Source organism: Chiloscyllium punctatum, chromosome 7, assembly GCF_047496795.1.
Source record: "Chiloscyllium punctatum isolate Juve2018m chromosome 7, sChiPun1.3, whole genome shotgun sequence".
Classification (NCBI taxonomy): Eukaryota; Metazoa; Chordata; class Chondrichthyes; order Orectolobiformes; family Hemiscylliidae; genus Chiloscyllium; species Chiloscyllium punctatum.
Window position 1 is genome coordinate 12,888,843 of NC_092745.1, and position 72,089 is coordinate 12,960,931.

Genomic DNA, 72,089 nt, shown 5'->3' on the forward strand with positions numbered 1-72,089 from the left:
TGTCAGGCTAACACCGTTTGGTTTAGACTGACTGCACAAAGGATTTTGGGAATCCTTGTGAATCAATCTGAAACAGGTAGCTTACAGGATCAGCAGGTAATCGAGAAGGCAAAGGGAATAGAGTCTAAATATAGGGAGGTCTTGCTAAAACGATGCAAAGTACAAGTCAGATCACACCTAGATTATAATGAACAATATGCGTGCCCTAAGGAAAGACATTCTTGTATTGGAGGCAGGCCAGGGAAGGTTCACTCGGCTGATTCTGGAGATGGCAGGATTTTCCAATGAGAAGAGATGGGGTAGATTGACTTTGAACCTAATGGGGTTTTGAGGAATGGGAGAGAAATTGAATGAAACATTCAGGATTGTGAGGGGCTTCGACAGGGTGGATGCCGTGAAGTTAGAAACTAGAACAGTACAGCAGAGTAATAGGCCCTTCGGCCCACCATGGCTGTGCTGACCATCATGCTATTCTCAACTCATCCCATCTGCCTGCACATGGGCGATATCCCTCTATTCTCTCCCTATTTCTGTCTAAATGCCACTTCAAAACTTTAATCTCGCTGCCACCTCTCACACCTCCTGAGCAGCTTCTACCCTCTCGGGAAAGACAACTGGCCTCATTCATCTCACTTAAAACTTCTCACTCTCACCTGAAACCGATGCGCCCTAGTATTTGATATTTCTACATTGGAAGAAGGATTCCAACTATCCACACTATTCATTTTATTTTCTATTTCAAAATATACTTTATTCATGTAAATAAATCTTTGGTACTTTCATGTCGTTCATAGTTATATACATTGCATGTCTTTCATAGTTATATACATTGCATGTCTTAACATTACAAAGAACAAATTGAATTAATCGAATTCACAGTTATCCTATTAACATTTACCTTTATTAACTATCCAGTCTCTTGGTATTTGGCTGTGGCTTCAGCGGAACCCACCTACTGAGTGGGTGCCCTGTTATATGAAAGCAAATGAAACTTCTTTAACCCCCAGTTTATGGGGTTACTATTGTCCATTTGACTGTCCTGTCTCTGGCGTGGCTGTCTACATCCCCAAGGTAAGCACGAACTGCTGGACCTTCGCTGGGCTGAGGTAGCTATCCAGCTCCTCACTGGGGTCATTTACCCGCTCTGGTGCCATTGAGCCAAGGCAAGGATCCTCACTGTCCAGTTCTGTGTCTGACAATGGGACTGTCAGAGGATCACAGCTCTCGGTTGCCTGTAGTTGTGGGGCAGTGGGTACCTTTTGGTTCTCACTGGGTGAAGGGTGGACTTCGGGGGTTCTGTTGTTTCCTGGTTGGGAGAAAATGCCCTCCTCTTTACAGACGGCGCTCTGTCTCTTCTTCTGGTGGTGATGGCCTTCTTTGAGTCCATCTTCCCCCTCCGAAGAGCTGGCCGTCCCTCCCTCGTGCAGCTGTCTTTTCCCCCTTTGCTGGGACGCTTTGGGGGCCTGGCAAGATTTCCTTTTCCTGTTTTTAACAGGTATCCACTCCTCTGCCTGCTTGATTACCTCCTCCTCCATTTCTTCCATCTGCCCGGTAAGAGCTAGGATCAGCTGCTGCGTCTCTCCGCTGGCTGCCGCCTCCTCCACTCCAGCCTCTTCTTCTTTCTGGGTGCCACCAGACCCCGTTTTCCTGCTGTCTGTGTGGGCCTTACTGGTCTTTGGGGGTCCATGGCTCACATTGCCAACTCCAACCATCTGTGCGTAAGTGGGCCCCCTCCGTCTTGGGCAGGTCTTATACATGTGGCCCGCCATTCCCACAGGTTGCAGCTCTTTTCTTCCCGACAGTCCTTAGTCAAGTGACCCTCCTGTTTGCAGTTCCTGCAGATGGTCACTTTGCAATCCGCCGCCACGTGTCCCGACTTCCCGCAGGTTCGGCACACTTTTGGCTGCCCTGCATATGTCAGGTAGCCTCTGCTCCCTCCAATTGCTAAGCTCAAGGGTGGGTAGAGGATGTTCCCACTATCATCGGCCCTCAGAGTTACCCTGACCTGCCGCTTACTGGTCCAGATCCCAAAGGGGTCGATCACATCAGTGGCTTCTCCCTCAACTTGGACGTACCTTCCCTGGAAGGTCAGGACATCAGCCGCTGGAACATAGGGGTTGTACATATGGATTGTAACAACCCGATCCCTCTGTGCAGGAATCACACACAATGGGGTCGCCGACAAGATTGAAAACAGTGGCTCCCCTTCCTTCTCCTTGAAGACCTGCTTCACGCTTCTGAAGGTCACATCAAAGTAGCCTGCCCCAGGGAAATCCTACAGGCAGTACAATTTTTTTAATTTCAAAAATATACTTTATTCATAAAATGATTTGATGGTCTGTACATTTGGTCATGCCATACATATGTCAACATTTACATACACAGATCAGAATTTCTCATTGTTATATTCAGGTCTGTGCATTTCTCAATCTTATGCACATATATTTGGCTGAGGCGTCAGCAGAGCCCAAAAAAAAGTCCTCATGGGCCCCCTGTTCTTCTTAAGGCAGGCCGATGTTTCACAGTGGTCTTTCCCCACCGCACCTTGGCAGCAGCTGCCCCGAGCTTCAGCGCATCCCTCAACACGTAATCTTGGACCTTGGAATGTGCCAGTCTGCAACACTCAGTCGGGGTCAAAACCTTCAGCTGGAATCTCAACAGGTTTCGGACTGACCAGAGAGCGTCCTTCACCGAGTTGATGATACTCCAGGCGCAGTTAATGTTCGTCTCGGTGGGAGTCCCGGGGAACAAGCCGTAGAGCACGGAGTCCCGCGTCACGGCGCTACTCGGGACGAATCTCAACAAGCACCACTGCATTCCTCTCCAGACTTCCTCTGCATAGGCACATTCCAGATGGAGGTGTGTGACAGTCTCGTCCCAACCGCAGCCACTTTGAGGGCAGCGTGCGGTGCGGCAGAGAGTCCGGGCGTGCATGAAGGATCTCACAGGCAGAGCTCTTCTCACCGCCAGCCAAGCCATGTCTTGGTGCTTGTTGGAAAGTTCTGGCGATGTGGCATTCTGCCAAATGGCTTTGACAGTCTGCTCAGGGAACCGCTCGACAGGATCCGCCCTCTCCTTTTCCCGAAGGGTCTCAAGGACACTCCGTGCTGACCACTTCCTGATGGACTTGTGGCCAAAGGTGTTTTTCCTCATAAATTTCTCCACGAAGGACAGGTGTTACGGAATGGTCCAACGCCTCAGAGCGTTCCGCAGCAGCGAGGCCAGGCCCATCCTTCGCAACACCGGGGACAGGTAGAACCTCAGTACGTAGTGACACTTGGTGTTTGCGTACCGGGGATTCACACACAGCTTGATGCAGCCACACACATAGGTGGCCACCAGTGTGAGGGTGGCATTGGGCGTGTTTTTTCACCCATTGCACCGGTCTTTGTACATTGTGTCTCTTCGGACCTGGGCCATCTTTGATCTCCAAATGAAGTGGAAGATGACCCGGGTGACTGCGGCGGCACAGGTTCTTGGGATAGGCCAGACCTGTGCCACATATAGCAATACTGAGAGTACCTCACTCCTGATGACCAGGTTTTTTCCCGGGATGGAGAGCGACCGTTGCCCCCATCTGCCTAGTTTCTGTCTCATCTTCCTGATATGCTCCGCCCAGGTCTTGGCGCACGCGCCAGCCTCCCCGAACCAAATACCCAGCACCTTCAGGTGGTCAGTCCTGACGGTGAAGGGGATAGAGGATTGGTCGGCCCAGTTCCTGAAGAGCATGGCCTCGCTCTTGCCTCAGTTTACCTTGGCCCCCGAGGCCCGTTCGAACTGGTTACAGATGCACATGAGTCTGTGCACGGACAGCGGATCCGAGCAGAAAACAGCGACGTCATCCATGTGCAGGGAGGCTTTCACCTGCAGGCCCCCGCTGCCAGGAATAGTCACCCCTCTCAGGCTCGCATCCTTCCTGACGGATTCAGCAAATGGCTCTATGCAATACACAAACAAAGTGGGTGAGAGTGGGCATCCCTGCCTGACTCCAGATCTTACAGGGAAGCTATCTGATTCCCACCGATTGATTGAGACTGCACTGACAATGTTGGCGTAGAGCAGTCTGATCCAATTTCCGATTCCCTCCCCAAAGCCCATTTTGGAGAGGACATCCCACATATATGTATGCGATATCCTGTCAAAGGCTTTCTCCTGGTCCAGGCTGATCAGGCAGGTGTCCACCCCACTGTCCTGCACATAGGCGATCGTATCCCTGAGGAGTGCAAGACTCTCAGAGATCTTCCTGCCCTGTACAGCACAGGTTTGGTCCGGGTGGATCACCGATCCCAGAGCAGACCTGACCCGGTTGGCGATGACATTTGACAACCTTTTGTCGTCTGCGTTTAACAGTGAGATCGGTCTCTACTTTCTAATATCCTCCCTCTCCCCCTTCCGCTTGTAGATGAGGGTGATGATGCCTTTCCTCATGGATTCACTCATGGTACCTGCCCGGAGCATACTGACATACACCTCCAGCAGGTCCAGGCCGATCAAGTCCCAAAGAGCAGAATAAATCTCGACCGGTAAGCCGTCGCTTCCGGGAGTTATATTCTTTTCGAAGGACTCGAGGGCCTTGGTCAGTTCATCCAGATATAGCGGCTGGTCCAGCCTCTCTCGTGTTCCGTCGTCTAGGACCTCCGTGATAGAGGACAGGAACGACTGGGAGGCCGCGCTGTCGGTTGGCTTCGAGTCATACAGACTGGCATAGAAGAATTTGCTGATCCTCATGACGTCAGCCTGAGATGACGTTACCGAGCCATCTTCTTTCTTCAGGCTGCTGAGCATGGAGCTCTCTTTGTGCACCTTCAGGAAGAAGAAACGTGAGCACGTCTCGTGCTGCTCCACCGAGCGGACCCTGAACCGGAAGATTATCCTGGAGGCCTCCGAGGCAAAGAGCGAGGCTTGCTGGCCCTTCACCTCCTTGAGGTCCTCCATGACATCCACCCCCATCATCTGCAGCAGGAGCAGGTTCTGCATACTTTCCTGGAGCTGGGACAGTTTTCCCCGCCTCTCTCTCGCCTCCTGGACACCTTTGAGGAAAAAGAACCTCTTGATGTTCCCTTTCACCGTTTCCCACCAGTCTGCTGGAGACTCAAAGAGGGGCTTCACGGTTCTCCAACCTGCGTAATCCCTCTTGAGCTCTTCGATGTTTCCTGGGGTCAACAGCTTAGTGTTCAGTTTCCACGTTCCCTTGCCCGCCCGCTGTTCGTCCTGTCGGTGACAGTCGGCCAGCAGGAGGCAGTGGTCAGAGAAGAACACTTGCTTGATGTTGGTGGATATGACCGAGAGCGTTTGGGACACAAACAGGTAATCTATCCTTGAGCGGATAGACCCGTCTGCCCATGACAAGGTGTTTCTACGCTGCGCTCCATCTGCAGGGGTGCTGAAGACGTCGTGCAGCTTGGCGTCTTTGACCATTTCCATCAGGGCTCTGGACGTAGCGTCCGGTTTACTGTCCCCCCCGCCGGATCGTCCATCTGCATCAATGATGCAGTTGAAGTCTCCGGCCAGAATGACCGGCCTGGACGTAGCCAGCAGCAGTGGAAGCTGTTGCAGGACGGCCAACCGTTCACTCTTACCCGTTGGGGCGTACACGTTGATTACTCTCAGGGGAGCGTTTCTGTATTTAACGTCCGCGACGAGGAGGCGCCCGCCCACCACCTCCTTAACCTCGAAGATGGTGAAGTTGCCTCCCCGCAACAGGATACCCAGGCTGGAGGCGCGGCTATCGTTGCCCCACGACCACACTGACGGTCCATGGGCCCACAAGCTCGACCATCTCCTGTCAATGCTGAGGTGCGGTATCCCACACTCCTGCAGAAACAGGACATCGGCTTTGACGTTGGCCAGGTAGGCCAGCATTGAAACACATCGTGTAGCCGATTTAATGCTATGCACATTTATGCTGGCAACTTTAAACCCCATTTTACCAGTTTACGGGGTTACCAGTGTCCATTTTCTTCTGGTCTTGCTCCAGTGGGGTAGCTGCGTGCATCCCCGTGGTGATGGCAAACTGCTGGACCTTCCCGGGGCTGAGGTAGTTGTCCAGCTCCACGCTGGAGTCATTTCTCCGCTCTGGTGTCATCGTGTCAGACCCAGGGTCCGCATCGCCCCGTTCTCCATCTGACAGCAGGGCTGTCACAGGGCCGCTGCTCCCAGTTACCTGGAGCTGTGGGCCAGTGGGTACCCCTTGGTTCTCACCGGGTAGGGGGAGGCCTTCACCCATCTCTTCAGAGGGATCGACTTTTCCTTCTTGGGCGGTGCTGCACTCCTTTCTCTCCATGGTGCTCTGCCTCTTCCTCCGGTAACGACCCTTCTTGCGCCCGTCCTCACCATTGGAGGAGCCGCCTGTATCCTCATATTGTAGGTGTCTCTTCCCCCTTCGCCTGGTGGCTTTGGGGCCCTCGAGAGGTTTCCTCTTCCTGTTTTTGACAATAATCCACTGCTCTGCCCCCTTTGATCCCTCCTCTTCCATTTCCTCTGTCTCTCTTGCAGGAGCTTGGATCGGCTGCTGCATCTCCCCGCTGTCTGCCGCCTGCTCTGCTCCAGCCTGCCCTTCCTTCTGGGTGCCTCCAGACACCGTTCCAGAGCTGATTTGCGGTACCTTGCTGGACTTAGTCGGTCCGCAGCTCGTGTTGCCACCTCCTGCCATCTGTGCGTAGGTGGCGGCTCCTCGTCTTGGGCAGGCCTTGTATATGTGGCCCGCCTCTCCGCACAGGTTGCAGCTCTTTTCTTCCCGACGGTCCTTAGTCTAGTGATCCTCCTGTTTGCAGTTCCTGCAGATGGTCACTTTGCAATCCGCCTCCACGTGACCCAACTTCCCGCAGGTTCGGCACACTTTCGGCTGCGCTGCATATGTCATGTAGCCTCTGCTCCCTCCAATTGCGAAGCTCGAGGGTGGGTGGAGGATGTTCCTACTATCATCAGCCCTCAGAGTTACCCTGACCTGCCGCTTACTGGTCCAGATCCCAAAGGGGTCGATCACATCAGTGGCTTCTCCCTCAACTTGGACATACCTTCCTAGGAAGGTCAGGACATCAGCCGCTGGAACAATGGGTTTGTACATATGGATTGTAACAACCCGATTCCTCTGTGCAGGAAGCACACACAATGGGGTCGCCGGCAAGATGGAAAACAGAGGCTCCGCTTCCTTCTCCTTGAAGACCTTCAGGAGCTGTTCGCACTGCTTCACGCTTCTGCAGGTCACATCGAAGTAGCCTGCCCCAGGAAAGTCCTGCAGGTCATACACATCCACAGCTGCAAGCCCGCAACACTCCAGCAGAACTTTCTTCACAAACACCGTCCGATCCACTGGTGTATGCTCCTCCACCTTCTTCACAGTCACCCTGACTGTGTTCCGAATGCCCTGGCCCGGGCAGTGAGTGGCTGCTGAGGCCACAGCTCAGTGGTTGGCTGGTCCCTGAATTGGCGTTCGCCTTCTCAATTACTTGCTGTGTTTCATGCACAAAACTAACCAGATCACTCTGCTCTGCACTTTGTTGGAATCTCTCACTATTTAACTAATAGTCGGCTTTTAGATTATTCTGACCCAAGTGCATGGTCTCATTTTCTGACATTAAATTCCGTCCACTGTGGATTAGAGTTTCATTTCCAGTTTGGTCTTCTCTTTGTGATTAACCATCTCAATGCATCTGTCTGTAGCATGCCCCATTCCCATTTGTTGATGGCCCTGACACTTGATGATCTAACCCTTTCCTGCTGGTTCCATTCAGTGACAGGCAGGAGGTTGGAAGAACACAGCAAGTCAGACAGCATCAGGAGATGAAGAATTTGATGTTTCAGGTGTAGCCCTTCTTCAGGAATGGGGTGGGATGTAGAGGAAGCTGCAGATAAAGGGGGTAGTGGGGACAGGATGATGAAGTGGGGATTGGTGATGACAGGTAGATGGTACAACTTGGTTGGTCAATGGGAAGAATGAATCTGGTAGGTGGCAGGGAGGATTGGAAGGGAGGGATAGGGCTGGGAAAGGAGTCGAGGGAAGGGAAGAGTGGTTATTTGAAATTGGAGAACTTAATGTTGAGTCATCTGGGCTGTAGGCTGAGGTATTCTTCCTCCAATTTGTGGTTTGGTTCATTGTGACAATGGAGGAGGCTGATGATGGTCATGTCGGAAAGGGAATGGGAAGGGGAATTGAAATGGGCGGTGACTGAGAGGTCTGGTCGGCACCTGCAGGCCTGGCTGAGATGCTCGGTGAAACATTCCCTAAGTTTATATTTGGTCTTCCCAATGTAGAAAAGACCACATCGGGGACACCTGATGCAGTGAACTAGGTTGGAATGGCAGAAGAGTTGGGGCACAGTGCCTGTATAGTCCCTGAAGAGGGACTGGTCGACATAGCTCAACCGGGTGCCCATGGTCACCCCTGGACCAGTTTGGCAAGGTGGAGGAACATATTGGTGGAGGGGGACTGGATGGGTCTGTGGCTGAGAAAAAGGTGTCGGTCATGGAGGCCATCCTTGTGGGGTATGGACATATATAAGAACTGCACATCCATCGTGGAGATAAAGCACTTAGGGCTGAAGAACTAGACGTTACTGAAGAGATGGAGGGCATGGTTGGTGTAACGGATGTAGGTGGGCAGTGCCTGAACAAAGGAGGAGAGTTGAGGTAGGATGAGGGGAGTTCGGTGGGGCAGGGGCATGCTGAGACAATGGGTCAGCCGGGTAGGTGGGCTTGTGGATCTTGGGGAGCAGGTAGAATTGGGCAATGCAGGGCTGGGAGACTATGAGATTGAAGACAGTGGAGGGGAGATCACTGGAGGCAATGGGGGCAATGACAGTGTGAGTGATTTTGGCTTGATGGGTCACCACGGGGTTATGGGCAAGAAGGAAGTAGGACGTGGTGTCTGAGAGTTGGGGTTCGGCCTCGGTGACATTTAGGTCTGTTCTCCAGACTAACAGCACCCCACCTTTGTCAGCGGGTTTGATGGTGAACCAGGTTTTGGCGCAGAGAGAGTGGAGTGATCGATCGGAGGGGGTGTGGTTGGAGTGGGTGAGGGGCGAAATTGAGTGGCTGACGGCACATCAACAATCAGCAATGAAGAGGTCTCGAGTGTATACACAGCTATTGGTGGGGGATGGGGGTGTGGTGACCAAATGGAGGAGGAAGGTTGGAGGTGGGAGAAGGGGTCCTCAGAGGGAGTTTGGGAGTTTTTATTAAAGAAGAATACACGGAGGTAGTGGCAGCAGAAGAATAGCTCCGCATCGTGGCAGGTTCAGGTTTCATTGAGGTGGGGTCGGGCGGGAATGACTGTGAGCCCTTTCCTCAGGATAGACCTTTTGGCCTCAGAAAGTTCGAGGTCAGGGAGGATAGTAAATATGGGGCAAGACTCAGGGGTGAGGTTTTTAGGTGGGCCCAAGTTGGCTGAAAGAGGGGAGGGGGGGGAAGGGTGATGGCATGTGGTGAGTGAGGGTTGGTCGTGATGTAGCACGGAGGAATGCATGTGGGAAGGAAAGGAGATTGGGACGGAGGTGGGTTGTGGAGTGAGGTGGGGGAGTGGGAATGTGGGGATGAGGTGAAGAAGGAAACGTGGAGGGAAAGGGTGCACTGTGGGGGTGGATGGGTGAGGAGGGACGGCTGGTGTGCTGGCTGGCTGCAGGTAGGCATTTGGACTCATGGTGACTCTGGGAAATGTAGTCGGAGTCTTGGTTGCAGAGTGGGTGGGGCCAGAAGTGGAGGCAGAGGCTGGAGCGAAGTCAAGACCAGTCCGAGAGTTTTGACCCAGGTTCAATTCCAGCCTCAGGCAACTGTCTGTGCAGAGCTTGCATATTCTCCGAGTGTCTGCGCAGGTTTCCTCTGGGTTCGCTGGTTTCCTCCCACAATCTAAAGTCATGCGGGTTCGGTGAATTGGCTGTGCTAAGTTGCCCATAGTGATCAGGGATGTGTAGATTAGATTCATTAGTCAGGGCAAGAGTAGAGTAATGGGATGGGGGTTTGGGTCTTGGGTGGGTTACTTCCAAGGATCAGTGTGGACTTGTTGAACCAAATGGCCTGTTTCCTCACTGTAGGGATTCTATGACAGTCCATTCCAGATTCCCACCACCCGCTGAGTGAAAACAGTCTTCCCCAAATCTTATTTGCGGTGTCCATGATGACACTTTTCAAACCATTCATTTTGTCTAGTGTCATTTAGCTTTTTTGAGCTCCTTGTTCAGTAAATGCATTATTATTTCTGAGTTCCCTGACAGTGACAGTTAACTTTGTCCAATCAGGGAATCCTGGCTGCCAAATAAAAAGGGGAGTGTGTCCCTACCCTCCCCTTCACTGTTTTGATCACACAGCATTGCCCTGTGGTTTGAAGGGCAGTGCTTGTCACTGGCCACGCGGGTGTTTTTCCTATCTTCCTGGTGGTGGAAATTGAATAAAGATTCGTACACTTTGTGTCTTTCACTGTGTCTCACACCTGCACACACACACCATGGGTGCTGGGGAAAAAATAAGCACTACCGCACTTAGGCGGTAGTGTGGGGGTTAATTTAAAAAAAAAAAAAAGAAAAAAAAGAAAAAAAATATAAACAAGAGAGGCCCGGGTAAAAAAAAAAAAAAAAAAAAAAAAAAAAAAAAAAAAAAAGGGGAGTGTGTCCCTACCCTCCCCTTCACTGTTTTGATCACACAGCATTGCCCTGTGGTTTGAAGGGCAGTGCTTGTCACTGGCCACTCGGGTGTCTTTCCTATCTTCCTGGTGGTGGAAATTGAATAAAGATCTGTGCACTTTGTGTCTTTCACTGTGTCTCACATCTACACGCACACAAGAAGAAAAAAAATATATATAAACAGGAGATTGGCCCGGGTGTCCTTGGAGAAGGAGCACGCGGGTGTCCACCAACACCCTGGAGTTCTGACTGGCCACTTGAGTGTTTTGCCTATCTTGGGAAGTTGGATCTGTGTGTGTACGTGCAAGGACTCTCCTAAAAAAAATAAACAGTGCACTCACTGGCCACTCGGGTGTTTTTCCTATCTAAGAAAAGAAAAATAAAAAGGGGAGTGTGTCCCTACCCTCCCCTTCACTGTTTTGATCACACAGCATTGCCCTGTGGTTTGAACGGCAGTGCTTGTCACTGGCCACTTGGGTGTTTTTCCTATCTTCCTGGTGGTGGAAATTGAATAAAGATTTGTGCACTTTGTGTCTTTTCACTGTGTCTCACACCTGCGCACACACACCATGGGTGCTGGGGAAAAAATAAGCACTACCGCAGTTCGGCGGTAGTGTGGGGGTTTAAAAAAAGAAAAAAAGAACAAGAGTTAAAAAATATTAAAAAAAAGAAAGAAAAAATAAAAAAAGAATGTCTTAATCCCTACCCTACCCTTCACTGTTTTGCTCACACAGCATTGCCCTTTCATGCGAATGGCAGTGCTTTTCACTGGCCGCTTGGGTGTTTTCCTATCTTCCTGGTGGTGGAAATTGAATAAAGATTTGTACACCTGGTGTCTTTCAATGTGTCTCGCACCTGCGCGCACGCGCGCGCGCACACGCACACGCACACACACACACACACACACACACACACACAGCATGAGTGCTGGGGAAAAATAAGCACGACCACAGTTGGGTGGTAGTGTGGGGGTTAAAAAAAACAGGCGCGTCAGTGGTTCTGATCATTCTGAGAGCTGGCTCTGAGGGAGCTGGATCAGTGTCATGAACTCTCCACATGTAAGTAAGAGAAAAAAAAGAGGAGTGTCAGAAGGACTGATGAGTCAGGTACCTGACTCTGAATAACAACCTTCCAACCAACCCCACCTCCTTCTGTCACCCTCAATCTCCCCATGCTTCCTCTTGTTTCCCCTTCGATCCAGCTTGTGCTGCCTTTGGGTGAGGTTGGCCTTCCCTCCATCACCCAGGAATGTGGTCATCATTCCAGAGCATTCGCACTTTTAACCTGAGGGTCATCGCAGCTGAGGCAGGGGGAGAGAATGTGGCACATTCATGGTGGTCACACCTGTCATTAATCCACCGCAACCTCTCTTGGGGCTGCAAGAATTTCACCTCCCTCCCTCAGACAGCTCCCATCCCTGTAGGGTAATATTGCTGCACCTAGTTTTGGGTTAATTTACCACTGAAATGTGACTATGGGAAACCAGCATTGGCTGGGCAGGCAACCACGACTCCTCTGGCCCTGGATTCAAAAAATGACCTTGGAATTGATCATCACATTCGGGATCACAGTGCCCACTGCCTCTGAAATCCCTCACTTACCGAGACTACACTCTCAGTATTCACCTTTCTCAGCTGTCATCTCAATTTACTCTAAATTCTGTGTCCAATGATCCTGCCCCTCCAGCTACCCAATGAGGTAGCAGCACTCCGAAAGCTTCTACTTCCAAATAAACCTATTTTACTATCATCTGGTGTTGTGTGCTTTTTAACTTTGGCCATCTGAAGGAGCTGCCATCTCAGACTGAATCAGCTGAACTGTTTTTCATTCATGATTTGAGAAGATTAAAACCTCACCTTCAATCCCCAGCACAAAGCCCATTCTCAATCCATAGCTCGGAGACATATACCTCAGAGAGACACCTACAGGCTGCACTCAGTAATACACACACTCTGTGAGGCAGGCAGCACTGAGGAACACACTCACACTCCATGCTGCGGACAGGTGTCTCACTGAATGTGGGTGTGTTACTGTGCGCTGTCTGTGGTGTGTCTCTGAGTAACACACTCACACTCAGAGAGACATGTAGAGGCAGAATTCGGTTAAACACTCACACTCAGAGAGAGCACACAGCCAACAAAGTCTGTGATTGGCCGAAGATTATTTCAGGGTCGATCTGACATGCAGCAGAGAATGCACAGTGCGATCCCATCAGCAGGGCATGGACCAACAAAGTGAAGAGGGAATACATCAGATTGTACTTATTGAGTCCTAACAATTTTCTCTTTTTTTGGAATCTACATAAATTCCTGACCAAAGGGATCATTTGAAAATGATTGATGATTGTAACTGATTGACAGGCCAAGTAACCAATTGTGACCATGACCTGCTGAAATTCAGCCAATCAACTGGGGTGGAAGTCAGCTATTTCCAAAGCAAACAGAGACAGAGACTGAATCTTCACCTTTATTCCCTTTTCCACATTCACATTGACAGAAAAAAGAAACTGGAATTAATAGCCCAGACAGAGGAAGCTGCTCAAATTCACAGCCACAATGCAGCTTGAGGAAAACACTTGGAGAGATTTTCTCAATAATATGAGAATCCTGTCCCTTTAAACAGTGATAAAACCTTAAATTGAAACTGGAGGCTGAGCAGGAAGGAGATCTGGTTTACTGAAGCAGAGACTTCTGAGGTTCACATTGGTTTGTACAGCTGTCATCACAAGGCAATCCTGTCCCCATCAAACACTCCCAGGACAAGGACAGTATGAGGTTTGACACAGTGTAAAGCTCTCTTGCCGCTCCCCCAATGACCTGCTTTAATATCCAAACCTCAGAAGTATCTCTGAGCAATCCTGAGAAGGAAGTGAGTTGACATTCAGTTCTGACAATGACCTTTGTCCTGCCAGCTCAGTCCTGTTCTATTTAAAGTTGTGTCTCCTCTGTGGACTGTCTCAAACACTCTACACACATTCTGATCTCCTGATACTCTTGCTGAGGGGAGAGGGGAGAGTCACGTGGGTGAGGGCACAGGAGAAGCTAGCGTTGGACTCCCAGTCAGACCCAGAGAGTGTCAGCAGGCTGCTGACACTGTAGGTGCTGTCCGAAGCTCGCAGGTAGTTGCTGGTCTGAACACCGTCCGAAATGACTGCACCATCCTTCTTCCACTGCACCTCCAGCTCATCGGGATAGAAGTGATTGGCAAGGCACACCAGGGTGGCAGTGCCCTTGGCATTGACCTGCTCCGGGGAGGGAGGCAGCAGGGTCAGCTTGGGCTGAGAGTTGTCACGGCCTGAAAGACAAGAGAAACAATCTTAATTCCTACCACTGGAAGGGAATTCAATCCTTCACTGTCCATACAATGTTTTTGAACATTTGTAGTCAATACAGAATAAACCCAACAAATGACCAGGCATTGTTCAAATTGCTTCTTGGGATGTGAGTGTCACTGGCAGGGCCAGTATTTATTACCCATCCCTAACTGCTCCAGAGAAAGTGATGGTGAAGCAGCAGAGAGAGAAGGGACAGTTTTGGACCATTGTTTATAAAATGAATGTGGGCAGCTGGAAGGGCTGTCAATGGGGGAGCATTTTCGTGACAGTGCTCAGATTCAGAGTAGGAATGCAAATGGAGAACCATGGAGCAAGTGTAAAAGTTTTCATTTTACTCAACTGTGTGGTGTTTTGGTAAAAGTGGATCGGAACAAGCGGCATTGTGGGAAATCAGTGTCAAGACAATGGGAGCCCTCGAAGGACGTGACAGAGATTGTTCAGAATCTGTTCCCACAAAGAGTAAGGGTGTGACTTCCAGATCTAGACTAAATGAACAAGAGGATTGGGGGTCATGTACTGACATGGATTGGGAACTGGTTGGCAGACAGGACAGGAAGAACGAGTCTTTTTCTGAATGACAGGTAATTACAACTTAGGGTACCACAGGGGTCAGTCTTTGGTACTCAGTTATTCATAAATTATAATAATAGAATCATCGAATCAGAGAGACCCAAAAGGCCCATCAGCCCATTGTGTCCAGACTGGTCATAAAACAACAACCCAATAATTCTCATCCATTTTCCTAGCATCAGGGAATGAGATGCAGTATGTGTTCAATAAAGAATTAGATATAGTTCTTCGGATTAAAGGGATCAAAGGATTTGGGGAGAAAGCAGGAACAGGGGACAGTGTTGGATGATCAGTCATGATCATATTGAATGGTGGAGCATGTTTGGGGGCCGAACGGCCTACTGCTGCTCCTAGTTTGGATGTTTCTATCTCTTTCTCAGATAATGAAAGAATGTCTCTTGTCAATTTGAAGCTGCAAGTCAAATGTTTGTGGAGGTGGAAGACGTGGCCATGGTGATTAATGCAGGTCAGTAAGGTGGTAAGAAGACACATGGGATAAACTATTCTTCATTTTCCCTTGATGGAATGAGGGCATTGCTGGATTGGCAGCATTTATTGCCCATCGCTATTCACCCAGAGGGCAGTTTAGTGTCAACCACATTGCTGTGGGTCTGAGGTCACATGGGAAGGATGGCAGTTTCCTTCCCTAAATGACATTAGGGAATCAGATGGCTTTTTCCTGAAAATCAACGATGGTTTCATGGTCGTCATTAGACTCTTAATTCCAGATTTTCTTTGATTGAATTTGAATGCCACCATCTGCTGGATTCTAACCCTGGTCCCCAGAACATTATCTGAATCTCTGGATTAACAGTTCAGCAATAACACCATTAGACCATCACCTCCTTTATCTCAGTATTGGTTGACAGCGAAAGCAAGAAGTTTGTTTATTCAGCAACTGGATAAAACCCCAGTTAGAGCACAGTGAGGGAACAGTGTATGGTTCTGGTCACCACATTACAGGAAGGATGGGATTCCATTAGAGATGTGGACAGACGAGGAGTTTGTCTTGGAATGGGGACTTTGAGCTTTGAGGAATGATTGCTTTGCCTGGGAGTGTTTTCTTTGGAACAGAGGAGGCTGATGGGAGATTTGATTGTGGTGTGTAAAATGATGAGGGGCCTGGACAGAGTGGGTGGGAAGGACTGATTTCCACCAGCACAGAGGGCAATAACCATGGGGAGAGAGTGAAATCAGTTGGGGGCAGGGTTAGAGAGGAGTTGAGGGTATTTGTTTTCACCCAGAGGCTGGTGGGATGTGGGACTCACTGCCTGAAAAGGTGGGAGAGGCAGAAACACTCATCACATTGAGAAAACACTTGGATATTCACTTCAAACAGTGAAACCTCCAGAGTTATGCAGCAAGAGCTGGAAAGTGGGATGGAGCTCGATACCTCTTTAACAAACCTCCGATCACCCAGAGATCAGGAGAAATGTATCCGAGAACATTGGAGCAGAATCGGATCCAAACACTTTGGGAAAGAGTTACATTGGGGTGTCTGTGTAGAAGGTTCTAGATTACATTTCAAACCGTACTGCACACTGCTGGGCTGAGGTCAAGGGTGAGACTGCAAAGAGTCTCAGTGGCCTTTGGGTCACTGCTCCTAATGACCCCATGCCCCCGGAAGGTGAGAGTACACAGACAATGGGTGAATGTCCGGATCAGGAGACTTCAATCTTAAAGAAAGACTTGCATTTGTGTAGCGCCTGTCCCCAACTCAAGATGTCCCAATGGATCTTTCCAGCAGACTGTGCAGAGCGAGATCGCAAACACAGTATGATAAATAGCAGAGAAATAGATTTTTTGTGATTTCTATGGGGGGATAAATATTGATCAGGGACACTGGCGGTTCTGCCCGCTCTTCATCAAACAGTGCCATGGAATGGCATCTTTCACAACTGAAAGACTCCCAGTTCATCCAAAAAAGGGAGAATAGATCACTGAAAGTGAAGTTACACGTCGGTGGGCGGGGGGGGGGGGGGGGCGGGTGTGGAGGGGGAGGTGGGGGGGGGGTTGTGACAAAGTCATTTGGTTTGCTTTCCTTTATTGGTCAGTCCATTAGTATTGGAGTTGGGAGCTGTTGCGGCGGTACAGGACGTTGGTTTGGGCACTTTTGGAATACTGTGTGCAATTCTGGTCTCCCTGCTATAGGGAAAATGTTGTGAATCTTAAAATGATTCAGAAAAGATTTACAAGGATGCTGCCAAGGTTGGAGGGTTTGAGCTATCGGGAGAGGCTGAATATGCTGACGCTGTTTTCCCTGGATCATTGCAGGTTGATGGATGACCGTATAGAGGTTTATAAAATCATGAGGGGCATAGATAGGGTGAATAGAGAAGATCTTTTCTCCAGAGTGGGGGAGTCCAGAACTGGAGGTCAGAGGTTGAAGGTGACAGGGGAAAGATTTAAAAGGGACCTAAGGGGCAACGTTTTCATTCAGAGGGTGTTAAATGTATGGAATGAGCTGCCAGAAGAAGTGGTGAAGGCTGGTACAAGTACAACATTTAAAAGGCATGCATATGTAAATAGGAAGAGTTTAGGGGGATATGGGCATCAATCCAGCCCTTAACATTTCAGGCTCTTCCAAAGATATTTCCAGACAGTTTTGTTTGACAAGCAGTCACTGTTGCAATGTCAGGAACGTGGCGGCCAGTTTCTACACAGCAAGATCCAACTAGAAGGAATGAGATCAAAGAGCATTAATGATGCTGGATTATGATAAATATTGGCCTGATTAGATTCCCTACAGTGTGGAAATAGTAGTTCAGCCTGACAAGTCCACATCAACCCTCCGAACAGCAGCACAATGAGAAACTTTCCGTACATTTACTCCTGACTATTTCACCAAACACTGTAGGGAATTTAGAACGGCCACTTCACCTGACCTGCACATCTTTGGACAGTGGGAGTAAACCAGAGCACCTGGGGGAAACCCACACAGCCACAGGGAGAATGTGCAAACACCACACAGACAGTTTCCCAAGGCAGGAATTAAACCCGGTCCTTGGTGCTGTGAGGTAGCAGTACTACCTCTGAGCCACCATGCCTGAAGTCAACACAACGATAAAGTAATTTGGTTCACTTGGATGGAAAATGAGAAAACAGAAGGTGAAGGAGAAGGTACGACTGCTGGTTAGCGATGGGATTGATTGTTACCAGAAAATAAAAGATAGGGATGGATATTCTCAACATCAAAGGAACTAAAGAAGTGCAGGGAAAATCAATAACAGAACAAACTTAAAGGGTTTGTATCTAACTGCACGAAGCATTCAGAGTAAGGTTGACAAAGTGATGCCAAAACATCCAGGTAAATTGAGTGTCCAAGGAATTTAAACTAGTTAAAGTGGAGAAGGGCTCAGGAGAGGTTATTCAAGATTCTAGAAGACGTACGAGGACAGAGAGTACAGAAAGGAACAAGAGTCGAACATCAAGCCCAGCAGATAAGAGGACAATAATGAGAAGGAGGGCAGTCAATGCAGGACTGAGGGTGTTGTACTTAAAAGCACACAGTATACACAATGAGCTGGTAGTGCAGATTGAAACTGGCAGGTACAATGTTGTGGGTATAACAGAGACATAGCTGTAAGGGGATCCCGGCTGGGAACTAAATATCCAAGGATACATGTCCTATCAAAAGCTCAGGCAGATGGTCAGAGGGGGAAGAGTTGCCTTGTTAGTGTGAAATAAAATTCAATCAACAGCAACAAGTGATAGAGAGTCAGAAGGTGTAGAATCTGTGTGGGTAGAGTTGAGGAACCGCAAGAAAGAATCTGATGCAGGTTATGTTCAGTTCTCCAAGCAGTAATCAGGGTGTGGGGAATAAAATCAATCAGGATACAGAAAAGACAGAAACTAAATGTCAGGGTAGACCTCAATGGATAGATGGACTGGGTAGTGCGTCTAAAGAAAAGGATTTCAAGGAATATCCACGAGATGGTTTTTGGAGCAGCTTGTGGTTGAGCCACTATGGAACAGGCAGGTTTGGATTTAGTGATGTCTAATGAGGCAAACCTGATTAGTGAGTTTAAGGTGAAAGTATCCCTGTGGATAAGGGACCATAATATGATGGAATTCCCCCTGTAGCTTGAGAGGGAGAAGCTACAATCTGATGGAACTGTATTTCAGTTGAGTAAACAGAACTACAAAGACATGAGGAAGGAGCTGGCCAGAGTTGATTGGAAGGGGAGCCGAGCAGGTAAGATGGTGGGGCAGCAAACAGCAGAGTTTCTGGGAGTCATTCGGGAAGGAGAGTAGGAATTCATCCCAAAAAAGAAAAGCAAACATACTCAGGGGAGGACAAGGCAATCACGGCTGATGAGGGAGGTCCAGGACAGCATAAAAACAAAAGAAAAGGCATCCAATGTGGTGGAGAATAGTGGGAAGTCAGAGAATTAGGAAGTCTTTAAAAACCTATAGAGGATAACGAAAAAAGCATTAAGGGTGGAGAAGGTGAAATGTGGGGGTATGCTCGCCAGTAATACAAAAGAAGATTGCAAGAGTTTTAGCAGATATATAAAAAGGAAGAGGGAGGCAAAAATAGACATTGGATCATTGGAAAGTGAGGTTGGAGAAAGAATAGTAGGAAATGATGGAATAGCCGAGGAATTGAATCGGTACTTTGCATCAGTCTGCACCATGAAAAACACCAGCAGCATTCCAGTACTTCAAGACTGTCAGGGGGCAGAGGGGAGTGTAGTGTCCATTACTAACGAGGAGGTACTCGGGAAGCTGAAAGGTCTGAATATGATAACTCACCCAGACTGGATGAACTACACCCGTGTGTTCTGAAGGAGATCACTGAGGAGAGTGTGGAGGCATTGGTGATGATCTTTAAGGAATCAATGGAGTCAGGGTGTGGAGGTGGAGATTTGGTGGGGGTAAGGGATAAAAAAATGGCTCACATACCAACCCTGTTTAAGAAGGGAGGGAGGTAGAAGATGGGACATTATAGGCCAGTTAGCCTGGACTCAGCTTTCGGTAAGATTTTAGAATTCAATTTAGGGGTGAAATTGCAGAGGACTTGGAAGTGCAATGGTAAAATAAGGCTGAGACAACACGGTTTCATCAAGGGGAGGCCATGCCTGGCATATCTGTTCGAACTCTTTGAGGAGGCAATGAGCCAGTCAGATAAAGGAGAGTCCGAGGAAGTAATGTGTTTGGAATTCCAGAAGGTATTTGACGTATGATAAGCACCCATATTTTTAGGGGCAATGTACTGGCATGGACTGAGGACTGGGACTGGCAGGTTGCTATAAAGCAGAGAGTGAGGAAAGATGGCAGTTGGTGACGAGTAGAGTTCTGCAGGTGTCAATGTTGGGTCCATAACTATTCACGTTATACATTATCAATCTGGATGAAGGAAGTGAAGACATTGTTGCTAAGTTTGCAGGTGACATGAGATAGATGGAGGGACAGGTAGTGTTGAGGAAGTGGGAAGGCTGAAAAAGGTCCTGGAGAGGCTCGGAGAGTGGGCAAAGAAGTGACAGATAGAATACAAGAAGGAATGCTAAGACTGTTTGCTAAATGTGGAAAACCTTTGGAAATCTAAAGCAGAAACCTCATTCAGGTTTCCCTTCAGGTTAACTGGCATGTCCAGTTTGTGCTTGGGAAGGCAAATGAAATGCTAGCATTCATTTCAATAGGGCCAGAATATAAGAACAGAGATGTACTGCTGAGGCTGTGTAAGGTTCTGGTCAGACTGCATTTGGAATATTGTGTGCATTTTCGGACCCATGTTCTAAGAAACAATGTGCTGGCATTGGAGGGGTTTACAAGAATGATCCTGGGGATGAAGGGCTTGTCATATGAGGCGTGGTTGAGGACTCTGGGTCTGTACTCGATGGAGCTTACAAGGATGAGGAGGGATCTTATTAAAATTTACAGGTTACTGATAGGCCTGGATAGAGTGGATGCAGAGAAGATGTTTCCAAATACAGGAGAGACTCGGTAACCAAGGTACAGCCTCAGAATGAAGGGCCGACTCTTTCGAGCTGAGATGAGGAGGACTTTCTTCATCCAGAGGGTGGTGGATCTGTGGAACTCATTGCTACAGAGGGTAGTGGAGGCCAAGTCACTGAGTGTATTAAAGACAGAGATAGATAGGTTCGTGATTGTTAAGGGGATGGAAAGTTCCTGTGGAGCAGGCAGGAGAATGGGGGTGTGAAGCATATCTGCTTTGATCAAATGGCAGAGCAGATTCAATGGGCTGAATGGCTGATTTCTGCTCCTATTTCTTAAAGTCTTCTGGAGAGTTTCCCCAAAACCCTGGAACATTGAACCTACTGGACTGTGAGCCCTGCTGTAGCTGTTTATCATCAGAACATTGCCAAGAGATGACCAAAGGGTGGAGAGAGTGTGGGAACTTCAGAATGCTTCCCAGCTCCTGGAATACCATGAGAGCAGGAAGTGTGGTCAGTGACAGCAGTTGGACCTCCGGGTTCTGGAGCTTGAGCAGCAGCAGGTGTCAGTGCGAAGAGTCCGTGAGGCTGAGAGCTCCGTGGAGAGCACGTTTCTAGATGTGGTCACTCTGCAGCTTCAGAGTATGCAGGGAGAGAGGGAATGGGGGAGCAGCAGACAGTCCAAAAGGACTAGGCCACTAGTACAGGAATCCCCAGAGTGCCTCCCACTCTCCAACCAGGGTTCAGTTCAGAATCCTGATGAGAATGATGGGTCATCTCGGGAGTGCAGCCAGAGCCAAGCCCCTGGCACCACGGTGGGGGGCTCAGCTGTACAGTAGGACACAAAGAAGTCTGGAAGAGCGATACTGAGAGGATATTCGAGAGTGAGGACAATCGATAGGTGTTTCTGCAGCTGCAGATGGGAATCCAGGATGGTGTGTTGTCTCCCTGGTGCCAGGGTCAAGGATGTCACTGAGCGGCTGCAGAGCACCCTGACGGGAGAGGGGGAACAGGCAGCAGTCGTAGACCACATTGCTCCCAGTGATGGATGGAGAAAAAGGAACATGGTCCTGCAGTCAGAAGTTCGGGAGCTCTGGAGGGAATAAGCAGCAGGAACTCAAAAGTAGGAATCTCCGGATTACTCACAGTGGTACTCACAAGCAGGTGAGAATAGAATCAGGAGGTGAACACAGGTGACTTCGGGGCTGGAAAGAGGATCCCTGAGGGATGGCATCAGATTCTTGTGAGGTGGTTTACTAGTGCTGTTCGAGAGGGTTTAAATTAACTTGGCAGAGCTGTGGGAGCCAGGAGAGAATGTCAGAGAGGAACACAAAGGAACACAGAATCCTCAATGCAGTCAACAAGTCACCTCCCAGTGGGAAAGATGTGGAGGAATACAAATGCATGAATTTACAGAGACCTGCAAATATGATAGAGTTGTTATAAATGGGCGGGGATTCTTTAGTTTCTGAATATAGACTGGGATAGTAGCAGTGTAATGGGCAGGGAGAGCCCAGAGTTGTGAAAGTGTGTTCAGGTGAATTTTCAGGTGGCATCGGTGGCGCAGTGGTGGCTCAGGTGGGGCAGCACGGTGGCTCAGTGGTTAGTACTGCAGCCTCACCGTGCTAGGGTCACAGGTTCGATTCCAGCCTTGGATGACTGTCTGTGTGGAGTTTGCACATTCTCCCTGTGTCTGCATGGGTTTCCTTTGGGTGTTCTGGTTTCCTCCCATGGTCCAAAGATGTGCAGGTCAGGTGAATTAGCCATGCTAAATTGCTCATAGTGTTAGATGCTTTACTAATAGGGAATTGGGTCTGGGTGGGTTACTCTTCGGAGCATCGGTGTGGACTTGTTGGGCCGAAGAGCCTGTTTCTACACTGTAGAGACTCTAATCTAATTATTGGCAGCGAAGAAGGCTGTCTAAGAATACAATGGAATCTTGAGCAACTGGACCAGTGGGCTGAGGAATGGCAGATGGAGTTTAATACAGATCAACGTGAGTGCTGTATTTTGGTAAGACACAAGAGATGGATGTGATCCCAAACAAATATTTCAGGTCTGTATTTGTTGTGGAGAAAGCGAGGGAATTTGGAAAAAAAGTGATGTCTTGACAAGAGACCACACACAAATGAGGAGACGCTCAAGATCTGAAAACACATAAAGGTAGTATATAAACCCTAGGACCTGATCATGTGTATCCCAGAATATTGTGGGAAACTAGGGAAGAGATTGCTGGGCCCCTTGCTGAGAAATGTGAATCACTGACAACCATGGGTAAGGTGCTGGAGAACCAGAGACGTTGGCTAATGTTATGCCATTATTTAAGAAAGACTGTAAGGAAAAGCCAGGGGAACTATAGACCAGTGAGCCTGATGTCAGTGCTGGGTAAGATGTTGGAGTGGATTATGTGGGATAGGATTTACATTCTTTGGATAATCGATGTGGTTTTATGCATAGGAAATCATGTCTCCTGAATTTGATTGAGGAGGTGACAAAGAAGATTGATGAAGACAGAACAGTAGACATAGTCTATATGGACTTCAGTAAAGTTTTTGACAAGGTTCCACATGATTGACAGGTTAGTAAGGTTAGTCCACATGGGATCCAGGGGGAGTGAGCCATTGGGATTAAAAAAATTAGATTGAAGAGAGGAGACAGAGAGTGGTGGTAAAAGGTTGCTTTTCAGACTGGAGATCTGCGAATAGTTGTGTGCCACTAACATTGGTGCTGGGTTCATTACTTCTATCATTTCAAGAAATGATTTGGATGTGAATATAGGAGTTGCAGTAAGTTTGTAGATGATATCAAAATTGGTGAGATAGTCGATAGGAAAGAAATTCATCTCAGGGTACAGCGGGACCTTCATCAGATGGGGCAATGGGCAGAGGTGTGCCAAATGGAGTTCAGTTTAGATAACTGTGGGATGTTGCATTTTGGAAAGGCAACCCAGGGCAGAACTTATACAGTGGTCGGGCCATGTGGGGTGTTGCTGAACAAAGAGACCTCGGAGTGAAGATGCAAGTGCATTATTACTTGAAAGTGAGGTCACAGGTAGACAGGGTGATGAAGGAGTTGTTGGGTACAGTTGCCTTTATTGGTGATTGCTTTGAGTAGAGGAGTTGGGACATCATGTTGCAGCTGTACAGGAGGTTAGTGAGGCCACTTTGGGAATAATGTGAACAATCCTGATCACCTCGCAATCGTAAGGATGCTGTTAAACTTAAAAAACTGCAGAAAATACTTACAAGAACATGGCCAGGAACTGGAGGGTTTGAGCTATAGGGAAAAGCCGAAGAAACTGGGCCTATTTTTCCTGCAGCATCTAAGGCTTCGGGGTGACCTTATAGATGTTTATACAATCATGAGGGGCATGGACAGGGTGTATATCCAAGGCCTTTTCCTTGGGAAAGGGAGTCCAAAACAAGATGGCATCGGTTTAAGGTGAGAGGCAAAATATTCAAAAGGGACCTGAGGGTAACTTGTCACATAGAGGGTGCTGTGTGTCTGGATCGAGCTGCTCGAGAAAGTATTGGAGGCAGATACTATTACAGCATTTAAAACGCATTGGGATGGGTACATGAATAGGAAGGGTTTTGAGGGATGGAAGCCAAATGCTGGTTAATAAGATGAGGTCAGTTTAGGATATCTGGTTATCATGGACAAGTTGAACTGAAAGGTCTGTTTCCACGCTGTATGACTCCATGACTATGAGAGGCTGGAAAAGCTGAGACTTTTTATTCTGACGCATAAGAGTCTGAGAAGTGAACTTATAGATGTTTATAAAATCATGAGGGCCATTGAAAATGTGAATAATTCAGGAAGGAGGTGAAGTTTTGTAGAAATTGCAAAAAATATTCCTGAAGATCATTCCAGGGATGAGGAACATCAGTTATACAGATTGATTGGAGAATTTGGGACTGTCTTCTTAGGAGAAGTCTGAGAGGGGATTTGTTTGAGGAATTAAAACCAGGAGGGGCTTGGACAGAGTAAATAGGGAGAAAATGTTCCCAATTGAGAAAGGATTGAGACTGAGAGACCACAGATTGAAAGTAATTAGTGAAAGTAACAAAAGTGAGATGGGGAACAACATGTTCAGCCAGTGAGTGGTTAAGGTGTGGAATGCACTGCCTGAGAGTGTGGTGGAGGCAGCTTCAATTGATACATTCCGAAGGGAATGAGACTGTTATTTGAAAAGGAACAATGTGCAGGGTGACAGGGAGAAGGCAGGAGAATGACACTCTGTAAATTGCTCATTCAGAGAATCAGTACAGACAGGATGGGTGGAATGGCCTCCTTGTGCACTCTAACAATTCTGTCATTGTGTGATTGAGCAGAGTTAAAGCTGGGGGAGGTGCGAGCTCGGTGTCTCACTGTGCTGCTGCTGCTGCTGCTGCTGCTGCTGAGGTCAGTGAGATCAGAGACTGGGACAGGGAGCCAGAGCTCACATCAAACTCTGCCCGTGTCCGTCACACTGAGACTGACAGGAGGCTACTCACTGAGTTCACTCCATGCTGCAGGAATGGGACCACAGGCTGCAAATGGACAGAGCTCCTCCACACGGTGCGTAAAACTGACTGACTTATATCTTGCTGTTTAAAGGGGTTAATGGAACTAAAGAAATATAGCTGGACACCCTGTTAGACACAGTGCTCCTCAATCAACCATTTCATTCACTGCAGCTCCCCACTAACACCTTCAACAATTCAGCAATTTTATTTTAGAAAGTGTATTTCAGTATTGACAGAGTTAATAACGGAGGATTGAAGTTTACTTACTCAGTCTGAGCTTGGTTCCTGGACCGAACGTGTACCACAGTGAGAGCTCCCAGTGCATAGGCTGTACAAAAACATCTACTCTCTGCTTCCCCCCGTCACTATCAACCTTTCCCTGTCTCCCAGTCTCTCGTTCACTCTCAACTTCTTTCTGCCCCTCTCTGTTTCTTCCTCATTCATGTGTCTTTCTGTCTCTGTCTCTCTCTGTGTCCAGCTGGGCTTGAGAGCTTTATGAAATTTATTTTTCGATATTAAATCTTGCAGCTGATCTTCACGCGTGGCCATGGAGTGTAAGAGGGAAACTTAAGGCCTTCAAGTGAGTGGAGGACAGCACAGGGACTGGAGTGTGTATTGATCAGTGACAATCTCAGCATGGGGTAATTTGTTCAGTTTCATTTGTATCTAATTGTGGACGTGTCAGTTCAGACTGTGTGTCCATTATTATACATTTTATATAACTGATTCATGTGTCAGGGCACGAGGTGGTGCTGTGTGTCTTCAGGGTTTTGTATGGCTTTGTATCACTGTGTAGAGTGGAGCTGCTATAGTAGCTGTTCTGACAATAATAGTTAGCGACATCTTCATTCTGAACATTCTTGATTGTCAGGGTGTAACTGGTCCCTGATCCACTGCCGGTGAATCGGTCAGAGACTCCTGTGTATCGAGATGTTGCATCATAGATCAGGAGAGAGGGTTTCTGACCTTCTCGCTGCTGGTACCAAGCAAGGTAGCTGCTAATGTCTTGACTGGCCGTACAGGTGATGGTTGCAGTCTGGCCCAGTCCCACTGACAGCACCGGGGGAGACTGGGTCATGGTGATGTCCCCACTGATACCTAAGGGGTCAGAGAGAAACACAGTGAAGTCAGAAATGTCACAGAAAGAGCCTGTCAAATGAGAGATTGTCAGAGACCCTGAAAATTCCTCTGGTTTCAACATTTTCCCTTCAATCACAAGTCAGTGGAATTGGAGTGAAATGGAGAGCAGCTAAAGATTCAAAGTGGAAGGAGAGAGATTTGTACCTGCGACACAGAATGCCAGGGGCCAGATCAGCTGGATGTGTGAGATCATGGTGTGTGCTCCTGTCCCTGTGCCTGGTTCCTGATAAACTCTCCCGTCACTGGGCTCTGCTTTATAAAGCTGCAGTCTGTGAGAGTCTGACTGGGTGTTCCTCAGTATGTAAATGGCATCAGGCAGAAAGAGCCACATCAGCCCCTCACACTTCCTCTTCTCTCTCTCTCTCTCTCTCTCTCTGTCTCGTTCTTCCTTTTCATACTTCCTTTCTCCCTTTTCCCTTTTTTCTCTTTCTCTTGTATATCTTCCTGTTATTCGTTGACTTTCCGCTCTTTTCTATTTCCGTCTCCGACTCTGTCCTCTCCCAATTATATAACCATTTATATCTTTCCCTTATTCCAGCAATTAAATGCCTCGCCCTCTCTCACTCAATCTCACAATGTACACTTGCGGTCTCTCTCTCTCTCTCTCTCTCTCTCTCTCTCTCTCTCTCTCTCTCTCTCTCTCTCTCTCTATCTATCTTCTGTCTCTCTCTCTCAATCAGCAATTCAATGACATGAACAGCATTTAATAAGTCTGTACTGGTCATCAATGCACTAGCAACAACAATCCCAGCTTGGCATTGAGGGAGAGGATCAGCCATGGTCATATTGAATAACAGAGCAGACTCACAGGGCCAATCCCTAACCCTAACCCTAACCCTAACCCTAACCCTACTCCTGTTCTCTGTTTCTATCTCTGTATGTTTGTGTGATCTCTAATCTCTGCCCCTGGATATGTATCCCTCTATTCATGGAAAAAGTTGCCTTCCTGTCCACTCTATCCCTGCCCCTCATAATCTTTTTGCCCTTTAGCAGGTTCCCTCTCAACCTTCACTGCTCCAAGAAAAACAATCCCGGTCTTTCCAACCCTTCCTCATAGCTCACACCTTCCTGGGAAATCTTTGCACCCTCTTGAGTACAGTCACGTCCTTCTCATAATATGGTGACCGGGACCTGTCTGCATGTCTGTCTCTCTCTTTCACTGGATTGCCTTTACTCTTTGTCTCACATCTACTCTGTCTCTCTCTCTCTCTCTCTCTCCCTCTCTCTGTCCCCTCTCTCTAAGTCACACTGTCTCACACTCTATCTCGCTCTATCTCTATTCTTCAACCCCACCATCTCTGCCTCTCTCTACCTCTCTCTCTCCCCCTTTTACTCATCTTACACTGCCTGAGACTCTTTATCCCGCTCTCTCTCACTTTAACACCCTGTCCTTCTATGTCTCTCTCGCCAACAATCTCTCTCTCTCTCCCGCTCACTCACTCACTCCCTCTCACTCTCTCTGCCTTCCTAACAATGTCCCAAGTGGTAAAAGTTAAATACAGGGTAAATCTCCTCCAAATCTACCCCACTAATGGATGTTAACCCTTGACACCAGGAGTATTTCCACTCCTGGAATAAAGCACCATTTCCCACATTGACCAGGGTTTGGCGTCTCTCAGGAAGACGGTCAGATTCTTGTCAAATGAAGGGCAATTCTGTGCTGTTGGCCTATACTCACTGGGGACTGGTTTGGACACAAATCTCATTCCATGAAAGCCCAGCAGAAAGAGGAGATCCTCAGGCCATCAGTGTGAGTTGGAGGATAGGACAGGCTCTGACCCATTGACCCATCCTGTCCATTCACAATATATTCCAATCCTTTCCCCTCACCTTCTCCTTCATGGTCAATCTCCAATTTTACTGGTGTAAGGATTGGACCATCACACAGTTACTACAGAACTAAAATGGGCCCCACACTCACTATGGTATTCATGTCCCACTGGACTGTCCAGTGGAGACCAAGAAGCATTGAATTTATTCCCACTAATCTCTCCAGTAGAGACCATTAAACATAGGCCTCTTTGCCACTGGAACCTCCAATGGAGACCAGTAAAAATAGGTCTATTTCCCACTGAATACTCGAGCAGAGACTAGTTAACATCGACCTTATTCCTGCTGGGCTCTCCAATGGAAACCAGGAGAGAAAGGACTCCATTTCTTTGAACTCTCCAGTACAGATCAAAAATATGGACCAGCTTCAAATTGGACCCTCCAATGCAGACCAATAAACATATGACTCTTTGTGACTGGATCCGACAATACAGACCAGTAAACAAGGAGGATCTCATTGCCTTCGCAAGATTGAACTTCGGAATGAGGAGCGGGGATAGGTAATTGAGCACTTCAAGCCCGTTTACGATTTAACATGATCATGGCTGATCTTAACCTCCTCTCCACTTTCCAGACTGCTCCCAATTGCCCTCTATCCTGCTTTTCATCAGAACAATATCTGTTTCTTTCTTGAATCTGTTGATTGATTCTGCCTCTACTGGACTTGAGGAAGAGGGGGAGTGGGGAGGCGGATGGGAGAGCTGGGGGGTGGATGTTGCGCACTGACTTCAACAGATTCGCAACCCTCTGAGAGAAGTAGTTGGAATGGAACAGATTCCATACAGTATGGAACCAGGCCATTCAACCCAACAAGTCCACACCGAACCTTCAAAGAGCATTCCACCCAGAGCCATTCTGGAACCCTTTCCCTGTAACCCTCCATTTCCCATGATGAATGAATCTCATCCACAATTTCCTGAACATTATGGCTAAATTAGCATGGCCAATCCCCCGAATGTGTACATCATTAGAATGTGGGAGGAAATCAGAGCACACAGACAAAACTCACACAGACAGGGGGAGAATGTACAAACTCCATACAGTTGCCCGAGGGTGGAATCGAACCTGGGTCCCAGACACTGTGAGGCAGTAGTGCTCACCACTGTGCCACCTGCAGCTGCTCTTCATCTCAGTTTTAAACATACCTCCTCTCACTCTATAGCGATGACCGATTGTTCAAGACTGGCCCACAAGAGGAAACATCTGTTCCATGCCTGCCCTATCAATCCCCTTTAGCATCTTATATACTTCACTCAAATTCTCCCTTCATACGACTGAATTCCAGTGAGTACAAAAACTAGCTATTCAACCATTCCTCATATGATAGCCCTTTCATCCCAGGGATCAGTCTGGTGAACATCCTCTGAATTGCGTCCAGTGCCATCATATCCTTCACCAAGGAAGGAGACTACAACTGGACACAATGCTTCAAATGTGGTCTCACCAATACCTCATAGAATTGTAACAATATTTCTTTATTTCTGTAATCTCGTCCTTTTATATTAAATACGAAGATTCCAATTGCTGCAAGAAATGTCAACATTCCAATTCCATGGGACTCAATTGGAACCTCCAACAGAGATCAGGAAACATGGGCCTCCATCCCATTGGAATGTCCAATGGACATCAATAAGCCTGGGCCTCTTTCCCACCGGACCCTTCAGTATTGGAGCTTCAAATCCCACATCCTCTCCATCACATAGGTCTCTTATTTCAAACTCCACAACATTGTCCTTCTCTGCTCTGCATCAGCCCCTTGACCACAGAACCTCTTATTCCTGCTCATCCCACCTCCAAACTCCATCATTCTGATGTCCTCTCTCAGCTTACTCCATCTGTGCTCCATAAATTCCAAATTATCTGGAATGAAGTGGCCCCTTCCCTGTCTCACACCAAGGAGGAGATGGACAGATTTGATATTAGTAATTAGTTGAAAGTTTAAGCAGAGTGGGTGTTGTCAGAATTGGTCAAATTGATGATGGCTCATGTAGTTGAACATCCTGCTGGCAGGCTCGAGCCTTTTACACAAAGAATGGAAAAGTGTGTATGGTAGGAATATATTGTACAGCTCCACAGAACTAAACCTCAGCATCAGGAGGGCAGAGAGAATGTTCAGGGTCCTGAGCTCCATTTCCCAGCCCAGGCTGTTTGCCTCCCAATGAATGGATGAGGTGCCAGTTTGGAGCCCAGATTCGGGGCAGTCTCTGCTGTGGACCCAAGTCGACAAGAGGCAACTGGAGATCGAGCTGAAAAGGAAAGATTTGCTGTGTTATGGGGAGAGAGGGGGGCAGTGGGACTAATTGAATCACTCACAGACACGATGGGCTGAATGGCCTCCTCGTGGGCGAGGGGGAGCAGATTTAGACTGAATTGAGAAGGAACTTCTTCACCCAGAGGGATGTGAATCGATGGAGTTCCCCGCCCAGTGAAGTGGTTGCGGTTTCCTCAGTAAATGTTTTTAAAGCTAAGGCAGGTAATTTTTTGAACAGTAAATGAATCAAGGGTTTTGGTGAAAAGGTGGGTAAGGGGGAGCTGAGGCCATGAAAAGATCAGCCATGATCTTACTGAATGGCCGAGCAGACCGAGGGGCCAGAGAGCCTGCTCCCGCTCCTAGTTTTAATGTTCTTATGTGCTGTCAGATTCCAGAGAGTGGAGATGGTTCACAATTTTTCCCCATCTCAGTAACAAATGTCCAGCTGCTCCGAGCTCCTTCTTTCACTTCCTCTTTTGGTGAAGTTTCAACCTGGCGATCTGACAGTCTTTGCAGTTATTTTTTACACTGGGGCTTTCTGCTGTGGTCAGAATCTCTAAGAATAAGTGTCCGATCAGTGACAATCACAGCAGCTAAGAGCAGTCAGGACTGAGGAGCCAGGCTCACTGGGAAACACATTGGGAAGATTAGAGCCATCCTCTTCAGCTCCTGATACAAACTCCATCCCTCTCCCCGAGCACTGTCTGCTGCTCAATCAGACTCTTTACAAAAACAGAATACCTCAGCAGATCAGGTCGCATCTGGGGTAAGAAATCAGAGTTAACCTTTTGGGTCAAATGACCCTTCTTCAGAACAGTTCTGAGAAGATTCACTTGTCCCAAAATGTTAACTCTGCTTTCTCTCCACAGATGGTGCCAGACCTGCTGAGCTTTTCCTGCAATTTCTGTTTTTGTTCCTCATTTGCAGCATCTGCAGTTTTTTCAGCTTTTATTTAGTACCAGATTCCTTACAATCTTGGCCTCATCTTTGAGGCTGATCTGAGCCCCAAATCCTCCCCATCACAGAGATCACTCACTGAAAATCTTTGTCATTTGTTTGGGACTCCAAACGTGATCATACTAATGTCCTCGGCCACATCACGGCCACTGCCCTCTATAAACTTCAGCTCATCCCAAACTCTGCTGGTCGAACCCGAGCTCGCAACAAATCCCATCTCTATCTCCCACTGTCCTCACTGACGTACACTGGCTCCCGGTCCAACAACACCTCGATTTACAAATTCTCGTCCTTGTTCTGATGTCCCTCCTTGTCCATCCACCCTCCCCATCTCTGTGACCTTCTCCTAGCAGCCTCACTCAGGGTGGTCAGCAATCTTGGAGAAATGGCTCTCTACTCCTTCATCCAAGTCATTGAGAAATATTGTGAAATGCTAATGTCCCAGGATGGATCCCTGGGCACACCATTATTCATCTCTTGCTCATTGGAGGACACATTATTGCCTCACTCTGTCTCCTATCTCCAATCTAATTCCTAACTCAAGGCAAATGTTTTTCTCTTATTCAATATGTTTCCCCGTTGATGAACAGTCTCTCAAACAGTGAAAGTCGGAGCAGGAATAGGCCATTCAGCCCTTCGAGCCTTTTCTGCCATTCAATATGATCATGGCTGAGCATCCAAATCAGTTGTCTGTTCCTGCTTCCTCCCCATAACCTTTGATCCCTTTCATTCTAAGAACTGTATCGTGTCCTTTCTGGAAAACATTCAGTGGTTTGAGCTGAACTGCTTTCAGTGACAGAAACTCCTGCAGGCTTCCTGTAGAATGAAAACATTTCTCTCCATCTCAGCCCTAAATGTCCTTTCCCGTATCATTAAACTTGAATACTTGATTCTGGACTCCCTCGTTATCAGGAACATACTGACTTGTCCCGTTAGGATTTTAGAGTTTTCAGTGTGACTTCCCTCAATCTTCTAACCTCCAGTGAATGTAATCTGAACTGATCCAGTTTCTCATCAGATCTAAGTGCTGTCATCCCAGGAATCAGTCTGGTAAACCTTCACTGCCCAGCCCCCACAGCCAGAACATCCTTCCTCAGATAAGGAGACCAAAACTGCACACCATTCAATCATAAAATCACACAGTACAGAAGAGGCCCTTCGGCCCATTGTACATGTACCAGTCAAACCACACTAAACCTGCAATCATCCAACTTTTCAACACAAGGGTCATACCTTTAAATGTTATGATATTTCAAGGGTTCAACCAAGTACATTTCAAAGGTCACCACAACTACCAGCCCAGACAGTACAAACCAGACCCCCATCACCCTCTGGGTGAAAATCTCCTCTTCAAATCCCCGCTGAAGCTCCTGTCTTTCACATTGAATGTGTGCCAACTCTGAGTAAGGGGTACAACTGCTTTCTATTCATTCTGTCCATTTCCCTCATACCTCTTCAACCTTCTCTGCTTCAAAGAAAACAACCCAAGTTTATCCAGCCTCTCTTCATCGCTGAAATGCTTCATTCCAAACAACATCCTGTTGACTATCCTCTGCACTCCCTCCAGTACAATCCCATCCTTCCGATCGCGTGGTGACCAGAACTGCACACAGTACTCCAGCTGTGGCCTAACCAAAGTTCTGTATAGCTCCACATATCTGACCTGGTCTTCCCATCTGTACCTGAAATGATATAGGCAAGTGTTCTGTCTACCTTCATAAATACTTTATTTACCTTTTACATCTTCCAAAGTTCATCACCTCACATTTTTCAGGGGATAGTTCCATCTGGCTCTGATCTGCCCATCTGACCAATCCAGTTAGATGCTCCTGTAACCTCAGACCTTCTTCCTCAATGTCAACCATCTGCCAAACCTCGTGTCATCTACAAACTCAGTCATCATCCACTCACCCCCACCCCTCACCTCTCACATTGTCTTTTTCCTCGTTTCAATACATCCTGAACAACAGCACTGATCCCTGTGGTATCACACCGCACACTGGGCCCAGTCACACAAACAACTTTCTGCCTCCACCCTCTGTCTCCTGTAACTGAACCAGTTTTGGTTTGAATATTTCAGGTGTGGTCTCACTAAGGCCCATACAATTACAGCAAGACATCCCTGATCCTGGACTCAACTCCTCTCACGATAAAGGTAACATATCATTTACCTTCTGCAATGCCTGCTGAACCTGCACGCTGACTTTCAGTGACTGGTATACATGGACACAGGCATCTCTGCATCTTCTTCACAGCTCCCCCTCCCACCCAGCTTTGTGTCATCTGCAAACTTGGAGATATTACTCTTAAGCTCCTTCATCTAAACCATGAACAAATGTTGTGAAAAGCTGGATCCAGGCCTGTGGTACCCTTTCAGAAAAAGGCCTGTTTTTCTTTTACTCTTTGTTTCTTGCCTGCCAACCAATTCTCTATCCATGTCAGTACACTGCCCCCAGTCCCATGAGTCTTCCTTTCATACGCTAATTTCTACTGTGGGACTTAATAAAACCTTCTGAATGTTTCAGATAAACCACATCCATTGGCTCCCCCTTGTCAAATCCGCTCATTACATCCTCGAACAATTCCAGTCAATTTTTCAACCATGATTTCCATTTCACAAACCATGTTGACTCTGTCTCACCCTGTCACCATTTTCCATGCGTTCAGTGATTAAATCTTTCACAACGGACTTGAATATTTTCCCCAATAGCAACATCAGGCTGACTGGTCGAAGATGCCCAGTTTTCTCTCTCCCTCCCATTTTCAATAGTGATATTACATTCGGAACTCTCCAGTCACTGGGAACTGTTCCAGAATCTATATACTCTTGAACACTAATGTTTCCAAACTTTTTGGGCAATTCCTGAAGTAATCTGAAATGTAGGTTATTGGTCCCTGCGGATTTATCAAACTTTAATCCCATAAATTTTCCAAAACCATTTTCCGAATACAACTACTTTTCTTCTGTTCTGCCCTCAGCCTATTCCCTGTCTTCCCAACATGTTTCAAATGTATTTGAGTTTTCCTTTGTTGTCAAAGATCCAGAATGCAGCAAAGGCGGAAATTTCCTTGGCTCTTGTCAGCGGTACTTGTAAATATAATTTCATCAAATCAATTTTCGATAGGAATGACGCACTACCCAACATTTCAATGCAATCTTCTGACCTGGCAATAGGATACAAATCCATCTTTGTGACTACATTCACTTTCCTATGGTGTACACAGAATCAAATTGAAACCTCTGGCTGAGGGACCAAACAAGAGAACTCCAATTACTCTTACAATTCAATCAGAGGACCCTCTCTCGTTTGTGATCAGTAATTTGCTGATTTTTAGGTGGTTTGAATCATCCCCAGATCCCAAGTTCTGCAAATAGACTGACTTAAATATGTGAAATAAAGAAGGCAGTAGACAGGTTCATGGACAAAAGAAGCTCTGTGTTTATTCAATAGAAAAGATAAGTATAATGCAAGAACAAATGCAAATGTAATAAACAGTGAAATTAACACGATCAATGATATTGACGACAATAATGAAATATACTGTCAAAGTAAACATTTGTAGAAGTGTTACTAATTTACACACAGGACGGTAATTAAATACAGGGTAAAATTAAACACTGGTTAAACACTATTAGAAGTTTGAGATAAAAAGTGTGGTGCTGGAAAAGCACAGCAGGTCAGGCAGCATTTGAGGAAAATGAGAATTGATGTTTTGGGCATCAGCCCTTCATCAGGAATGTTGAGGCTGTGGGAAGGGGGCTGAGAGACAAATAGGAGGGTGGGGGTGGGGATGGAGGGAAGGTAGCTTGGAAGGCGATAGGCAGATACAGGTTAGAGGTGATAGTGATAGAGGGGAGGGTGGAGTGGATAGGTGGGAAGGCTGATTGGAGGGTTGGATGTGGGTTGAGGTGGAGGAAGGTGAGATGAGGAGACTGGTGAGGTCGATGTTGATACCATGTGATTAAAGGGTCCCAAGGCAAAAGATAAGTCATTCTTCCTCCATTCATTGGATAGATTGGATTTGGCAGTGGAGGAGGTCCAGCATGTCTTTGCATGTCTTTGGCAGAGTGAGACTGAGAGTTGAAGTGGCCGGTCACAGGGCAGTGGGGTTATTTAGTGCGTGTGTCCCAGAGACGTTCTCGAAAACATTCTGTGTGTCCTCCTCTGTCCCCCTCACCACATCCCTGATGAAGGGCGTATGCCCAAAAAGTCATTTCTCCTGTTTGTCAGACCTGCTGTGCTTTTCCAGTGCCACACTTTCCAACTCTGATCTCTGATGTATATGCAGTCCTCACTTTCTACAATTACAAGCGAAGCAGTTTTAATCACAGAAACTTTATTCAGGCTACCTAGCCTTGGTGTCCGAATGCACTGTCACTACCCACCATCCCCTCCCTGCGAGCTCAGAGTTCTTCGGGTCTCAGGATTTTCAGCTCACCACTGAGGAAAGTACAGGTTTAAAATGTGTCCTGTTGCTGAGGTTCTCACCGTTGGTTCTCTTGGCTCAGAACAGGCCTGTGTCTGGAAGGTCTTGTTCAGATAGCGTTTGGTTGGTATTCCCGCTCTCGGGTGTCCTTTGTTACAATGATGCTCTTGGTTTGGTGTCTGGATTCAGCTTCTCTGTTCGGCCTCTGTGGTTCTTGGTTCTAAAGCTGCTTGTTGGTAATGTGTGTTCGTAGGCCGAGGTTGTAAAAGTTAGTTTCAGCCAAGAGAATGTGTTCTGGTTGGTGTCCCTTTCAGAATTGAGGTGTGAACTGGAATTCCAGGCGGAACAAAAGTTCCAGGCAGCCGTTTTTTACAAAAAATCCAGGGTTTTAGATGATAGTGTCTTTTTCTCAATCCTACACAAGAGAACTCTAATTACTCTGACAGTTCAATCAATTGGGCAGCACGGTGGCACAGTGGTTACCACTGCTGTCTCACAGCGCCAGAGACCCGGGTTCAATTCCCGCCTCAGGCTGTGTGGAGTTTGCACGTCTTCCCCGTGTCTGCGTGGGTTTCCTCCAGGTGTTCCGGTTTCCTCCCACAGTCCAAAGATGTGCAGGTAGGTGAATTGGCCATGCTAAAATTGCCCGTAGTGTTAGGTAAGGGGTAAATGCAGGGGTATGGGTGGGTTGCGCTTCGGCGGGGCGGTGTGGACTTGTTGGGCCGAAGGGCCTGTTTCCACATTGTAAGTAATCTAATCTAAGTAATCTTTAAAAAAAAGTATTGAGCTTCATTTGTTACTTTGAGTTGTTCCTCTGGTTTTAATCAAAATGGGTTTTGTTTTATTGGGTCTGAATAAACTACATCCACATCATGTTCAATTAATCTGGGACACCTAAGTGTATCTTTGAAAGACTATATATCAGGGCAGAGTTAGGCCATTCAGCCCATCACGTATGCTCTGCTATTCGATCATAGTTGATGTGTTTGTCAACCCCATTCTCCTGCCTTCTCTCCATTACCCTTGATCCCTTTATTAATCAAGAATCCATCTATCTCTGTCTGAAATACACTCAATGACTTGGCCTCCACAGCATTCTGGGGCAATGATTAATCCACAGATTAACCACTCTCTGGATGTAAAATCTCCTCCTCATCTCACTTCCAAAGGATGGTCCCTTCATTCTGAGGCTGTGCCCTCAGGTCTCAGTCTCTCTGCCAAGTGGAAACGTCTTCTCCATGTCTACTCTATCCCGGCCTCTCAGTATACTGTATGTATCACTGAGATTCCCCCTCATCCTTCCAAACTCCATCGAGTACAGACCGAATACAGGCTCCAACCACTCCTCAGACAAACTTCTTTGTATTCTCTGAGCAATCTCACTCTGTCCCTCTGTTGATCTTCTTCCAGATACAAAAATGCAGTGTCTGAATTCCCTCATATCACTGAATTTATTCACCTCATAGGAGGAAGTTCACTTTGGAAATTGTCCAATTATCTTTGGCTCTCACACCTTTTCTCATCCCCTCCTCCATTATACTCACTACTTGACACACCTGTACACGACTGAATGGTTCCTCAAAAACTGGGAGAGGAATTAAGAATGCTGGTTCAATCACATGTTGAGATTTACCTATAATTTGACAAGTTTCTTTTTAAATTATTCATTTTGTCTCATGTGAGCATCACCAGCTGGTCAGCATTTGTTGCTTATCCCCAGTTGCCCAAGGCCAGCATTTATTGCTCATCCCTAATTCAACTCTTTTGTCCATGTTTTAACCAATCTGTAATGAAGCCAGGAGCTGAGTGACCCTGGTGGAACCCAAACTGGGCATCACTTAAGCAGGTTATTGCTGAGCAGGTGCTGATTGATAGCACTGTTGATGACACATTTCATCACTTTCCTGATGATCGAGAGGAGACTGATGGGATTGTAACTGGCTGGCTTGGATTTGTCCTGCTTTTTATGTACAGGACATAGTTGGGCAATCTTCCACATTGTCGGGCAGATGCCAGTGTTATAACTTTCCTGGAACAACTTGACTAGGGAAGTGGCAAGTTCTGGAGCACAACTCTTCAGTATTATTACCAGAATGTTGTCAGGGCCCATAGCCATGGCAGTACCCAGTGCCTCCACCCATTTCTTGATAACACGTGAAGTGAATCAAATTGACTGAAGATGGTTGTCTTTAATGCTGAGGACCAGTGGAGGATGCCAAGATGGATCAGCCACTCAGGACTTGTGGCTGAGGATTTCTTCAAAAGCTTCAGCCTTATCTTTTGCCCTGATGTCTTGGACTCTTCCATCATTGAGGATAGGGATATTTTTGGAGCCTGCTCATCTAGTGAGATGGTTAATCATCCACCAGCACTCATGACTGGACGTGACAGGACTGCAGAGCTTAGACCTGATCCATTGGTTGTGGGTTGTCTAATACTGTCTATCACTTGCTGCTTGTGCTGCTTGGCATGCAAGTAATCCTGTTTGGTGGCTTCACCAGGTAAATACCTCATCTTGGTGAATGACTGGTGCTGCTCCTGGTATGCACTCCTGAATTCTCCATTGAACCAGTGTTGATCCCCTGGTTTGATGATAATGGTCGAGTCGGGGCTGACGCACAATTCTGCTGCTGTTGATGGCCCACAGTGCTTCATGGATGCCCAGTCATGAGTTGTGAGATCGGTTGTAAGTCTGTCCCAGTTAGCACGTTGATAGTGCCACACAACACGATGGAGGCTATTCTCAACGTGAAGGTGGGTGTTGGTCTTCACAAGGACTGTGCGGTGGTCACTCTTACTGATACTGTCATGGACAGATGCATCTGCAGTAGGCAGATTTGTAAAGATGAGTTCAAGTATGATGCATTTATAAAACTGCGCCGCATCTTTATATACTTTTGGCTCAATAAAACACCTGATTCTGGATGTCTGTGTTTTCCAAATCCCTGTGGTCCTGTCATGGAACTCTGATGTGCTCCTCACAATATCTCCCGATGATAGCTGGGTGGTACCACTAGCCAATGTCTAACTGACCATTCTTCATCTGGGAGTCCATGAGGGGAGCATCTCCACTTCCTCATCAGCGCTCCTTTCTGAAGGTAATAACACTCTGAAACCCCTCCAGCCTCGACCTCAGTATGAGCTGACTGTGCTCATTTATTTCACTCAGGATCTGCTTTTTGGATCTGCTGTAATTAGTGACATCATAGCAAAAACTCCAGCTGGATTACCTTCACCCTTTTGGAAAGTTTCAGCGATCCTTTCACTTGCTATGGTGTCACATCAACCCTTATTGGTGGATTTTGTTTAACCATTGCCCTGGTTACCTCACACGAAGGAGAGAGAGACCAGGAACCTGTTCCTGTCATTGTTCTGTTTCTTGGCTCTCCTTTGGACATTCTGTAATTATTGCGGAAGCTACTGCCTTTAGTCCTGGCAAGTCATTCTCCAGAAGGAAATCAACTCCTTCAACAGGGAATGTTTTCCCCACTCCGTCAATTACTTCTGATAACAAATCACATTCCAGTTGTACTTTATATAGTAGAAGTGGAATATATTCTCCACCAATCCCATTGATTAATACCTTAGCTCCCATCGAGCTCTGTGGAGGGAAAATCAATTCTTTCTCCAGTAAAAGTGATTGTGTTGCTCCTGTATCTCTCAGTTTGGTTCTGGGTTTAGCTGAAGAAAAAGGAATCACCATTCCTTTTGATAAAAGTCGTGTCCACCTCTCATCTACCTTCCAACTTCCTTTACTAATGACAGAATTCACCTCCATCCTTTTTGTTATAGTTACAGCTACAACCTGCTCCATGTGACTATCTGTTTGTGTTCCCTCCTCTGACTCAATTTTATTAACTCCCATAAATCCCATGGGTCTACCTCACAGTTTTCAACATTCCATACGCACATGGCCCACCTTATTCCCAGAGAAACATTCAGTTTCTGAGCATCACTTCCACCGTCAGCAATTTCTTCGTTAGTCTGAGGAGGAGTCCTCGGGCTGTACCCTACTGTCCATTCTCTCCCCTGGCTACCTGCCTTCCACACACTCTCCCAATTTTTAATTTACTCCCATTTCTGGGCCTGATGGGAATAAGGTTTCTGGATCAGTCTCCCATCAGGTGACTTCTCCACCTCCTGATGCTGCTTGGCTTGTTGTGCTCTTCCAGCCTCCTGTTTGTCTACTTTGGATTCCAGCATCTGCAGGGTTTTGGCTTTAATGAAGTCTATAACCATTAGCCATTTTAGCTGCTTGTTTTACTATTGTTCCTCTTCAGTCTTCTACATGAATTCTGTTTCTAGAAGGGAAGGAAGTTTTAAATCCTTCTCAAAGAATAATTTCTCTGACAGCATGGTAAGTATTCTCAGCCTTTAATGGTTTTATCCACCTGTCAACATTATTTTGTTGAATTCTCTCAAACTGAGTAGAAGTTTATGGAGACTGTTTTGGTATGTTCTGAAACATCTGTCTGTATGTTTCTGGGATCAATGCAAATGTGCTTTTCACCTTTTAACTTCCTCGTGAATCTGAGAATGTTCCTCTGGCAGGGATATAGAAACGTTTTGTGCTTCCCAAGTTCATTTTGCATGGGCAAGCTCCATTGTTTTTCCTCGCCTCACTTGTTTAAATATCTTCTCAAAAGACATCAAAAGTGCCTCCACTTCCTTCTCTTCATAATCATAGAGTCATACAGCAAACAAACAGGCCCTTCTGCCCATCATGTCAATGCTGATCAGTGAACACCAAACTGCACTAATCCCATTTGCCTGCACTTTGTCCATAGCCTTCCATTTCCTGGCATTTTATGTGCTGGTCTGGATGTGTCTTAAATATTGTGAGAGGAGCTGCCTCCACCACCTTCTCAGGCAACACATTCTATATTTCTGCAACCCTCTGCGGAAAGAAAACAATCCTCAATTCCCCTCTAGACCACCTTTTCATCACATTAAACTTATTCCCTCCGCTCATGGACATGTTTGCCGTGGGGAAAAGATGATCACAATTGACTTTGTCTGTGTCTCTCAGAATTTTGTATACCTTAATCAAATTCACTACCCCCTTCCACCACGCCACCCACCCCCACCCCCGCCATGCTTCCTCTGCTCCAGAGGAAACAAACCCAGTTGATCCGGTCTCTCTCCTCATAACAATCACTTTCCATCCCAAGCAACATCCTGGTGAATCTCCTCTACATCCTCTCCAGTCCAATCATGTTGTTCCAACAGTGTCATGACCAGAACTGTACACAGTGTTCCAGATATGGCCTAACCAATTCTCTGTAAAATAACAACAAGACTTCCTTACTCCTATAGTCTACACCCTGGCTAGTGATGGCAAGCATCCCATGTGCATTCTTAACCACCCTGTCTGGTTGCGCTGATACCTTCCGGGATTGATGGACTTGTACACCAAGGTCCCTTTGTTCCTCACTACTCCCAAGGAACAAAAGAACGAACATAAGAACAGAAGAACTAGGAGCAGGAGTAGGCCGTCTGGCTCTTTGAGTCTGCTCCACTGTGCAATAAGATCATGGTTGATCTTTTCCTGGACTCAACTCCACTCACCTGCGCTCTCATATTATCTCTTAATTCCTTTAAATGTTTAAAAATGTTTACTTAAGTAGCGTCAACTACTTCACTGGGCAAGGAATTTCATAGATTTATGACCCTCTGGGTGAAGAAGTTCCTTCTCAATTCAATCCTAAATGTGCTCCCCTTAATTTTGAGGCGATGCCCTTTTGTCCAAGTTTCACCTGCCAGTGGAAATATCCTCTCTACTTCTATCTTATCTATTCTCTTCATAATTTTATATGTTTCTATAATATCCCCCTCATTCTTCTAAGTTCCAATGCCAGTCTACTCAGTCTCTCCGCATAAGCCAACCCCCTCAAACCTGGAATCAAACTACTCTGCACCCCTTCTTGTGCCAGTACATCCTTTCTCAAGAAAGGAGACCAAAACTGCACAAAGTACTCCAGGTGTGACCTCACCAGCATCCTGTACAGCTGCAACATAACCTCTGCTTTTTAAACTCAATCCCTTTAGCAATGAAGGACAAAATTCCATTTGCCTTCCTAGTTGCTTGTTGTACCTGCAGACCACCCCTCTGTGATTCATGCATAAGGACACTCAAGGCACATACCTTTCATTGTGTATATCCTTCCCTTATTAGACCTCCCAAATTGGATCACCTTACACTTGTCAGGATTAAATTCTATGTGCAATTGTTCTGCCCAATTACCAGCTGATCGATATCAGACTGTAGCCTGAGACCCAGTAATCCAAGATGGCAGCAGAGTAGGACTTTTCAGATTAAATTCATCTGCTCCGTCTGTTTCCTTTTCTGCTTTTTCTTCCACTGGTTTTTATTTTCTTTTGTGTTTTACTTTTATCGTTCTCTCTTCTTTTCTCTCCCAGCCACGGACTCCCAGCCCCACTCACCAGGCCTCTAACAAGTGCAGCCCCAGTGTTGCGGCCTCTTGACTTGGTGTGGCAGAGTCCTGACCTGGCAGAGAGACCTTCCAGCTCGGTGAGGGGAACTCTCGGTCTGGTATGTTGGCCTCTCAGTTTAATGTGGTGGCCTCTGGGCTCAGTATGCTCAACTGTCACTCCAGCGTAATGGACTCTCGGCCTAGCATGGTGATCTCTCAGTGGCCCAGCGTGGTTGTCTCTTGGGCCATAGGGTGGTCTTTTGCTGTATAAGGTGGTCTTTCGGCCCAGCACAGCCTCAGTTTGCCTTCCGGTCTCAAAGTGATGACTCAAAGTATGATCCCACGGTTGCTAAGCACTTAAGAAAGACTGTAATGATTGAACTTCCAGATTTTTTTCTTTATTTTCTTCTTAAAACTAAAAAGGTCAAGAAGTCTGTAACGTGTAACTTTTAAATTTATTCTTTCTTTCTAACTTCTTCTTAAGATTCTGAACCTTGGTCCTTGTACCTAAGATGGATCCTTACAAAGTGACATCACATACTTTTCACTGTACTCCAATACTTTTGTACTTGAGTCCATGTAACAATAAAATAAAAATAAAACCATTAACAACAACAACACCACTTTATGTGGCATCTGAAAAATTTCTAATTATTCAATCACAGTCAATTCATTAAGGTACATTACAAACAGAAAGGGAGCAGCCACAATTCCTGTCATACACCACTGGTCACAGGCTTCCAATGACTAAGACAACCCTTCACCATCAACTTGTCAACTTGCCTTGGATCCCATGGGCTCTAACCATCTGGACCAGCCTTCCATGTGAGGCCTTTGTCAAACAAATCAATACTGGCATCCCTCCCTCTCCAAGTATTGCTTAATCCTGTACTTCAGGATTTTTTCTAATAATTTCCCTGACACTGACATCGGAATAACTGGTCTGGAATTGCCTGGCCTATCCCTGCTGCCCTTCTTGAACAAAGGAACCACATTGACAACCCTCCAGTCTGGCACATCACCTGTGGCCAGTGAAGTATTAATCAAGGTAAAGGCAATCAAACTTCCAAGACAATGAAATGAAAAATACAGTTAAGTTAAACCTAAAGACGCGTTCGAGAAATGAACCCCTTCTCCCTGTTATTTAAGTACAATAAAGCAACAATGTTAGAATAGAAAGGATTTTATTTTGCCATGTTTTGAAATCTATTGAAATTGTGTTTTCTGTCAGTATGTTTTATTTTATCTTCATTTCTGTTGTGTACTGAGGTCTTATTATTCAATCTAAATCATCAGCATTGCGTACTTATGCTCCATAGATGCTGCAGACCAACTGCATTTCCTCAGCAGTTTCTGTTTGTGTTGCAGACTGAGATCTGTGTTATCCAATAATACCAGCAGTTGGGATGGGAATAGTTGGTTAGCATCATGATTGTCCCTCTAATTAGAAATTGGCACTTCATATTTGATGAATCCAACAAACCCTTCCACTGTTTTCACATCTGTCAGTCACCACATCACTGCCACCGCTCCTACCTTTCCAGAATCCAGTCAAATCCTTTTCCTCTCAGTATGTGACTTATGTCCTTAACTTGGGCATCTTTAATTGCAAACTTTCTTGTTCAGCAAAATGACTCTTTCTTTCTTGTTCAGCTCCTGACAAGCTACACCCAGCAGGCCACTAGATGATGATTGTGCTCAGCAATGCTTTGTGTCTCGAATAGCCCACTTTCTCCCCATATCCTTCTCACTCACACTCTCAACTGATTACCCGGGCATCGCGGCAGGTCACTGTGTTTGAGGAGAAATCGACTCGAAAATGAATCAACTGTTGTTATTTCATGTGGATATTTAATTGAAAAACAATTATATTTACACAAAGTTAATAAATTATAAATGAATAATAATTGTATAGAATGATATATTAATAAACTTTCCGGCATTTGAGGGATATAACTTTTGCCGGTTTGTCAAGAGTGCCGGTTCATAATGTATCGGTCACAACGAAATTTGCTGCCCATCTTTTATAATGGACTCCAGTATTTCCCCCACTACTGATGTCACGCTAACCGGTCTACAAAACCCACTGTGTTCTCCCTGCCTCCCTTCTTAAATAGTGGGGTTATGTTTACCACTTTTCAGTTCATAGGAACTGCTCCTGAGTCTAGAATTCTGAAAAATGACGACAAGTGCATCTATTCTTTCCAGTACCACTTTCCTAAGTATTCTGGGGTGACGGGATCAGGTTGACAAAGATATCTTCTGTCTCCACTTTGTCCTCCTATTTTTAAGCACCTCCCCACACTTTCTCTCCTCCTTTCGGGCCTCCCCTCTTTTTGATGCTCTGTACTGGCATATGCTTCCTCCTTTTCCTTTCTCAAACTATCCATGTCCCTTGACATCCAGGATCCCATGAGCTGCAGTCCTTGCCTTTCTTTCTGAGCTGGCCCTGAACTACATTAAAAAGATCCCCACTTTCAAAATGTCGACTGAACTCCAAGTAATTGCTCCCAGTCTGTATTTGTCATATTCTGTCCGATGAAATTGAAATTGGCCTTGCCTCACTTTAGACACAACTTCTGCGCTACCCTTATTCCTTTCTATAATAATTAGGAAACGTATGGAGTTCTGTTCACTAGCTCCAAAATGCTCACCCATTGACTCTTCAACAATTTGACTATACCTCAGACTGAGCCCAGCACTGCCCATGTCTAGTGGGACTATCTACGTACTGGCACCAAATGTTCTCCTGGTTGGACTTCAAAAATTCCAACCACATGAAGTCAAACATAAAGTTTATGTTAGAGAAGTTGAAATTCCTGCTAATATAATCCTATTCCTCTCACACCTCTCTGTGATTTGCCGACATACCTGCTCCTCTCTCTCCATCTGAATTTTGGAGAGCCTGTAGTATAATCCCAGCAAAGTGATTGTCCTTTTGTCTAGCTCTACCCAGATGGCATTAGTTGAAGACCCTTCCAAGAAATGCTCCTTCAGTAGCAATACTGCAGTCATGGTTTCCTTTATCAATAATGCAACGCACCCACCTCTCTTGCACCCTGTCTATCCCACCTGAGACTTCTCTACCCTGGAATGTTGAGTTGCCAGTCCTATCTTTGTTCAATCATGTCTCAGCAATTGCAACAATATGACATTCCAAAAAGACAATGCAACAACAAATGAAATAGCATAAGAGGTATGGTTAGTAAGTTTGCAGATGATACCAAAACTGGAGGTGTAGTGGTCAGCAAAAAAGGTGAGGAGAAAGTGAGGACTGCAGATGCTGGAGAGAAGAGCTTTAAAATGTGTTGCTGGAAAAGCGCAGTAGGTCAGGAAGCATTAAAGGAGCACGAGAATCGACGTTTCGGGCATAAGTCCTTCTTCAGGGATTTATTTTAAGCAAAGAAGGTTACCTCAGATTACAACAGGACCTTGATCAGATGGGCCAATGGGCTGAGAAGTGGCAGATGGAGTTTTGTTCAGATAAATGCGAGGTGCTGCATTTTGGGAAAGCAAACATTACCAGGCCTTATACACTAAATCGTAAGGCCCTAGAGAGTGTTGCTGAACAAAGAGACCTTGGAGTGAAGATTCATAGCTCCTCGAAAGTGGAGTCACAGGTAGATAGGATAGTGAAGAAGGTGTTTGCTATGCTTTCCTTTATTGGTCAGAGTATCAAGTACAGTAGTTGGGAGGTCATGTTGCGGCTGTATATGACATTGGTTAGGCCACTATTGAAATATTCTGGTCTCCTTCCTATCGGAAAGATGTTGTGAAACATGAAAGTGTTCAAAAAAGATTTGTTAGGATGTTGCCAGGGTTGGAGGATTTGAGCTTAAGGGAGAGGCTGAAAAGGCTGGGACTGTTTTCCCTGAAGCGTCGGAGGCTGAGGGGGACCTTATAGAGGTTTTCAAAATTATGAGGGGCATAGATAAGATAAATAGATAAAGTATTTTCCCTGGGGTTGGGGAGTCCAGAACGAGAGGGCATAGGTTTAGGATGAGAGGGGAAAGATATAAAAGAGACGTGAGGGGCAACTTGTTCACGCAAAGGGTGGTACGTATATGGAATGAGCTGTGAGAAGAAGTGGTTGAGGCTCGTACAATTGCAACAGTTAAAAGGCATTTGGATGCACACATGAATAAAAAGGGTTTGGAGCGATGTGGGCCGGGTGCTGGCAGGTGGGACGAGATTGGGTTGGGACATCTGGTCGGCATGGACAGGTTGGACTAAAAGGTTTGTTTCCATGCTGTACATCTCTATATCTCGATAACTCTATATTCCCAAGTGCTCTTCAATGCCGTCAGTTCAACCACATTACTGATCAAGCTCCTTGCATTAAAATAGCTACAGTTCAGCTTTCTGATCCTCCTGTGTTATGGATCCTGTCCTAGTGGTCACTCAGTGGTTTTCTGTGTAGCCATTACTTTACCATGAAGGGAAACATTGAGCATTAACTTTAGGGAATTTTAGACCAATTATCCGGACATCTGTAGTGGAGAAAAAGCTCAAATTCATTATAAAATATTTTATAGCTTAACAGTGACAGAATCGGACAGAGTCAGCATGGATTGTCAAAAGAAAAATCATGCTTAACAAATCGACTGGACTTGTTTGAGGATGTAGTGAGTGGATTTGATAAGGGGGAGCCAGCGGTTGTGGTTTATTTGGACTTTGTAAGGGGAATAGATAGGTGGTTCTGTGGTCAAAAACAAGTCTCCTGAATAGCTCTGAAGGGGGAGGGTGAACAGCTAGCTGTGATGGTGCATGTGGGCCGCAATGATATACGTAATAAACAGGATGAGGTCCAACATGCAGAATTTAGGGAGTTAGGAGCCACATTAAAAATAAGGACCTCAGAGTTAGTAATCTCAGGATTGCAAACAGTGTCGTGGACTAGTTAGAATAGATATGGAAGAATAGGCAGGATGAAGGAGTGGCTTGAGAGATGGCGCAGTGAGGGGGGGGGGGGGTTCAGATTTTTGGGACATTGGGACTGGTTCAGGGGGAGGTGGGACTATTACAAATCAGACAGTTTGCACCTGGGCAGGACTGGAACCAATGTCCTCCAGGGAACCTTTGCTCACGTTCTTGGGGACGGTCCAAAATAATGTAGCAGAGGGATGGGAACCAAATAAGGAGGTTAGTGGACAGTAAGGAGGGAGTAACTAAAGCCTGTAAGGAACTAGGTAATGAAATCAGTGTGGCTAAGGGTAAGAATAGGTTAATGATGAACACAAAGGGACAGGTGGTCTGAGGTGCATTTGGTTTAATGCAAGAAGTGTAGTAGGTAAGGCAGAGGAATTCAGGGCTTGGATTTGTACCTGGTAGTATGATGTTATTGCTATTACTGAGATTTGATTGAGGGAAAGGCAAGATTGGCAACTAAATATCCCAGGATACAGATGTATCAGATGGATTTGAGAGGGAGATAAAAGGGGTGGAGGAGTTCCATTACTGGTCAGAGAGGATATCACAGCTGTGCTGAAGGAAGGCAGTGGGGCAATTTGGGCAGACCTCAGAAACAGGAATGGTGCAGCAACAATGCTGGGGCTGTACTACAGGCCTCCCAACAGCGAGCACGAGATAGCGGTCAAATCTGTGAACAGATTATGGAAGATGTTGGAGCAACAGGGTGGTGGTAATGGTAGATTTTAATTTTCCCAACATTGACGGAATTCACTTAAAGTTGCAGGCTTAGACAGAGCAGAATTTGTAAGGAGCACCCATGTGGATTTTACATACTATGTAAATAGTTCAACTTAGGAAGGGGCCATACTGGACCTGGTGTTGGGGAATGAGCCCAGCCAGGTGGTTGAAATCTCAGTCGCGGATTACTTTGAGAACAGTGATCACAATTCCGTAAGTTTTTAGAATGTTAATGGACAAAGACGACAGTGGTCCGAAAGAAAGTGGGATAAACTGGGGGAAGGCCAGCTATAGCAAAATTCGGCAGAAGCTGGGGAAAGTGGATTGGGAGCAGCTGTTTGAGGGTAAATCCACATTTGATATGTGGGAGGCTTTAAAAGAGAATACAGGACAGTCATGTCCCTGTGAAAATGGGGGATTGAAGTGGCAAGATTAGGGAACCCTAGATGACAGGTGAAATTGTGAGACTAGCTAAGAGCAAAAAGGAAGCATACATAAGGTCTCGGTGGCTGACAACAGGCAAAGCTTTGGAAGAATATTGGGAAACTAGGACCGATCTGAAATGAGGCATTAAAAGGGCTAAAAGGGGTCAAAAACATCATTAGGAAAATGGGTTAAGGAAAATCCCAAAGCCTTTCATTCATATATAAGGAGCAAGAGGGTGACTAGAGAAAGGGTAGGTCCACTCAAGGACAGAGGAAAGTTATGGATGGAGTCAGGGAAAATGGGAGAGATTCTTAATGAGTGGTTTGTTTTGGTATTGACCAAGGAGAGGGAAAAGATGGATGTTGAAGTTGGGGATAGATGTTTGATCACTCTTGGTCAAGTTGGTTTAAGAAGGGAGAAAGTGTTGAGTATTCTAAAGGGCATTAAGATGGACAAATCCCCAGGTCAGGATGGAATCTATCCCCGGATACTGTGTGAAGCAAGAGAGTAGATAGCTGGGGCCTTAAGAGCTATCTTAATAGCAATCTTGAACATGGGTGAGGTCCCAGAGGACTGGAGAATAGCGAATGTTGTCTCCTTGTATAAGAAGAGTAGCAAGGATAATCCAGGTAATTATCAAGCGGTGAACCTGTCGTCAGTGGAAGGGAAGCTGCTGGAGCAGATACTGATTTGGAAGAAAATGGATGTATTAGTGATAGGCAGCATGACTTTGTGCAGGGAATGTCATGTCTTACCTACTTCATAGAATTTTTTGATGAAGTGACAAAGTTGATAGATTAGGGAAGAGCTGTAGTTGTCATACACATGGACTTCAGTAAGGTGTTTGATAATGTTCCCCATGTAACCTGATGGAGAAATTAAAGTCGCATGGGGTCCAGGGTGTACTAGCGAGATGGATAGAGAACAGGCTGGGCAACAGGTGACAGAGAGTAGTAGTGGAAGGGAGTTTCTCAAAATGAAGTACAGGATTCCATTCTGGGAGCACTCTTGTTTATGATATATAAAGAAATGATCTGGAAGATGGTATAGATGGTCTGATTAACAAGTTTGCAGATGTCACTAAGATTGGTGGAGTAGCAGGGGACTATCAGAGAACGTAGCAGAATATAGATAGATTGGCGAGCTGGGCACAGAAACGGACAGATGGAGTTCAATCTGGGCAAATGTGATCTGATGAATTTTGGAAGATCCAATTCTGGAGTAAACTATACGGTGAATGGAAAGCCCTGGGGAAAATTGATGCACAGAGAGATCTGGATGTTCGGGTCCATTGTACCATGAAGGTGGTAATGCAGGTTGATAGTGGTCAAGAAGGCAGATGGCATGCTTTCCTTCATCGGTTGGAGTACAAGAGTAGGCAGGTCATGTTAGAATTGTATCGGACTTTGGTTTGGCCACATTTTGAATACTGCATCCAGTTCTGGCAACGACATTACCAGAAGGATGTGGATGCTTGGAGAGGGTGCAGAGGAGGTTAACTAGAATTGTCTCAAAAGAGGGTGTGAGCTCTGAAGAGAGGTTGCGTAGATTGGCATTATTTTCAATAGAAATTTGAAGATTGAGGGAGGACCTTCTAGAGGTCTACAAAATCATGAGAGCTATAAACAGGGTGGATAGCAAGAAGATTCTTCCCAGAGTGAGGGGCTCAATTACTAGGAACTATAGGTTCAAGGTGAGAGGTGAAAGGTTTAAGGGAGATAAATGTGGAAAGTTCTTTCTGCAGAGAGTTTTTGGTAGCGGAAGTGGTAGAGGCGGGCATGATAGCATCATTAAAGATGTATCGAGATAGATGCATGAATGGGCAGGGAGCAGAGGGATACAAATCCTTGGAAAATTGATGATAGGTCTAGATAGAAGCTATGGATCAGCGCAGGCTTGGAGGGCCGAAGGGCCTGTTCCTGTTTTGTAATTTTCTTTGTCCCTTGTACTTGGACCTGAGAAAGCTCAAAGGGACAGAGTAATCTTGGGGTACTTGTCCACTGATCCCAGAATGTGGCAAGACAGATTAACAGACCACTTAGGAAGGCACAGGGGACACTTGCCTTTGTCATTTCAGGTATTGGTTATAAAAGCAGGAGGATATGCTGCAGTTAAGCAGAATATTGGTTAGGCCACAGCTGGATTACTGTGTGCAGTTCGGGTCACCACACTGTAGGAAGGATGTGATTGCACTGGATGGGGTGCAGAGGGGAATCACCAGGATGTTGTGTGGGATGGAACCTCTCAGTGATGAAGAGAAATTGGATCAGCTCGGGTTGTTTTCTTCAGAGCAGAGAAGGTGGAGGGGGGACCTGATCGAGGTGTATAAGGTTATGAGGGGAATTTTCAGTGTGGAGAGAAAGCAGCTGTTCTCCTTTGTGGGGAGGCTCAATAACAAATTGGTTTACATTCAATATGAAAGGTAGGAGGTTTCAAGATGCTTTGAGGAAAGTGGTTTATGCCCAGAGTGTGGTGGGGGTCTGGAACGCACACCGTGGGAAGCTAGCTGATGTGGGAAACCTCACAAACTTTAAAAACTACTTGAGTGAGCAGTTGAAATGTCATAACATTCAAGCCATGGGCCTCATGCTGGAAAGTGGGACTGGTGTAGGTTTAGTGTAGTTTGGCTGGTACACAGTTAATGGGCTGAAGGGCCTCTTTTGTACTGTGTGATTTTATGATTGTATTGTGTGCAGTTTTGGTCTCCTTATCTGAGGAAGGATGTTCTGGCTGTGGAGGAATGGCAGTGAAAGTTTACCAGATTGATTCCTGGGATGACAGCACTTAGATCTGATGAGAAACTGGATCAGTTAGGATTATATTCACTGGAGGTTAGAAGGTTGAGAGGAATCACATTGGAACCTTTAAAATCCTAACAGGACAAGACCGGAAAAACACAGGAAGTATGTTCCTGATGACTGGAGAATCCAGAACCAGGAATTACAGTTTAAAGAAAAGGGAAAGGTTATTTCAGACTGAGACGAGGAGACATTTCTTTAGCCAGAGAGTGGGAAGCTTGTGGAATATTCTGTCACAGAAAGCGGTTGAGACCAAAACATTAAAAGTTTTCAAGAAGGAGATAGGTCTAAAGGGACTTAGGACTAAAGGGATTAAGGTTATGGGGAAAAATTGGGAACAGGGGACTAAGGTGGATGATCAGCCATGGTCATATTGAATGGCAGAGTCCACTCGAAGGGCTGAATGGCCGACTCCTTCTCCTAGTTCCTTTGTTTCTGTGTTTGAGTGAATGTCCATAAACATGGAAACCTATGGAATTATAGAGTCAAAGAGTCATTGAGTCCTACAGCACAGAGACAGGCTTTTTGGTCCACACTGGTCCATGCTGAACAAAATGTCCATCCATGCTAACCCCATTTCCCTGCACTTGCCCCATATCCTTCGGAGCCTTTCCTATCCATGTATTTGTCCACTTGCCTTTTTAGAAGTTGTTAATATACCTGCCTCAATCACTTCCACTCAGCGCTAACTCCATATGTGTGACACCCTCTGTGTAAACAAGTTGCCCCTCAGGTTCCATTTTATTCTTTCCACTCTAACCTAAAATTGATGCTCTCTCATCCTCAATTCACCAACCCTGGGAAAGAGACTGAGGGCACTAACCCTATCCATGTCTCTCAAGATCTTATACACTTCTAAAAAAACCCTCAGTCTCCTACACTTTCAGAAAAAAGTCCTAGCTTGCCCAACCTCTCACAAAAACTCAGATTGTCGAGTCCTGGCAGCATGCTTGTACATTTCCTCTGAACTCGTTCCAGTTTAATAATGTCCATCTGAGAACAAGGTGACCAAATACTCCAAGTGCGACCTCACCAATGTTCTGTATAATTGTAACATAACTTCCTAACTTCTATAGTCAATGCCCTGACTGATGAAGGCCAGTGTGTCAAAAGCCTTCCTCACTGCCCTTTCGAACTGTGAGTCAACTTCCAGAGATCTGTGTACCTGAACTCCAAGATCACTCTGTTTCACTATTTCAGCTTTTTATGATATTTCTCAATGACTTGGATGCAGAAACAGAGAGCCATATATCCAAAATGGCTGATCACACTGACTGAGGCAGCTTGGAGGAGGTTACAGACATAGGGAGGGTGAAGGGCAGAGAGGGATTTGCGAACACGGATGAGAACTTGAAAATCAAGGTGTTGCTGGAGAGGAGCCGATGTAGACACAGGGTGCGGGGGTTGGGGGAACAGGACTTGATGCAAGTTTGGATACAGGCATCAGAATTTGGGATGAACTGAAGGTTACAGAGGGCGATTACTGTGAGAGAACATAGAACATAGAACAGAGAAAAATACAGCGCAGTACAGGCTCTTCAGCTCCCGATGTTGCGCCGACCGAAGCCTACCTAACCTACACTAGCCCAATAACCTCCATATGCTTGTCCAATGCCCGCTTAAATGCCCATAAAGAGGGAGAGTCCACCACTGCTACTGGCAGGGCATTCCATGCACTCACAAACCGCTGAGTAAAAAATCTACCCCTAATATCTTTCCTATACCTACCACTCCTTAATTTAAAGCTGTATTCCCTGGTAACAGCTGACTTCATTAGAGGAAAAAGGTTCTCACTGTCAACCCTATCTAAACCCCTAATCATCTTGTACACCTCTATCAAATCTCCCCTAAACCTTCTTTTCTCCAATGAGAAAAGCCTCAAGTGCCTCAGCCTTTCCTCATACGATCTTCCTACCATGCCAGGCAACATCCTGGTAAACCTCCTCTGCACTCGTTCCAATGCCTCCACATCCTTCCTATAATATGGCGACCAAAACTGCACGCAATACTCCAGATGAGGCCGCACCAGAGTCTTTTTCAACTGCAACATGACCTCAGGACTCCGGAACTCAATTCCTCTACCAATAACGCCCAGTACACCATATGCCTTCTTCACAGCACTATTTACCTGGGTGGCAACTTTCAAAGATCTGTGTACATGGACACCAAGATGCCTCTGCTCATCCACACTGCCAAGTAGTCTACCATTAGACCAGTAATCCATCTTCTTGTTACTCCTACCAAAGTGAATGACTTCACACTTAGCTACATTGAATTCCATTTGCCACCTTCCTGCCCAGCTCTGCAACTTATCTATGTCCCGCTGTAACCTGCCACATCCTTCTTCGCTGTCCACAACTCCACCGACTTTCGTGTCATCCGCAAACTTGCTCACCCAGCCTTCAAGCCCCTCCTCCAGGTCATTTATAAAAATGACAAACAGCAATGGTCCCAAAACAGATCATTGTGGAACACCGCTTGTAACTGCGCTCCAAGATGAACCTATACCATCAACTACTCCCCTCTGTCTCCTTCCAGCCAGCCAATTCCTAATCCAAATCTCGAATGCACCCTCAATGCCATACCTCCGTAGTTTTTGCATTAGCCTGCCATGGGGTACCTTATCGAACGCCTTGCTAAAATCCATATACACCACATCTACTGCTTTACCCTCGTCCACTTCCTTGTTAACCTTCTCAAAGAATTCAATAAAGTTTGTGAGGCACATTCTGCCCTTCACAAAACCATGCTGACTATCCTTGATCACATTATTCCTATCCAGATGTTCAAAAATCCTATCCCTTACAATTCTCTCTAAGAAATTTGCCCACAACATAAGTGAGACTCACTAGCCTATAGTTACTTGGGCGATCCCTGCTCCCCTTCTTGAACAAGGGAACCACATTCGCTATCCTCCAGTCTTCTGGCACTATTCCTGTAGACAACGACGACATAAAAATCAAGGCCAATGGCTCCGCTATCTCCTCCCTAGCTTCCCAGAGGATCCTAGGATAAATGCCATCAGGCCCAGGGGACTTATCTATATTCATCCTTTCCAGAATTTCCAACACCTCTTCCCTGCATACCTCAAAGCTTTCCATTCTAATTAATTGTGACTCAGTATTCATAGCGGCAACAATGTCCTGTTTCTGAGTGAATACTGATGAAAAGTATTGATTTAGTGTCTCACTGATCTCCTCCGCCTCCACACAAAACTTCCCACTACTATCCTTGACTGGACCTATTCCTACCCTAGTCATCCTTTTATTCCTGACATACCTATAGAAGGCCTTTGGGTTTTCCCTAATCCTACCAACTAAGGAATTTTCATGTCCCCTTCTGGCTGCTCTTAGCTCTCTCTTTAGATCCTTCCTGGCTACCTTATAACTCTCAATCGCCCCAACTGAACCTTCACGCCTCATCTTTACATAGGCCGCCCTCTTCCCTTTCACAAGGGATTCCAATTCCTTGTAAAACCACGGCTCCCTCACAAGACCCTTTCCTCCCTGCCTGACTGGTACATACTTATCAAGGACAGCCATTAGCGGTTCCTTGACCAATCTCCACATATCATTTGTGTTCTTCCCTTGAAGCCTATTTTTCCAATCCACGCATCCTAAGTCATGCCTCACCGCATCATAATTTCCCTGCCCCCAGCTATAACTGCTGCCCTGCAGCGCACACTTATCCCTCTCCATCACGAGAGTAAAAGTCACCGAGTTGTGGTCACTGCCCCCGAAGTGCTCACCTACCTCCAAGTCTAACACCTGGCCTGGTTCATTACCTTGAACCAAATCCAGTATAGCCTCACCTCTTGTTGTCCTGTCTACATATTGTGTCAGGAAACCCTCCTGCACACATTGGACAAACAAATGTGTGCAAGAACAACATTGGAATGGTCATGTTTAGAGTCCCACCGGCATGACTGAGATTTTCAGTGGCTGGTCTGTTTAATATGGAGGATATTGGGCTCAGATCATTCTCAGAGATGTGGCCATGTTTGTAAAGTGTCTGGTTGTGCAGCAGACCCCCGGGGAGAGAGATGGAGTTTGTACCAGGAGATGAAGAGGATGGTTTTGATCTTCCCAATGTGTTTCACAGTGAGTCCAGGCTCCTCAGTCCTGACTGCTCTTAGCTGCTGTGATTGTCACTGATTGGACATTTATTATTAGAGATTCTGACCACAGCAAAAAGCCCCAGTGTAAAAAATAACTGCAAAGACTGTCTGATCGCAAAGTTGAAACTTCACCAAAAGAGGAAGTGAAAGAAAGAGCTCGGAGCAGCTGGATGTTTGTTACTGAGATGGGAGAAAACTGGAAACCATCTGCACTCCCTGGAATCTGACAGCACAGGAGGCTGGACTGGGATTTAATTTTTGCAGAAACAGGACAGTGATGGAAACTTCAGTCACTCTCTCACAAACACACACGCCTGCACTCGGATATCAGAAACTGAATCCAGCAGCAGCTCTGTCTACAAGCTGTGAAACCTGCACAGAATTGTCCCCTCATTCAGTTTTTAACTGGCAGGATAGACCAAACAGGGGTGGCCACACAGTGGTGTGTACAGTCAGAAGTGAAATGCCCTGGGAGACCTCACCATTAACTATGGAACCCATGAAGCCTCATGACAGCAGGTCAAACATGGGGAAGGAAACCTCCTGCTGATTACCACATAGCACCGCCCTCCCCTCCAACCTCAACTGAGCAGTCAGTCCTCCTCCATGTTGAACAACACTTGGAGGGAGCACTGAGGGTGTGAAGGATGCAGGATATACCCTGAGTAAGGGACTTCAAAGTCCACCATCAAGAGCTGCTCAGGAGCATCACTACTGAGCAATCTGGTCAGGTTCCACCTGATTCAGCTGCTAGACTGGACCTGGGGCAGGTGGTGAGGGAACCAACAAGAGGGAAAAACATCCTCACTTTCACCCTCACCAATCTGCCTGCTGCTGGTGTATCTGTCCATGACAGTATCAGAAAGAGTGACCACTGCACAGTCCGTGTGGAGACAAAATCCCATCTTCACATTGAGATTATGTTACATTTTGTTGGGTAAGAGATGTGGGATGTCAGGAAGAACTTTGTCTTTCGCAGCAATTGGTAATGACTTGGAAATTATTGCCCATTCAGGTGAGGCAGGTGAAGACACTCAGTGATTACAATGACAGATTGGATGGGCTCTTGATGGAAATAAACCTGCAAGGCCCTGGGGGTCGAGTAGGGGAGGGGGTGGGACTGACTGGATTGCTCCATGAAATGACAGCATTTCCCTGACTGGCTGAATGTTCTCCCCCTGTGCTGGAAATAGTTCTCAATCTGTGAGGGGTTCACAATTAGAGAGTTTGAATGCAGTAAATACAGGACAAATTGTTTCTCCAGGCAGGAGGGTCAGTAACCAGAGGGCTCAATTTCAGAAAAGGTCTGAAGGACAAGAGAGAAGATAGGAACATTTTTATCCAGCGAGTTCATGGTATTTGTCTGCAAGGTAAATGGAAGTGGATTCAACAGCAACTTTCAAAAGGGCATTTGGAGAAATAGCTGAAACGGAAACAATTGCAGGGTTATACAGAAAGGGTTGGGTAAATGGGACTCATTGGATTCATTTGGCTAACAGTCACAATAGGCCCAGTGACCTCTGTCTGTGCTGTATAAGAGCTTACACACACTTAGTCTCCCCTTTACACAAAGACAGGGAGAAAGAGACAACCCAGTTTACAGAAAAGTTTTTTCTCAAGCAAAACGCTCTTGAACCAACTCAGACAACAGGCCAGACGAGATTTACTTATATAAGTCGGCCATGTAATGGCAAACAACAACGAAGCAAAAGTAATGAGTCTGAACAGTATGTTCAATAGCAGTATAATCAAGGAGGGAAGCGATGAAGGGCAGGTGGTCAGACAGTATGCTCTCGGCATCTGAAGTTTCTGTTGTCAATGGTGGGATGGAGGATGCAACAATGGGCACGAGACCATAGAGAGAAGATGGAAGGGGGAGCGAGGGAATGTGAGTCTGCAGCAGGACACAGAGTGATGGAGGAGGGAGGCCATGGAGGCAATTGCCTGTCGGTGAGGTCAGGAGTCATTCTGGATCGACACTAGGTGTAAGAGAGGGAAGGACCCACTCTATATCAGACAAGTTGGGGTTTATGGAATATGGGTTTAGGAAGCTGGGAAAGGACATTGGAATCATGTAGTTTGGAAGTGGGACGAGTGGATTTGGGGTTTCTGTGGTCAAGGGACTGAGGTAGTGCAGAGAAAGACAGTGTTGTTGAAATTGAAATAAGACACCTACATGATCGAGAGGATGTGGGGTTTGCAGCTCAGGTACTGGACAGTCCAGTGGGACGGAGGTCCATGCTTACGAGTCCTATGGGAAGATGACCCATGTATACATCAGCAGAGAGTCATAGATGTTTACAGCATGGCATCAAGCCCTTCAGTTCAACTCATCCATGCTGACCAAGTTTCCAAAACTGAACTCGTCCCATTTGACTGTGTTTGGCCCAATCCTCTCAAAATCCTTCCACTCCATGTTCCTGTAAAAATGTCCTTGAAATGTAGTAATTGTACTTGCCTCTACCACTATCTTTGTCAGCTGATTGCACACTCACACCATCCTCTGTGTGAAACTATTGCCTCTCTGGACCCTCTGAACTTAAACCTATTACTTCTTGTACCGGACTCTCCTACCGGGGGCAAATCTATCACCCTCGTGATTCTATAAACTTCTGTAATGTCAAACGTCAATCTCCTGCATTCCCTGGAAAATTATCTTGGCCAATCCATCCTTGCCTTGTAATTCAAACCCTCCAATCTTGAAAACATTCCTGTTAATCTTCCTTTTATTCAATCCAGTGTAATAACTTCCTTCCTATAGCAGGTTGAGCAGAAATATACACAGTGTCCAAATGTGGCCTTCCCAATGCCTTGTACAGCTGTAACATGATGTCGAAGCTCCTGTACTCCCTGCTTTGACCAGTGAAGGTGAGCATGCCAAATACCTTCTTCATCACTTTGTCTACCTGTGGCCCCACTTCCAAGGAACTATGTACCTGTCCCCCTCAGTCTCTCTGTTCAAGAACACTCCCCATTGCTCTACCATTAATTGTGTAATTCCTGCCCTTCTTTGTCTTACCAAAATGTAATTCCTTCCATTTAACGAAATTTCCATCTGGATTTGTTGACCCACTGGCCCAGTTGATCAAGATGACATTGCACTCTTGGATAATCTTCTTCCCTGTCCACAATGCCAACAAATTTAATGTCAGCCACAAACCTCCTGACCATTCCTGCTATTTTCTCATCCAAATGTTTTATATACATGATGAACAACAGTGGGTCCAGGATCGATTCTTGTGGCAGACGGCTGGTCACTGGCCTCCAGTATGAAGAACAACCGTCTCTCACCAGCCTCTACCTCCTAAAATCAGGCCAATTTTATATCCAATTGGTGAGCTCTCCCTGCATCCTATGTGATATATTCTTATTAAACAGTTTACCATGAGGAATCTTGTCTAAGGCCTTACCTAACTCCATGTGGACAGAGTGTGACGCTCTACCTTTATCTATCTTCTTGAATACTTCTTCAAAAACTCAGTCATCGACACATCTCCATCGGAAACTCCAGTGAATAGGAGGCCTGTGTTTATTAGTCTCACTTGGAGGCTCCAGTCAGAAGGAGGCCCAAGTTTACTGGCCTGTCTTGGAAGATCCAGTCAGAAGGAGGCCCAGGTTTACTGGTCTCTCTTGGAGGATCCATTCAGAAAGAGATCGATGTTTACTGGTCTCTGTTGGAGGTTCCAACAGGAAAAAGGTCCATGTTAACTGGTCTCCTATGGAGAGTCCAGTAGAAAGGAGGCCCATGTTAACTGGTCTCTACTGGATGATCCAGTCCGTAGGAAGTCCATGTTTACGGTCTCTCTTGGAGGATCCAGTCAGAAGGAGGTCCATGCTTACAAGTCTCTCTTGGGACGTTCAGTGGGAAGGATGCCCATGTCTCTCCATTGGACAGCCCCATGAACTGAATTCAATGTTTACTAGACTCTCGTGGAGTGTCCAGTGCATCATAGACACCATGGTGGGTGTGGGGTCAGTTCCATTCTGTTGTAACTGTGTGATGCTCTGACCTTTATCCCAGTCAAAAAGCCTGAATCAGAGACTGATCATGGAAGGGGAAGGACAGGGGAAGGGATTGGAACATGTTGTGAAAGGACAGGATGGATCAGTGGGTCAGAGCCTCTCCTATCCCTCCAGCTCACACTGATGGCCTGAGGATCTCCTCTCTCTGCTCGTCCTTAATGGAATGAGACTTATGTCCAAACCTTATCTTACCAAAATACAGCACTCACATTTATCTGAATTAAACTCCATCTGCCATTCCTCAGCCCACTGGCCCAGTTGATGAAGATACTACTGCACTCTGAGACAGCCTTCTTCACTGGCCACGATGCTACCTGAAAATTCACCTGAACACAGTATCACAACTCTGGCCCCTCTCTGTCCATTACATTCCAGTCTACATTCAGAAATTAAAGACCCCTTCCCCGCATTTATAACGACTCTGTCATATTTGCAGGTTTCTGTAAATTCCTTGCAGATGTATTTGTCCACATTCTTCCCACTGGGTGGTGACTAACTGACTGCACTGAGGATTCTATGGACCTCGGTGTTTGTTACTGAGATGGGAGAAAACTGTGAACCGTCTGCAATCCCTGGAATCTGACAGCACAGGAGGTTGGTTCTGGGATTTGTTTTGCAGTAACAGCACAGTGATGGAAAGTTTGTCAGTCACTCTCTCACAAACACACACGACTGCACTTCGAGATCAGAAACAGAATCCGGCAGCAGCTCTGTCTCCAAGCTGTGAAACCTGCACAGAATTCTTCCCTCATTCAGTTTATAACTGGCAGGATAGACCAAACAGGGGTGGCCACACAGTCGTGTGTACAGTCAGAAGGGAAATGCCCTGGGAGACCTCACCATTAACTATGGAACCCATGAAGCCTCATGACAGCAGGTCAAACATGGGGAAGGAAACCTCCTGCTGATTACCACATAGTATCGCCCTCCACTCCAACATCAACTGAGCAGTCAGTCCTCCTCCATGTTGAACAACACTTGGAGGGATCACTGAGGGTGGGAAGAATAAAGGATATACCCTGAGTAAGGGACTTCAAAGTCCACCATCAAGAGCTGCTCAGAAGCATCACTACTGAGCAAGCAAGTCATGTTCCACCTGATTTAGCTGCGAGACTGCACCTGGGGCAGGTGGTGAGGGAACCAACAAGAGGGAAAAACATTATCACTATCACCCTCACCAATCTGCCTGCTGCTGGTGTATCTGTCCATGACAGTATCAGTAAGAGTGACCACCACACAGTCCGTGTGGAGACAAAATCCCATCTTCACATTGAGATTACCTTACATTTTGTTGGGGAAGAGATGTGGGATAGCAGGAAGGACTTTGCTTTTCGCAGCAATTGGTAATGACTTGGTAATTAGTGCACATTCAGGTGAGGCAGGTGAATACACTCAGTGATTACAAAGACAGGTTGGATGGGCTCTTGATGGAAATAAACCTGCAAGGCCCTGGGGGTCGAGTAGGGGAGGGGGTGGGACTGACTGGATTGCTCCATGAAATGACAGCATTTCCCTGACAGGCTGAATGTTCTCCCCATGTGCTGGAAATAGGTCTCATTCAATGATGGGTTCACAATTTGAGAGTTTGGATGCAGTAAATACAGGACAAATTGTTTCTCCAGGCAGAAGGGTCAGTAACCAGAGGGCACACATTTCAGAAAGGGTCTGAAGGACAAGAGAGAAGATAGGAACATTTTTATCCAGCGAGTTCATGATGACTGTCTGCAAGGTGAGTGGAAGTGGATTCAACAGCAACTTTCAAAAGGGCATTTGGAGAAATAGCTGAAAAGGAAACAATTGCAGGGTTATACAGGAAGGGCTGGGTAAATGGGACTCATTGGACTCATTTGACTAACAGTCACAATAGGCCCAGTGACCTCTGTCTGTGCTGTATAAGAGCTTACACACACTTAGTGTCACCTTTACACAAAGACTGGGAGAAACAGACAACCCAGTTTACAGAAGAGTGTTTTCTCAAGCAAAATGCTCTTGAACCAACTCAGGGAACAGGCCAGACTAGATTTACTGATGAGGAATAATTCAGCAAATCAATGGCAATGGAACAGTGAACCAAAAGTGATGGCACTGAACAGTATATTTAATAGCGCAACCATCGAGTGGGGAAGGGATGAAGGGCAGGAGGTCAGAGAGCACGCTGGAAGGGTCTGAAGGCTCTGCTGTCAATGGTGGGATGGAGGAAGCAGCAATGGATTGGAGACCAGAGACAGAAGATGGAAGGCGAAGGAGGGAATGTGAGTCTGCAGCAGGAGACAGAGTGAGGGAGGAGGGAGGCCATGGAGGCAATTGGCTGGCGGTGAGGTCAGGGGTCATTCTGGAATGATAGACGGGGAAGACAGGCAAGGGCCCATTCCATATCAGAGAAGTTGCTTGCTCCTCCTGCAAAATTTGGCAGGTGGAAGACATGGCACACGTCTCCGCTGGCTACATCTGTGGGAAGTGCACCCAACTCCAGCTCCTTGAAAACCGTGTTAGGGAATTGGGGCTGAAGCTGAATGAACTACGGATCATTCGGGAGGCTGAGGGGGTAATTGAGAGGAGTTACTGGGAGTTGGTCACTTGTCAGTCTCAGCACAAGGATAAATGGGTTACACTTAGTGGGAGGAAAGGGGACAGTCAGTCAGTGCAGAGATCCCTTGTGGACATTCCCCTTAGCAGTAAGTATACCGTTTTGGATACTGCTGGGGGGGATAACCTACCAGAGGAAAGCCATAGCAGTCAGTTCTCTGACACTGAGCCTGACACTGTGGCAAAGAAGGGAAGGGGGCAGAATAGAAAAGTACTCGTGGTAGGGGACTCGATAGGGAATCGACAGGAGATTTTGTGGTCAGCATCGGGATTCCCGGAAGGTATGATGCCTCCCTGGTGCCAGGGTCCGGGACGTCTCTGATCGGATGGAAAAGGTTCTAAAATGGGATGGTGAACAGCCAAAAATCTTGTTACATATTGGCACTAATGATATAGCCAGGAAAAGGATCGAAGATATAAAAAGTGATTTCAGGGAGTTAGGATGGAAGCTGCAGAGCAGGACGAACAGAGTAGTGTTCTCTAGTTTATTACCGGTGCCACGAGATAGTGAGGTGAGGAACAGGGAGCGGGTGCAGCTTAACACATGGCTGCACAGCTGGTGTAGGAGGGAGGGCTTCAGATATGTAGATAATTGGGGTGCCTTCTGGGGAAGGTGGGACCTGTACAAAAAGGACGGGTTGCATCTGAACTGGAAGGGGACCAATGTCCTGGGTGGAAGGTTTGCTCGAGTCGTTCGAGAGGGTTTAAACTAGTATGGCAGGGGGGTGGGAACCTGAGCTGTCTACCGGAGGTGAGAGTTGATGCAGGGGAGGCAACAGCAAAAGGTAGACCAGCTAGTGGGAAGGATTTTCCTGGGAAGGAACCAAGGGATCAGTTAAAGTGTGTTTGCTTTAACGCAAGGAGTATCTGAAATAAAAGTGATGAACTTAGAGCATGGATCAGTACCTGGTGCTATGATGTTGTGGCCATAACTGAGACATGGGTTTCTCAGGGGCAGGAATGGTTGCTGGATGTTCCAGGGTTTAGAGCATTTAAAAAGAATAGGGAGGGGGTAAAAGAGGACGGGGTGTAGCACTACAAATCAGAGAGGGTATCACAGCTACAGAAGCTTCCATTGTCGAGGAAGATCTGCCTACTGAGTCAGTATGGGTGGAAATTAGGAACAGCAAGGGAGCAGTCACCTCTTTAGGGATTTACTACAGGCCCCCCAATAGCAGCAGGGAGATGGAAGAAAACATAGGTCGGCAGATTTTGGAATAGTGTGGACATAGTAGGGTTGTTGTAATGGTTGACTTTAACTTTCCCAATATTGATTGGAACCTCCTTCGCGCAGAAGATTTGAATGGAGCTGTTTTTGTAAGGTGTTCAGGAGGGATTCCTAACTCAGTACTTTGACAGGTCGACAACGGGAGAGGCCATTCTAGACTTAGTGCTCGGAAACGAGCCAGGGCAGGTATCAGATCTTGTGGTGGGAGAGCATTTTGGTGATAGTGACCACAACTGCCTCACATTCTACATAGCTATGGAGAAGGAGAGGATTAGGCAAAATGGGAGGATATTTAATTGGGAAAGAGGAAACTATGATGCGATTAGACATGAGTTAGGAAGCATGGATTGGGAGCAATTGTTCCATGGTAAAGGCACTATAGACATGTGGAGACTGTTTAAGGAACAGTTGTTGCAAGTGATGAATAAATATGTCCCTCTGAGACAGGCAAGGAGTGGTAAGATAAAGGAACCTTAGATGACGAGAACGGTGGAGCTTCTCGTCAAAAGGAAAAAGGTAGCTTTCATAAGGTGGAGGAAGCTAGGGTCAACCTCAGCTCTAGAGGATTACAGGCAGGCAAGGAAGGAGGCTTAAAATGGTCTGAGGAGAGCCAGGAGGGGGCACAAGAAAGGCTTGGCAGAACAGATTAGGGAGAACACAAAGGCAGTTTACACTTATGTGAGGAATAAGAGAATGGTCAATGAAAGAGTAGGGCCGATCTGATGTAGAATAGGGAATTTGTGTGTGGAGCATGAGGAGGTAGGGGAAGCCCTAAATGAGTTTTTTCTTTCTGTCTTTACGAAAGAAACAAACTTTGTAGTGAATGAAATCTTTGAAGAGCAACTGTGCATGCTGAAATGGATAGAGATACAGGAAGCTGATGTGCTGAAAATTTTGTCAAACATTAAGATTGACAAGTAACCAGGCCCGGACCAGATTTGTCCTCGGCTGCTTTGGGAAACGAGAAATGCAATTGCTTCGCCCCTTGCGAAGATCTTTTCATCCTCGCTCTCCACTGGAGTCATACCTGAGGACTGGAGAGAGGCAAATGTAATTCCTCTCTTTAAGAAAGGAAATCGGGAAATCCCCAGCAATTACAGACCTGTAAGTCTCACGTCTGTCGTCTGCAAGGTGTTAGAAAGGATTCTGAGGGATAGGATTTATGACCATCTGGAAGAGCATGGCTTGATTAAATGCAGTGAACACGGCTTTGTGAGGGGCAGGTCATGCCTCACAGACCTTATCGAGTTCTTTGAGGATGTGACTAGAAACGTTGATGAGGGTAGAGCTGTGGATGTGGTGTATATGGACTTCAGCAAGGCATTTGATAAGGTTCTCCATGGTAGGCTCATTCAGAAGGTCAGGAGGAATGGGATTCAGAGGAACATAGCTGTCTGGACACAGAATTGACTGGCCAACAGAAGTCAGCGAGTGGTAGTAGAAGGAAAATACTCTGCCTGGAACTCTGTGGTGAGTGGTGTTCGACAGGGGTCTGTCCTTGGGCCTCTATTGTTTATAATTTTCATTAATGACTTGGATGAGCGGATTCAAGGATGGGTCAGCAAGTTTGCAGATGACACAAAGGTTGGAGGTGTCGTTGACAGTATAGAGGGCTGTTGTAGGCTGCAGCGGGACATTGACAGGATGCAGAGATGGGCTGAGAGGTGGCAGATGGAGTTCAACCTGGATAAATGCGAGGTGATGCATTTTGGAAGGTCGAATTTGAAAGTTGAGTACAAGATTAAGTATAGGATTCTTGGCAGTGTGGAGTAACAGAGAGACCTTGGGGTGCAGGTACACAGATCCCTTAAAATGGCCACCCAGGTGGACAGGGTTGTTAAGAAAGCATATGGTCTTTAGGCTTTCATTAATAGGGGTATTGATTTTAAGAGTCGTGAGATCTTGTTGCAGCTCTATAAAACTTTGGTTAGACCGCACTTGGAATACTGCGTCCAGTTCTTGTCGCCCTATTATAAGAAAGATGTGGATGAGGATGTTTACCAGGATGCTGCCTGGACGGGAGGGCTTATCTTATGAGGAGAGGTAGACTGAGCTCGGACGTTTTTCATTGGAGAAAAGGAGGAGAAGAGGGGACCTAATTGAGGTATACAAGATAATGTGAGGCACAGATAGAGTCGATAGCCAGAGACTATTTCCCAGGGCAGAAATTACTAACACGAGGGTGTCATAGTTTTAAGCTGGTTGGAGGAAAGTATAGAGAGGATGTCAGAGGCGAGTTCTTTACACAGAGAGTTGTGGGCGGCACGGTGGCACAGTGGTTAGTACTGCTGCATCACAGCGCCAGAGACCCGGGTTCAATTCCCGCCTCAAGTGACTGACTGTGTGGAGTTTGCACGTTCTCCCCGTGTCTGCGTGGGTTTCCTCCGGGTGCGCTGGTTTCCTCCCACAGTCCAAAGATGTGCAGGTCAGGTGAATTGGCCATGCTAAATTGCCCGTAGTGTTAGGTAAGTGGTAAATGTAGGGGTATGGGTGGGTTGCGCTTCGGCGGGTCGGTGTGCACTTGTTGGGCCGAAGGGCCTGTTTCCACACTGTAATGTAATCTAATCTAATCTAAAAAGTTGGAGTTTATGGAATATGGCTTTAGGAAACTTGTAGAGGACATTGAAATCATGTAGTTCGGAGGCAGGACAAGCAGGAATTAGGGTTTGTGTGGTCAAGGGGCTGAGGTAGTGCAGAGATGGACAATGTTGTTGAGATTGAAATAAGAGGCATACCTGATGGAGAGGATGTGGGGTTGGCAGCTCAGGTGGTGGAAAGTCCGGAGGGAAGGAGGGCCATGTTTATTGGTCCTATGGGAAGGTGGCCCATGTGTACATCATCAAAGGGTCGTAAAGATTTACAGCATGGCATCAGGCCCTTCAGCTCCACTCATCCATACTGACCAAGTTTCCAAAACTGAACTAGTCCCATTTGCCTGTGTTTGACCCAATCCTCTCTAAATCCTTCCTATCCATGTTCCTGTAAAAATGTTCTTGAAATGTAGTAATTGTACTCACCTCGAACACTTCTTCTGGCAGCTCATTACACATACAGACCAACATCTCTGTGAAAAGGTTGCCTCTCAGGTCCCTTCTAATTCTTTCCCCTCTCAACTTAAACCTATTCCTTCTCGTACTGGACTCTCCTACCCTGGGGAAAACACTTTGACTCTTCATCTTATCTATGATCCTCATGATTCTATAAACCTCTATAAAGTCACCCCTCAATCTTCTGCATTCCCTGGAAAAACATCTCGGCCTATCCATCCTAGTCTTGTAATTCAAACCCTCCAATCTTGATAACATCCCTGTTAATCTTTTTTTATTCAAACCACTGTAATAACTTCCTTCCTATAGCAGGGTGAGCAGGAATGCACACAGAGTCTAAATATGGCCTTCCCAACGCTTTGTACAGCTGTAACATGATGTCCCAGCTCCTGCACTCCCTGCTTTGACCAGTGAAGGTGTGTGTGCCAAATACCTTCTTCACCACCCTGTCTACTTAGGACACTACTTCCAAGGAACTGTGGACCTGTACCCCTCGGTCACTCTGTTCAACAACACTCACCATGGCTCTACCATTAATTGTGTAATTCCTGCCCGAGTTTGTCTTGCCAAAATACAACTCCTTCCATTTATCGAAATTAAGCTCCATCTGGATTTGTTGACCCACTGGCCCAGTTGATCAAGATGACATTGCACTCTTGGATAACCTTCTTCCCTGCCCACTCTGCCAACAATTTTAATGTCAGCCACAAACTTAGTGACCATTCCTGCTATTTTCTCATCCAAATTGTTCACATAAACGATGAACAACAATGGATCCAGGATCGATTCTTGTGGCAGACGGCTGGTCACTGGCCTCCAGTCTGGAGAACAACCCTCTCTCACAAGCCTCTGACTCCTAACATAGGCCAAATTTATATCCAATTGGCGAGCTCTCCCTGGATCCTATGTGATCTAATCTTATTAAGCAGTCTACCATGGGGAACCTTGTATCAGGCCTTGCTTAATTCCATGTAGCCAGAGTGTACTACTCTACCTTTGCCTATCTTCTTGCTTACTTCTTCAAAAACTCAACCATCTACTTATCTCCATTGGAAGTTCCAGTGAATAGGAGGCCCATATTTACTATCTTGGAGGATACAGTCAGAAGGATGTCCATGTTTACTGGTCCGTATTGGAGGATCCAGGAGGAAGGGGGTCGAATTTTACTGGTCTGTATTGGAGGATACAGGAGGAAGGAGGTCCATGTTTACTGATCTCTACTGGATGATCCAGTCAGAAAGAGGTCCATGTTTACTCGTCTCCTTTGGAGAGTCCAGTCAGAAGCAGACCAATGTTTACTTGTATTACTGATGAAGGGCTTTTGCCCAAAAGGTCAATTTTACTGCTCCTCGGATGCTGCCTGAACTGCTGTGCTCTTCCAGAACCACGAATCCAGAATCTGGTTTCCATCATCTGCAGTCATTGTTTTTACCCAATGTTTACTGGTCTCTAGTGGAGGCTCCTGCAGGAAGGAGGCCCATGTTTACTGGTCTCTGTTGGGAGGTTCAGTGGGAAGGAGACCCATGTCTCTCCATCAGACAGCCCCATGAACTGAATTCCATGTTTACTGGACTCTGTTGGAGAGTCCAGTGCATTGTGGACACCATAGTGAGTATGGGGTTCAGTTCCTTTCTGTTGTAACTGTGTGATGGTTCAACCCACATCCCAGTAAAACACCCTGACTCAGAGACCGATCATGGAAAGAGAAAGAGAGTGGTAGGAGAGGGGAAGGTATTGACAAATGTTGTGAATGGACAGGCTGGGTCAGTGGGTCAGAGCCTGTCCTGTCCCTCCAGCTCACACTGATGGCCTGAGGATCTCCTCTCTCTGCTGGGCCTTCATGGAATGAGATTTCTGTCCAAACCAGTCCCCAGTGAGAATAGGCCAACAGCATAGAACTACCCTTCATTTGACAAGAATCTAGCCATCTTTCTGAGAGAGGCCAAACCCAGGTCAATGTGTAAAATGGGGCCTTACTCCAGGAGAAGAAATGCTTCTGGGGTCAGGGGTTAACATCCATGAGTGGGGCAGAGCATTCAACTGCGACCACCTGAGACACTGTGAGAAAGAGACAGAAGTGAGACAGAGACAGAGGGCGAGTGTCTGTATGTGTGTGTGTCTGTGTGTGTTTGTCTGCGTGTGTGTGTGTGTGTATCTGCGGGTGTGTGAGAGAGAGAGAGAGAGAAAGTGAGAGACATGAGCATGATTAGAGACAGAATGACAGAGAGGGAGGGAGTGCGGCTGTAGATTGTGAATACAGAGAAGGAGGGAGAGAGATAGAGGGAGATATAGAGAAGAGAGATAACAGAGGCTTTAAATTGAAGCGAGAGAGGGAGTGAGTGATGGAGACAGTGAGAGATGGAGAAATAGAGATTATGAGATGGAGTGAGAAAGTGTGAGTGAGTTGGGGAGAGTGGCTATGAGACAGAGTGAGATAGAGAGAGAGAACATGAAAGAGATTAACGGTGGTAGAGAGAGAGGTAGAGAGAAAGAAGTGGCAGATGTGAGACAGAGAGAGAGGTGGACAGGTCCTGGTCACCACATTCTGGGAAGGATGTGATTGTACTTGAGAGGGTGCAGAGAATTCCCAGGATGCTGCCTGGGATGGAGGGTCAGCTGTGAGGAAATCTTGGAAAGGTTGGGATTGTTTCCTTGGAGCAGTGAAGGTTGAGAGGGGACATGATAGAGGGCAATAGCATTATTCAGGGCAGTGATAGGGTGGGCAGGAAGGCACTTTATACGTCAGTAGAGGACTCAATAACCTGGGACAGAGATTGAAGGTAACACAGACGTGGACACACGGAAACTCGTAGCTGGAGTAGGCCTTTCGGCTCTTTGAGCCTGCTCTGTCAATCAGTATGATCATGGCGACCCTCCATCTCAAAACCATATTCCTGCTTTCTCCCCATTCCCTTCATGCTGTTAAAATGCAAAACAATTATCTCTCTCTTTTTCTTGAATTTATTCAGTTCCTTGGGTTCCACAGCTGTCCTACCCTTTGAGTGAAGAAACGTTTCCTTGTCTCAGCCCTAAATGATCTACCCTGTATCCCCCTGACACTGTGTCCCCTAGTTCCAGACTCCTCAACCAGGGGAAACCTCCTCCCTGCCCAGCCCTGTTGATTTTTACACATTTCAATCAGATCCCCTCTAATCCTTCTGAACTCATGGGAGTCCAGGTCCAGTCGAGTTCGAGAGAGTGAGAGGAGAGTTGAGGAGAAATGTTTTCACCCAGAGGGTGGTGGGAGTCTCGGACTCTCTGCCTGAAAGGCTGGTTGAGTCACAAACTCTCGTGACATTGGAGCAGTGTTTAGATATTCCCTTGTGTTGCTGCAGCCTCCAGGGTAATGGGCCAAGAGCTGGAGGGTGGGATTAATGTCATCAGATCTTTGTTTAACAGCACAGACACAATAGGCCAAATGGCCTCATTCAGTGCTGTTCACATCAATAACTCTCTGAGACAGAGAGAGAGAGAATGAGGGGGAGAGAGAGAGAAGAGGAAGTGTGAGGGGCTGACGTGGCTCTCTCTGTCTGATGCCATTTACATACTGAGGAACACCCAGTCAGACTCTCACAGACTGCAGCTTTATAAAGCAGAGCCCAGTAAAGGGAGAGTTTATCAGGAACCAGGCCCAGGGACAGGAGCACACACCATGATTTCACACATCCAGCTGATCTGGCCCCTGGCATTCTGCATCGCAGGTACAAATCTCTCTCCTTCCACCTTGAATCTTTAGCTGCTCTCCATTTCACTCCAATTCCACTGACTTGTGATTGAAGGAAAAATGCTGAAACTAGAGGAATGCTCAGTGTCTTCAACAATCTCTCATTTGACCGGCTCTTTCTGTGACAGTTCTGACTTCACTGTGTTTCTCTTTGACCCCTCAGGTATCAGTGGGGACATCATCATGACTCAGTCTCCCCCAGTGCTGTCAGTGGGACTGGGCCAGACCACAACCATCACCTGTACGGCCAGTCAAAGTATTAGCAATGCCCTTGCTTGGTACCAGCAGCGAGAAGGTCAGAAACCCTCTCTCCTGATCTATGATGCAACAACTCGATTCACAGGAGTCTCCGATCGATTCACCGGCAGTGGATCAGGGACCAGTTTCACCCTGACAATCAGCAACGTTCAGAATGAGGATGTCGCTGACTATTACTGTCAGAAGTTTACAGCTGGCCTTCACGGTGATACAGAGCCGTGCAAAATCTCAATACACATAGCACCACCTCCTGTACTGAGACATTCACAATTATACGTTATACATAATAATAGACACTCAGCCCTACCTCTGTCACTGATACAAACACAGTAAAAAATAAATAAAAATGAGCAAATTACCCCATGCTGGGATTGTCACTGTCCTCTACACACTCCAGTCCCTGTGGTGTCCACTGCTCACGGTAGGCCTCAAGTTTCCCTCTTACACTCCATGGCCTCGTGTGAAGAATGACTGCAAGATGTAATATCAAAAAATAAATTTAACAAACCTCCCGAGCCCAGCTGGACACATCTCAGAGAGAGAAAAAGAATGAGAGGAAGAAAGAAATGAATGAGGGAGAAACAGAGAGGCGCAGGGAGAGTGAGAGTGACAGAGGGAAGTAGAGAATAGAGGTTTTTGTACAGCCTCTGCACTGGGAGTTCTCACTGTGGGACACATTCGGGAAAGGAACCAAGCTCAGACTGAGTAAGTAAATCTCTATCCTCCATTATTTACCCTGTCAATACTGAAACACAATTTCTGAAACACAAATGCTGAATTGTTGAAGGTGTTGGTGAGAAGCTGCAGTGAATGAAATGGTTGATTGAGGAGCACTGTGTCTAACAGGGTGTCCAGCTGTATTTCTTTAGTCCCATTGCCCCCTTTAAGCAGCAAGATATAAGTCAGTCAGTTTTACTCACCGTGTGGAGGAGCTCTGTTCATTTGCAGCCTGTGGTCCCATTCCTGCAGCATGGAGTGAAATCAGTGAGTAGCCTCCTGTCAGTCTCAGTGTGACAGACACGGGCAGAGTTTGATGTGAGCTCTGGCTCCCTGTCCCAGTCTCTGATCTCACTGACCTCAGCAGCAGCAGCAGCAGCAGCAGCAGCAGCAGCAACACAGTGAGACACCGAGCTCCCACATCCCCCAGCTTTAACACTGCTCAATCACACAATCACAGAATTGTTGCAGTGCACAAGGAGCCAATTCTGCCCATCCTGTCTGTACTAGCTCTCTGAATGAGCAATTCACTGAATGTCATTCTCCTGCCTTCTCCCTGTCACCCTGCCCATTGTTCCTTTTCAAATAACAGTCTCATTCCCTTCGGAATGTTTCAATTGAAGCTGCCTCCACCACACTCTCAGGCAGTGCATTCCACACCTTAACCACTCACTGGCCGAAAATGTTTTTCCTCATCTCACTTTGTTAGTTTTCCCAATTATTTTCAATCTGTGGTCTCTCGGTCTCAAATCCAGTCTCAATTGAGAACATCTTCCTCTATTTACTCTGTCCAGGCCCCTTCTGATTTTGCGTTCCTTGAATAAATCTCCTTTCAGCCTTCTCCAAAGAAGACAGTCCCAAATCCTCCAGTAGATCTTCATAACTGATCTTCCTCTTCCCTGGAATGACGTTTTGGAATATAATTTGTCATCACTACAAAGCATTCACATGCTTTCTGAATTAGTCACAGTATCTATTCCCTCATGATTTTATAAGTGTCTCAGCCTCCAATGCTGAAGGGTAAATTGCCCCAGTTTATTCATCCTCGTCTTATCGGTCAAACCCTCCAATTTCTAGCAAACTCTTTGTAAATCTTTTCCTGCACCTTTTAAAATTTTAACAACATCCTTCCTATCACAGGATGATCAGAATTGTTCACATTATTCCCAAAGTGGCCTCACTAATCTCCTGTACAGCTGCAACATGATGTCCCAACTCCTGTACTCAATACAGTGACCAATAAAGGCAAACGTACCCAACACGTTCTTCATTGCCCTGTCTCCCTGTGATCTAGTTTTAAGGAATAGTGCACGTTGCCCCCTCACCCCTCACCCCTCACCCCTCACCCCTCACCCCTCACCCCTCACCCCTCACCCCTCACCCCTCACCCCTCGGTCTCTTTGTTCAGCAACATTCCACAGGGCCCGACCATTAACTGTACAACTACTGCCCCGGTTTCCCTTTCTAAATGCAACATCTCACATTTATCTAAACTGAACTCCATTTGCCACACCTCTGCCCATAATCCCATCTAATCAAGGTCCCGCTGTACCC

General features: G+C 46.5%; 1 long non-coding RNA gene across 1 annotated transcript; it reads right to left on the minus strand.

Annotated features, from left to right (window-relative positions):
• Positions 1–13,065: 13,065 nt before the first annotated feature.
• LOC140479401 (uncharacterized) lies at positions 13,066–25,222 on the minus strand. The gene is made up of 2 exons (XR_011961019.1): positions 25,190–25,222; positions 13,066–13,907 (listed from the first exon to the last, which is right to left on the minus strand). It is a non-coding gene; the product is annotated as an uncharacterized lncRNA (long non-coding RNA).
• Between the last annotated feature and the right edge of the window lie 46,867 nt (positions 25,223–72,089).